General features: G+C 38.7%; 1 long non-coding RNA gene across 1 annotated transcript; it reads right to left on the reverse strand.

Moving 5' to 3' along the window:
* Positions 1-33,451: 33,451 nt before the first annotated feature.
* On the reverse strand, positions 33,452-44,844 carry LOC103350722 (uncharacterized). Its single transcript, XR_007909412.2, has 4 exons — positions 44,649-44,844; positions 43,392-44,329; positions 38,777-38,826; positions 33,452-34,839 (listed from the first exon to the last, which is right to left on the reverse strand). It is a non-coding gene; the product is annotated as an uncharacterized lncRNA (long non-coding RNA).
* Between the last annotated feature and the right edge of the window lie 27,245 nt (positions 44,845-72,089).

The following is a 72,089-nucleotide window of genomic DNA, read 5'->3' on the forward strand; positions in this document are numbered from 1 at the left end:
ACTGACATGTTAATTTCAGTACTAGTTGAAGACTAAAATTTCTTAGCCTTTCAATGTTTTCCATAACAGCTGTCTTCTTATTCGATTCTATTTTTGCCTATTATGTAATAGAAATAATAAACAGGAAATTCTGAAACAAATGGCTACTAGGCATTTTGTGCATGTTTTAAAAATACACAGCACATGGTATCTGTTGTAATCTGAAACTAATTCTAGAAAATAATGTTTACTTGATGTTAAATATAGACCCAGTTGGAAATGATAATGATGTAACTAGAGACAGGACAAACACTGAGGTGAGTATTGTGTGTTTTGGAAGCCTTTCAGGAGGTTACCAGGGCCTTATTTATTTATTTTTAGCTAAATTATGACCTTGTATCAATATTCTATTGAATTTCAATTCAGTCTGTGGAGTTGGATGTATTTTCCTTCCATAAAACTTCTATATTTACCCCATATTCTCAGCAGTTCATATTTTTTGGTATGTCTACAAAGCTTTCTGTATCTACTTTTTGAAAAATACATATGTTTTTAAAAAAGCATTTTTTTTCATTTTTATTTTATTTGAATGAAAGAGAGATATTCTGTTTGCTGGTTCACCCTTGAAATGCATGTAACAGCTGAGACTGGGCCAGGGTGAAATCAGAAACCTGGAACTCAATCAGGATCTCCCAAGTGGATGGCAGGGACTCAGGATAGCGGGTAGTTGAGCCATCCATCAACCTATGGCCTTGGATGTACATTCGCAGGAAGTTTAATCAAGAGGAAAGGAGCCTGAACTCAAATCAGGCACTCCGCATGCATCATGAACTGCAAGTTAACCCTGGCGCCAAATCCCTCCTTCCTGTTATTCCTAAATTAGCCTCAGCGTATTAAAATTTGGTACGTAAACCTCATTAAGATAATTAGGAAGTATATTTAAATCAATAACTGCCTCAAAGTTTGTTTATCTTAAAAATGCATAGCTTTTTCAGGATTATTACAAAGAATACTGATAGATTCAGACGTTTCACAGGCCATCATTTTAATGCTTTGAGATTTAAACTTTTGTATTAATACTATAGAAAACATAGAGAGGGCCCTATGTTTATGACACAACATGTTAAGCTGCCACCACAATGCTGGCATCAAATATGAGTCCTTGGCTACTCCACTTCTCATTCAACTCCCTGCTAATGCACCTGGGAAAGCAGTAGAAGATGGCTCAAGTGCTTGGACTCCTACCTCCTACATGGGAAATTCAGATAGAGTATCAACCTCCTGCTTTATCCATTGCAGCCACTTGGGGAGTGAACCAATAAATGGAAGATCTCTATGTAACTCTAACTTTCAATAAACAATTCTTAAAAAAAGAAAAAAGAACATGGAAAGTTTGCAAATCAGAGGAGGATTGTCTTGTTCATTCTTCTGAGAAAGAGTGGCAAGGTTATCTTCTGAGAATTATACCTATGAAGTACATGAAATCTATTCTCTTTCTATGAATAAAAATTAAAAATTAATAAACAATAAAATAAAAAATCCTAAAAAAGACAGTTCCCAAATTTTCACAAAAAGAGAAATTACAATAGGATTTTAGCAATTGTGATGTGTGTTAAATTAATGCATTTCATCAAGCAAATATATTTATTGTGTATTTACATACATATTTATACATATTTTGTATACTAAATTAATTGGATTTTTAGCAAATATTTATTTAATCTTTAATATATTGAAGGCACTGAGTAGGCATCAGATGTGAACAAACTCAACAATCTTGCATTCACATGAAGAAGATGGACAATAAAATGTAAATAAGTGTATATATAGTATAATTTTAGAAAATCACAAATGTTGAAAAGAATAAACAGCCTAGTAAAAGAGCAGAGAATGACTAATAATGACATGAGTCATATTAGAATTATTACTTCTTTTACTTCAAAAGTATAAAGTCAGTGTATTCCTTGAATAAAAACATATATAAATTTTAAAGACCTTGTCATGTAATTGAGATAAAATAATAATTCATGTCATTTTCCCCCTCAAATTTTATTATTTATAATCCTTACCTAAAATTTTACATTTGCAAGTTATGAACTATTTTTGTTATGCAACCATCTTGAGTAGCTTGGAAGGGAACAGCCAGATACATAGTTTCCATTTACTGTATGAGAGAACATAAGAAACATATAAATTAAGTTGAGTGTTCAGCAATTTAGCAGAGTGCAATACATAGATCTCTGAGAATTGACTTTTATATTCCACCTTTTATGTATTAATTTTCATTTAAAATACTCAAGTCCCAGCTGCATCATCTCCAAAATGAAGACCAAAGACTTTCTAAATTTGAAAATTGAGAGAAGAGTCAAATCAATGCAGGAAGCTTTCAGTCAAATAATTTTGATTCTATGAATAAAAAGATAATTCATATTCTAGATAATGTCTTAAGTATTGAGATTTTGAGTTTTTCAAATACCACTCTAGCAAATATTATCTCTACTTTAATTTTTTTACTCAAAAGATTTATTAAATTATCTAATGGAATTTCCTTTTTATTTTATTTTTTATTTTTTTGACAGGCAGAGTTAGTGAGAGAGAGAGACACAGAGAGAAAGGTCTTCTTTTTCTCTTGGTTCACCCCCCAAATGGCTGCTACTGCTGGCGCACTGACTGATCCGAAGCCAGGAGCCAGGTGCTTCCTCCTGGTCTCCCATGCGGGTGCAGGGCCCAAGCACTTGGGCCATCCTCCACTGTCTTCCTGGGCCACAGCAGAGAGCTGGACTGGAAGAGGAGCAACTGGGACAGGTGCCCCGACTGGGACTAGAACCCAGGGTGCCGGCGCTGCAGGCAGAGGATTAGCCAAATAAGCCATGGCGCCGACCTCCTTTTTATTTCTTTATGAAGCTTGTAGTGAACTCGTTAATCTTCTGTATCTAAATTGCTATCTAATCTTTTTACTTTTGCTAATTCGACACCTCTATTTTCTGGCAAAGTAGTATCGCCTCCACTTTTCTACCTTGATCAGTATTAACCCTTGTTTTTGTGAAAGAGGCTGCTTTTTCCAAGTCAATAAACTTCCGTCTAAACTGCCGTCTGACCCCACAAACAAAAGAAGTGAGAAAGAGGATGGCTTCCTCCTAGTGAACACACATCGCTGCTGGTTTCCTCCGGCTTAATCACGCTCACAAACCACCTGCGGATGGCCTGCTTCACAGACACACCCAGGATGAGTTCCAAGAACGCCAGTCTTCAATTCATGTTTTCAATTTTCTTCTGTCCTTTTTTTTTTATTGATACAAAGTATTTCTGCATGTGTTTTCTTTATCCTTAAATCTATTACAATCTTATCTGCAAGTAGTTTTAGGACCCTGTATTGTAACACTGGAATCAAGAGCCTAGAGAACAGACTAGCCTGTGTGTTCTCGTGCTCCCTGTTGGAGACTCACTGGCATTGTTGAACGCGGGAATATTTCAGAGAACAGAGTTAAATTCATCTTTCAAGTACTGGGGATTTACCAAAGGTAAATGCACTGCTGCTTTCTTAGGTTTACATGGCTTTTGTATATTAATCTAACGGACAATAGCTCCTCTACCTAGCAAGAAGGAGGGAGTGTGAGCCCAATGGTACTTTAGCCATCACCTACATAATGATTTCTGCTAAAGTCAGGTGTCATGTAACCTAAAGCCCTGGAATGTGAATAATAAGAGATAAAACTTACTGATTATACATTTATGAGTTTCATTTGCTTACCTTTAAACTAACTTTTCAGAGTTTAAATTTCTCAAATTTTCCTGTAAAGTTGCGTCAATGTTACCACACTAAAAAAATACAGGCTGAACATCCCTAATTCGAACATCTAAAATTTGAAATTCTCCAAAATCCAAGACATTTTGAGTGCTAACACAACACCACAAGCAGAAAATTCCACACTTGACCTTATGGGACAGGTCAGTGTCAAGATGCAAGTGCGGTACAGCTATTGCATAAAATTACCCTCAGGCTTTCTGTGCAAAAAGTATAGGAAACACAAATGAATTTCATGTTTAAATTTGAGTCCCTTCTTCAAGATATGTTATTATTTATATGCAAGTATTCAAAGTGTGAAAAAAAATCAAAAACCTGAAACACTTTTGGTCCCAAGAGTTTCAGATAAGGGATACTCAATCTGTAAATCAAAAATCATTAACAGAACACTTCAATAAATTATTTATGATTAAAATAAACATCAGCAAAGTAAAAGTCATCAGCTCTCATTTTACCAAAATGTATTTGTTTCAATTTTTTTCTCTAGGCAACACAGTGGCTTTCTGCAATGATTGATGTGGGTCATTAATGACAAGCCCAAGTTGATTTTAGTTCATCCATCTTCTCCTAGTCCAGGCAAAAATGCTACTACAAATAAACATTATGTCTGAGTGATTTTTGACAGAGAGAACTCCAAGGAGCCTTCTGGCTTATTATATACTTCACCCAACTGGCAGGAATGACAGAATTTCAAGTGGGGATGATGGACCCTGAATTTATAATGTCCTAAGACCCTCTCTGTGAGATAACTTATTTGGGCTGCTAACCTGACATTTGAAATTTTGGTATAGTTTTAGGGATTCCTAAGGCAATCTTGGTTATTGATAATGAATGAGACAGAACACACATCTTTGCTAAAATAGCAAGCACAGATGCTTGTGTGTGGATTTCTGAATGATGTCCCTGTATGTCAACTTGCGAAATGACAAAAATCGTAGAGACACTTAGTGCATAGTGGATAGTAGCTTTCTGATGACAGTGTTGTTTACAAGCCTTCCAATTTCAGCTCTGATTCTTGAAGAAACTTTTGACAAAAAGGTATTTTTAAAAAATTTTGGTGAATATTTCAAAGAGGTTGTGGATGTGAGTGGCAGCTGAGCTGGCATCACATTCATAGGCATATTTTTGAGTGCACATTGCTGGAATGTTCAGTGTTCCTGCTTTTTTTGAAATTTTCTATATTCTTGTTCTCAACAGAAAGGCATTCATTGCCATTCACAAGTACTTCCTAGGTTTCTGAAAGCAAAAAGAACCAAAGCAGGATTTTGAGTAATTTGAAGAACTCAAAGAATGGAAATTCACTGAACTTATTAACATGACTAAAATTCTTCAACAATTCTGTACATGTTTTTTGGGCTTTTCTCCCCAAAGAAACCTTTTATTTAAAGAATGCAAATTTCATAAGTACACTTTAGGAATATAGTGATTCTTCCCACAATACCCACCATCCCTCCCACACTTCCACTCCTCCTCCTCCCTTTCCCCTTTCCAATCCCATTCTCCATTAAGATTAATTTTCAATTAACTTTGTACACAGAAGACCAACGCTATACTAGATAAAGATTTTAATAATTTACACACACATGCATACACATACAAACTGTTTGAGAACAAATTTACAGTTAACTCTTATGATACAATTCATTGAGGACAAAGGTCCAGCATGGAAGTTAGTGCACAGTGACTCCTATTGTTAATTTAACAACTAACACTCATATGTATGACATCAGTGACCACTCAAGGCTCTTGACATGAGCTGCCTAGATTATGGAAACCTTTGAGTCCACAAACTCCATCAGTATTTAGACAAACCATAAGCAAAGTGGAAGTTCTCTCCTCTCTTTAGAGAAAAGTACATCCTTCGTTGATGGCCACTTCTTTCTGCCGGGGTCTCACTCACAGAGCTCCTTCATGTAGAACATTTTTTGCCACAGTGTCTTGGCTTTCCATGACTGAGATACTCAGTGGCTTTTCAGCAAGACCAGGATGCCTTAAGGGCCGTTTCTGAGGTCAGAGTGCTATGTAAAGTGATTATCATTCTATGAGTCTGCTGTGTGGAAGCTTCCCATGTTGGAACATTCTCTCCTTTTTAATTCTTTCTATTATTATTATTATCAGATACTTGATCCTCTTTATATGATATAACACTTAATCCTATCTATATGTTCACTTTAACACTTAATATGATCACTTTAACACTTAAGATGGCATTTTTACCACCCTGCTTAATGAAATTCAGAGTCCCATGGCAAGTTTTTAAACTGTACCCTCAGAAGTAGGACTGTAAGAACATATACAGAACTACAGTTTTATAGTTACAAATTTCTTCCCCCTCTCTAATTCCCACTCTTATTTTTTACAGAGATCTATTTTCAACTGACTTTATACACATATGATTAACTCTATATTAAGTAAAGAGTTCAACAAATAGTATGAGGGGAACAAAAACTGTTCCTGACAGACAAGACAAGGGCTGTTCAAGTCATTTCTTCTCGAAGTATCAATTTCACTTCTACAGATTTCCTTTTAGGTGCTCTATTAGTTATCACTGGTCAGGGAGAAAATATGGTATTTGTCCCTTTGGGACTGGCTTATTTCACTAAGTATGATGTTTTCTAGATTCATCCATTTTGTTGCAAATGACCAGATTTCATTTTTTTTTTACTGCTGTGTAGTATTCCATAGTGTACATATTCCATAAATTTCTTTATCCAGTGTTTTGTTGGTGGGCATTTAGGTTGATTCTATGTCTTAGCTGTTGTGAATTAAGCTACAATAAACATGGGGTAGCAGATAACTCTTTTTATTGATTGATTTCATTTCCCTTGGGTCAATTCCCAGGAGTGGGATGGCTGGGACATACAGTAGGTCTATATTCAGATTTCTGAGGTATCTCTGTACTCTCTTCTATAGTGGCTTTACGAGGTTACTTCCCCACCAACCGTGTATTAGGGTACCTTTAGCTAGTATTTGTTGTTTGTGATTTGTGTATGAAAGCCATTCTAACTGGGGTGAGGTGAAACCTCATTGTGGTTTTGATTTGCATTTCCTAACAGCTAGTGATCTGAACATTTTTTCATATGTTTGTTGGCCATTTGAATTTTTTCTTTTAAAAAATTTCTGTTTAAGTCCTTTGCCCATTTCTTAAATTGGTTTATTGTTTTGTTGTTGTGGAGTTTGTTGATCTCTTTATATATTCTGGTTATTAATCCTTTATCAGTTGCATGGTATGCAAATAATTTCTCCCATTCTGTCAGTTACCTCTTCACTTTCCTAAGTGTTTCTTTTATAGTACAGAAGCTTCTAAATTTGATGTAATCCCATTTGTTAATTTTGCCTTTGATTACCTGTGCTTCTGGGGTCTTTTCAAGAACTCTTCCTGTGCCAATGTCTTGCAGGGTTTCTCCAATGTTCTCTAATAATTTGATGGTGTCACATCATAGATTTAGATCTTTAATCCATTTTGAGTGGATTTTTTTGTGTAAGGTGTAAAGTAGGGACTTTTTGTGCTTTTATGTGGTAATTTTTTTTCTTGTACCTCTTTTTCCCTACTGTGTAAAAGGATGATTTTTTTCCCTTTTTAAATTTTTTTAAAGATTTTATTTATTTATTTGAAAGGTAGAGTTACAAACAGTGAGAGGGAGATACAGAGAGAAAGGTCTTCCTTCCATTGGTTCACACCCCAAATGGCCGCAACTGCCAGAGCTTCGCCAATCCGAAGCCAGGAGCTAGGAGCTTCTTCCTGGTCTCTCATGCGGGTGCAGGGACCCAAGGACTTGGGCCATCTTCTACTGCTTTCCCAGGCCACAGCAGAGAGCTGGATTGGAAGAGGAGCAGCCGGGAGTAGAACCGGCACCCACATGGGATGCTGGCGCCGCAGGCGGAGGATTAACCCACTGTGCCATGGTGCCAGCCCTTGATTTTTTTCCTTTCTAAACTCATTCAGTTTGGTCTTAGATAGTCATATAAAATTGTAGCCAAACTTGAAATTGTACCTAAGATGTGAGATATATTTAACTTGTGGAAAATTTGATGGTGACACCTCAAATGTCATAAAAGCACCACTAGTGATGTAACAAGTCATAAAGGAGGCACTCCCTGCCCTAGGAATTGTTCAGGGTTGTGCTACATCAATTAGGAGAAACCACACTAGGCACTGGAACAGGGAAACGTTAATATTAAGATTTATAAATGAGGGAGTTAACCTCTAAGTTGTAGAGACAAATTTAAAGAATAAAAAAAAAATAGCAGATTGGGAAGCAGTTTGTACCTCTAGGGCTGAGGCAGAGCACCCATGGCTAAGAACCAGAGATCTTTGAGGAAGATGTGCTCGTTAGAAATGGGAAGGTCTCATGAGGTACCACCAACCAGGATTGACACTTGGGAAACTGTCCATTGTGGTACTAGCAAGACTCATCCAGAAACTGTGATACAGATTGTTCCTGGACCCTCTTAGAAGCTGCTTACTGGGATGCCTGGGAGATTGAACAACCCCAAGGGTTGTACATGCTGCTTGCTGCCATCGACTGCAAGAATCACTAGGAAAATCTACCTCAGAACCAGAAAATGAACCTCCTGACTCTAATGTCAGTGTCCTTTTAATGCCTCCTACTGATAAAGCCTGATCTGGCCTTTACTCTTGGGACATAAGGAAAAGGAGAACTAGCGTTTAGCAACAACTTCAGTGTAACAAAGCAGGGAAAAAAGATAGACTTGGAACTAAGTGACAGTGCATCCATACACTGGCTCACCTGTGCTCCTGTCTTCTGAAAAATGTTTACTTATAGAAGAGAGAAAGATTTCATTCACTTTTTCACCTCTCCAATGCTCACAACAACCAGGGATGAACTAGGCCAAAATCAAGAGCTGGGAATTCAACCTGGGTCTCCCACATGAGTGGGAAGCTATCATCTTCTGCCCTTGGCAGAAAGCTGGATTGGAAGTTGAGCCAGGACTTGAGCCTCAGTGCTCTGATATGGAATGTGGGCATCCCAAGCAGTGTCTTATCAGCTGGGCCAAATGCCCATCCCTGAATTCCTTCTATCTTAAGGCTCTTCCTTCTTCCTTAAATCCTTCCACCTTCATCTAGTGTTTGGAAAAAAAGATGGAGAAGTTTCACTTTACCTAAACTTCACTGGAGACTTGTTAGTAGTCACACGATCTCACCAAAATGAAGGAAGAATGAGAAATGGTTTCTACGAGTGCACTCAAGACAAAGAGTAATCCTGATGAATAGGTGTCATCCCCACCACATACTACAATCCAAACAGTATGTTACTGGCCATAAAAAGACAACCAGATCAAGTAAATCAAAGAATAGATCATTGCACATTAAATAGATCCATTTCAAAACTGCCTTCTACTTCATTGTATATTTGGTAAATGTTAAATAACATATATCTAACTCTTTCTCATCCCACCTCCACCCTCAACGTTAAGATACTTGTATTTCAAGAAAATGTATGATGTTTATCATCATGCAGCTTTAATTAGCCCAAACAGTTGGGTACACTTGAAGACAAATGTATCTCACCTGCAAAATTAGTGACACCTGACACCAGGAAGCCATCAAATGGTCAGAGAAGAAAGGACATAATCCACTTCCTCACTTCCCCTTCATTTTTGGAAATACCCCTTGAGGGATACATTGCAGCTCTCACTAGGTCACATCTATGACAGAGATGGCCTACATGCTCATCAATCTCATTTATTTTCCTGGAGCAAATAGAGGAATATACTTACCAGCCCTTGCAGGTAGGGTGAGACCATGAGACCAATGTCTATCCAGTGAAATCTTCATGGAGAGGAACTCTATTTTCTGACTTGCTGCAAAAGGTCCTGAATGATTTTCCTCACTCACAATATTTCTGTTGTTCACATGCAGAGAAGCCTACGGATGACTCTGAGGAAATAAAAGTACATATCAGTGCAATGAGATGAAATCAACCAGTATCCTGAACAAACATGTGGATGGGTGCTAAACTAACACCTTATGTTATGTTAAACCATGAGGTTTCTGTAACTTATGCATATATATGTTATCTCATAGCAGTCCTAAAAGCATAAGGTTTTGCAGATGAAGAAACTAAAAGATTAAGTAATTGTTCAGTTTGCCAAATAAATGGTAGAACTCAAATTTAAATTTAATTTTTATTGATTCATAAATAAGTATTCATTATAATGGGTTACCTATAGCATTTCAAGTGAGAAATGACTCTTTTAAGTTTAAATTTGCTATTAGAAATATTCATTGGGAAACCTGGTTAATGCATTAGGATCAAAATTTTAAAAGTATGGTACTATCTTCCAGGTAAAAAAGGGCGCTCTTATCGCACTTCTGTAAGCTGATTAAAACTATCTTCTGGTGGTGGTACCATTTTGGTACAGTGAATTAAGCCATCACTTTGGACATGCATGTCCCTTACTGGAGTGCCTGGGATAGAATCCTGCTTCTGTTTCTGATTCAGCTTCCTGTGACTGTCCCTGGGAGGCAGCAGATGATGGCTCAAGTATTTAGGTTCTTGCCACTCATGTGGGAGACCCAGCTGGAGTTCTTGGCTCATGGCTTTGGCCTGGCATGGCTTTGGCTGTTGCAAGCATTGTGGTATGACCCAACACAGGGAAGATCTCTGTCCCTCTGCTTCTCCCTCTCCGTCACTCTGCCCTTCAAGTAAGTAAGTGAGTAGGTAATAAGTAAGTAAATCAATCAATCAATAAAAACTTTAAAAAGCTTGTGGTAGCATAACTTAGATTGTTTTAATTGATATTTCTTTTACTGTGGTAAAATACACATAATATAACATCTACCGTTATCATTATTTTTAAAAATCTGAATCACTGCCATCAGGTACATTCACATCATTCTGCAACCACATCCAGTTTCCCCCATTTTTTTTAAACATTTGTTTATTTATTTGAAGGACAGAGTTTCAGAGAGGCAGAGGCAGAGAGAGAGAGAGAGAGAGAGAGGTCTTCCATCTGCTGGTTCACCCCCCAGATGGCCACAACCCCCGGAGCTGTGCTGATCCGAAGCCAGGAGCTTCTTCTGGGTATCCCACATGGGTGCTGGGTCCCAAGGACTTGGGCCATCTTCCATTGCTTTCCCAGGCTGTAGCAGAGAGCTGGATTGGAAGCAAAGCATCAGGACTCGAACCAGTGCTCATATGGGATGCTGGCATTACAGCACCATACCTGCCCCCATTTTTTTTAATCCAAATTCCCATCCCTGTGTCTAGTAAACAGGATTCTATACTATGTTTTTTCTTTTAATTTTAGCCCCCACTTATAAGGGAGAACATAAGGTATTTGTGTTTCTGTTTCTGGCTTATTTTACTCAACATGGTGTTTTCCAGTTTCATCGACTTTGCTGCAAATTACAATTTCATTCTTCTTAATAATTGAATAGTGTTCTATTGTGTGTATATACACCACATTTTCTTTGTCCTCGCATCTGATGATGGACACGTTGATTGATTCCAATATCTTGGTTATTGGGAACAGTGCTGTTATAAACGTAGATAAGTAGATTTATTTTTGACACAGTGAGTTCTTGTCTATTGGGTATATACCTAGTAGTGGGATTGCTGCATCACACGGGGATTGCTGCCTGATATGGCAGTTCCATTTCTAGTTTGCAAAGAAATGTCCATACTGTATTTCACAGTGGCTGCACTAATTTACATTCTCACGAAGAGTGTAAGAGTTCCCCTTTTTCCACCTTCTCACCAGCATTTGTTACTCTCTATCTGATAATAGCCATTCTAGTAGGAGTGAGTTGATATTTGGTTGGCTAGTGATCTTTTTCTAAAAGTTTTATTTTATTTATTTGAAAGACAGAAAGAGAGAGGGGGGGCGGGGAAGAGAGAGATCTTCCATCTGGTGGTCTAACAGCCAATGTTGGGCAAGGAGCCTGGAACTCTTCCAGATCTCTCATGTGAGTGGCAGAGGCCCAAGCACTGGAGCCATCAATGCACATCAAGGCACATTAGTAAAGAGCTGAATCAGAAGCAGAGCAGCTGGGGCTCAAATGGATGCTCTTGTATAAGATGCTGAGTTCATAGTCCTTGGTTTAATCTGCTGAACCACAATGCTGGCTCCTTGGCTGGCAGTATTGAGCATTTTTTCACGTATGTGTTGGCCATTTGTATTTCTTCTTTTGGCAGCTGTCTGTTCAGGTCCTATGTCCATTTCTTAACTGGATTGGTTGTTTTTTTTTTTTATCATTGAGTTTTTCGAGATGTTGATATATTATAGACATATATTTTTAAAAGATTTATCTCAGGTCTCCCATGTGAATGGCAGGTGCCCAAACACTTAGGCTGTCTTCTACTGCTTTTCCCAGGCCATTAGCAGAGAGCTGGATTGAAAGAAGACCAGCTAGGACACAAATCGGCTCCCATATGGGATGCTGGCTTCGTAGGCTGTGGCTTTACCTGTTATAACACAATGCAGGCCCAATATTACTGATATTAATCCTTTGTCAAATAAGGAGCTTACAAATATTTTCTCGCATTCTGTCAGATGTCTCTTCACACAACTGATCATCTCATTCACTGTTTAGAAGCTTCTGAGTTTGTTACAATGCTATTTGTTTAGTTTTGCTTTTGTTGCTTGTGCTTTTACAGTCTTATCCAAAAAGTTATCACCTACACAATTGTCTTGAAGTGTTTTCTGTATTTTTTTTTAGCAATCTCATAATTTCAGCCCTAACAATTAGGCACTTCATTCATCTTGAGTTGATCTTTGTATATGATGAGAGGTGGGGGTCTAATTTCATTCTTCTACATATATATGTCCAGTTTTGTCAGTACCACTTATTAAAAAGACAACAGTTTCTTCAATGTATGTTCTTGACATCTTTGTCAAAAATCAATTGGCTATACACATGTGGATTAGTTTCTGGACTCTATTCTGTTCCATTTTTCGGTGGACCAATTTTTATGCCACTACAATGATGTTTTAATTACTATTACTTTTTAGTATGCTTTGAAGTCACATATTGTGATGTTTGCACCTTGCTTTTGTGTTCTGCTCAGGATTGCTTTAGCTATTTTGAGTCTTTTGGGATTCCATATGAATTTTAGGATTTTTTTCCTAATTAAATAAAAGTATTTTGATAGGGATTACATCTAATTCATAGATTGCTTTAAGTAGTATAGATATTTTAATGATATTAATTATTTTAATCTATGAATCAGGAATATCTTTTCCTTTTTGTGTCCTTGATTTATTTCATTAATGTTTTATAATTTTTGCTGTAGATATCTTTCACTTTTTTGGTTAAATTTATTCTAAATATTAGATTTTTTGGTAGTTATTATGAATAGGATTTCTTTCTTGATTTCTCTCTCAGTGAGATCATTATTGGTGTACAAAAATACTATTGTTTTTTGTTTGCTGATTTTGTATCTTGTGACTTTACTGAATTGGCTTATCAGTTTTCTGATTGGCTTAACAGCTTTTTGGTGGAGTGTTTAATTTTTTCCATGTACAACATCACGTCATCCGTAACATAGATATTTGATTTGTAAGACTGCATGACTATTGGTAGAATTCAGCTTCTTGTGGTTCTAGAATTGAGATCCATGCCATCATTCTCTTAGAAGGAAGCTGCCCTCTGCTCTTAGAAACCACCTTGGTGCCCTGCCTGGTGGATCACTTACAACAGAGCAGATTCCTCCTTCAAGGTCAAAGACAGCAGGAGAATCTGTTTATCTCCAATCTATCAAGGCAGTCTTAAACAATATAACACGCTAGGGAATAAATTATTCCATCAAAGCCAATCAAAGGAGTTATTTATTATTCCATCATATCCAAAGCTCCAGACCATACTTGAGCAGATTATAAAGGATGTGCACATGAGGAGGTGGCAATCTTGGGACCATCTTAAAATTCTTCCCATCACATTTCTTTTGAATTTAGCTTATTAAATGAAGTAATATCAGCCCACAGAGAATAAAGACCAAAAACAACAAGTAAAATAATCAGAAATCTAGTCATAGTAGAGGTTTAAAAACAGCAAATACATGTGCATTATGTAAACATAATTTTAAATTTTTATAAACGTATTTGAGTGACAGACAGAAACAGCCAGACGGATGGAGTTCCCACCTGCTGGCTCACTCCTCAAATGCCCACAATGGTCGAGGCTGGGCCAGGCTGAAAAGGGGAGCTGAAAACTCAATCTATGTCTGTCACATAGGTGGCAAGAACCAATCTACTTTGAATCATCACCTGCTGCCTGTAAGAGTCTGTATCAGAGTTAGGATCTGGAGCTGGGATTCAAACCCAGAAACTCTAAAGTAGGACATGGTCATCTTAATCATCGGGCTAGATGCCCACTTCTTAAATGGTTTTAAATTCTAATATTTTGTGGCTGGTAAGGAAGAAGCAAGAACTAATATTTCTTTTTAGTACATGCCACATTCTAGACTGATGTCTACTCTCTCATAGATTCCTTGTAAATGGACATGTAAGTGACCAAGGTGGAATTGGAACTCAGATCTAACTTCAATTTTGTTTTTCTCATTGTAGCATGGAAACAATATTTCAATGTAAATGCATTTGTAGAAAACATGTTATTACATTTATTTTAAATATAAAGTGTTTGTCTAAAATACAATTAATACACTTTGGAATTTGGCGATGTCTGTCTTTTTTTTTTCCTAAACGGCTTCACTATTTGAAATGCAGAGTCTTACTCCACATATGCTTGTCTCAGATTACTTTGTGACCCTCTGTTTCAATACATCATTGATAATGACTCTGAATGGGAAGTAATGGGAGAAAAGGAAGCTGAGACTATTGTGTCCCAAGTTAAAGGTGGGTAAGTACAGGGTGTTCACTTGAGGTAGTTGATGGGCCTTCAGAAGGTCCGTCTTCAACTCGGACTGCCCAGCAACCCTCTCTCGCTGCATCGCTCAGCTTATCTCCATCTCTGCAGGCACCATGCGGCACTCACAGGCAAGCCCAAACAAAATGAGTGTCTTTGATTTTCCAAGAATGGATCTATTTGGAAGATTCTTTGAAATGCATTCTTATCAGTTTCAATTGATAAAGTTTTTTGAAAAGAAAAGCAATGTAAGTAAAGGTTTTGGTATCAGACTTTTCCTGGGCATAGCACTTAAGTCAATCTAAAGGAAAGAAATCGTCGGCAAGCTTGTCTTAAAAGGCAAGATAGGAACCCCGTGCCTTGTGGTGCTAGGCCCCGGTGACAGATTTACTGCCTGCTTGGGGTTGAGGCCACAAGTGATGGAAGCAGCAGGTGAGAGCTGTAGTCAGGAGAATTCCCATGCTCCACGCACGTGCGTCACTGGCAGTGTCCGGGGTCACAGCGGGGCAGGCTGTGTTTACAGTCAGGGTCTGGAGGGGGAAAGCTAGTTTTCTCTTCTTCCTCATAGAAGCCTTCTCCTGGCTTGTTTAAGGATGCTCCAAATGAGCACACCAAAACCAAGCACTGGTGCTTTAGAAATGTAGCATGATTATACCCCAAATAAGAGTCCTGGAGCGTGAAGGAAAAAAATCACAAGTGACCAATGGGAAAGAGATAAACTCATCTCTTTGCGGCTGGATGCAAATAAATGACAGAGCATGGACATGATGAGAATTCTTGAGCCTTTTTGTCTCCTTTCTGCAAATAGCATTGACAATAAAATAAAATGTACAGAATTTTAAACTTAGAATGTTTGTGAAGAATTGAGCTTGAATTTTAAAACTGTGTTGGGTTAATTGAGATTATTGCTGAAATACAACTCTGCCCACAGATAGGTGGTTGTGTTTGTGGTGGGGGCAGTTTGACATCATCTAATAGTGAAATTGAATTATTGCCAGGGATGGGAGTTTGCAGATTGCCTGAGTTAAAGCACCAAGCCACTTTTACGTGTTAGCGTTGGAGTGGGTAGTTGCCAAGGTGGATGTGGATGGTATCACAAGTGAGCTATGAGAAAACTTTTTTAAAAATTTTTTTAAAGATTTATTTTTATTTATTTGAAAGACAGAGTTACAGAGAAAGGTAGAGACAGAGAGAGATCTTCCATCCGCTGGTTCACTCCCCAGTTGGCCAAAACGGCTGGAGCTGCGCCAATGAAAGCCAGGAGCCAGGAGCCAGGAGCCAGGGGCCAGGAGCTTCCTCCAGGGGTTCCAAGACCTGGGCCATCTTCCACAGCTTTCCCAGGCCACAGCAGAGAGCTGGATTGGAAGAGGAGCAGCTGGGACTAGAACCGGTGCCGATATGGGATGCAGGCGTTTCAGGCCAGGGCTTTAACCTGCCGCACCACAGCGCCGGTCCCTATGAGAAAACTTTTGATGTGGAGCTTTTATGGAAGTTCAACTGGTATGCCTGCTTTGTGTTCGTAGTAAAATGCAAAAACTCCAGCACTTTTCACATTGCATTGTAATTATCTGTTTATAATTCTGTCTCTTTAAAAACAGTTTATTGTATTTATTTGAAAGGTAGAATTATAGGGGTGGGAGTTAGAGGAAAAGATAGAGAGGCAGAAAGAGTTTCTCCAACCACTGGTTTATTCCTCAAAAGGCGACAACAATGAGTGCAAGGCCAGGATGAAGCAAGGAGCCAGGGGTTTCATCTGGGTCTTCCACATGGGTAGTAAGCATCCAAGTACTTGGACAATCTTCTGTTGGTTTCCAAGACACCTTAGCAGGGTGTTGGATTGGAAGTGTAGCAGCTGGAACTCCAACTGGCATTCATAATGGTTGCTGGTGTCGAAGACAGTGTTTTTACCTGCTGTGCCACAACTCAGGCCCCGATTCTCTCTTAGTGTGTGAGATTCATAAAGTTAGGTGACGTGTCTAATATCTTGACCCAGTGTTTAGTGCCTGACGCTTACTAGATCTTCAATGATTATTTGTTAAATTGATGAAACAATTGAGTGCAAACAAAGCCGTCTTATACTGTGTACTGGAAAATCATTTATATAAACGCACACATACATATATGCACATATATGCAGCTTAGTTGCATATAATTTTATGTACTTACAAATTTTATAAACATATGGGGTTCTTTTTTATTGACTTCGGTGCATAGAATAATGTTAGTGTAAAAAAGCATTTGAATGACTAAATGAAGATAAATTCGAGATTAACTAAGAGCTTTCAGAACTTGTGAAGCTGATCAAGAGTAATGTGACATGAAGGTTTGGATCCCACTTATTGTAGTGGTTTTTGGATTGCTGTGGCCTATATTTGCACATATACTTTGAAGAAATCATGGGGAAAGTTTCAAACATTACTCATCGAGAATAACTTTATTGTTCACAAAGTGATAATGGGACTTAAAGTTGTTTATATGCCTTCATATAAGAGGAAGGCTTGCACTGCTCACAATGTATTCATCCTGGAAGCTAATGGTGTGGCATCCCTGTGATGGGCACTTCTCCCCTACCACAGACCCTGGCTCTCCAGGCCCCACGCACACATGTGCAAAATTAGCTTAAAATGTAGGGCACACCAGGAGAATGTGAAGGTTCTCACTAGGATACGTCTACTGCTTAACATCTGCTTGTTAACATCTAGAGAGTTAGGCTTGTTCAAGCACATTTGTTTCAGAACCTCGGGAGACGTGGTGGAAGGATTGAGAGATTGTGTGTTTGCCACTCACCGTGGACTGAGAGAACACAGAGCCCATTATTCTGCATTGCACTAAGTCCACGACTCAACGGCCTTGACACCTTATCTCTCCTCGCTGAGCAAACTTGTTGTAAAACACCTAAGTTGTATTATTCTTATCACTTCATATTAGGTCACTTTGCATTATCAAATAGTTTGAGATTTCATTGAAATTACAAGGTGCTTATTTTATCTGTGTTAGAGATAGACTGAATGAATGTTCCTAATATGTATACTTAGTATCACAACCTATACTTACATACTTGCAATAAAATATAAACATTTTGTAAAAACATGGATGAACATTGTTTTGAAATTTAATATGGTTATTGCCAGTAATTTAAAATCTTAGCTGTTATTAAGTACTACATGCTGTCTAAACTTTAATCACATTGCATAAATGGGGATATTCTGAGGATTTTGGAAGGGACATTTCAATCCTTTGTAGGTTGTAGCTTTTCATAGCTCTCCTAGTCCCTTACCACTGGAATTTCTTAACTCCATTTATTGTCCTTAATCACGTCAATAGTCAATGTCAATTTTGCAGTAAGACATCACATAAAAGTTAATAAGGACTCTTCTGTACATCTGTTTATTAAAAAGCTTTTGGGAGATCCACAAAGGGCTTATTGTAAAAAGGCTTAACAAATTTAAGACATTTTTATTTTAGGAAGCTAAAATGTACCCATTTTGTCAAGACAAAACTTATGAGGATACATCAAAATGTTCATGGAGAATTGAATTAAAGGATTTTTTTGGTTCAAAAAAATTTTGAAATCTATGCATAATTTTTGAATAATACACATTTTGCCATTAATTTTTTGAAGAACCCTAATAGAGTATCACTTTCATTTTCAGTCACACTAGCTGGTAATGTTAGAAAGATGGCTATTCAGTCTTCAGTACTATTTGGTCTATCTTTACCATGTAAGAATACTCCATAGCAATTTTCTGATAGTCAGATGATTAATAATTTAGGAGATAACATTAAGTTTCAGACTGAGCATAGCCTAACTGCTTGGTTTTGACAAGTGGATCTGCAGTAGGAGCATACTGGTTCAGCTCTGAGTCTTTAGGGAGAAAGGATGAAAGAAACTTTGGTCTAATAACAATATGCCTTATGATTTTCATGTTGCAGGATAATAATTTGTGGCAAAATAGAGTAAAGTAGAGCAATTCATGAAGACAGACCTGAACCTCAAGACTGTTTTAAAGAGACAAAGTAGGGGCTAATGCTATGGTGTAGCAGATAAAGTCACCACCTGCAGTGCCAGTTTCCCAAATGGACATTGGTTCGAGTTCCAGCTGCTCCATTTCCGATCCAGCTCTCTGCTATGGCCAGGGAAAGCAATGGAAGATCGTTCAAGTCCCTGGGCCCCTGCACCCACATGGGAGACCTGGAAGAAGCTCCTGTCTTCAGATCGGCGCAGCTCTGGCCATGGCGGCCATCTGGGGAGTGAAGCAGCGGCTGGAAGAACTCTCTGTCTCTCTGCCTCTGTCTCTTTGTAACTCTGCCTTTGAAATAAATAACTAAATCTTTCTAAAAAAAGAGAAAGGGAGACAAAATAATCACTAGTACATTACTGTATCAGCTATTTTTCTTCCAGGATCCATTTGGGAAGGCAAATCTGTTATTTTGCACATGAAGAAAAGCGTAATTTTAATGCTTCCTGAGAAGGTACATGTGCCTATGTGTATAGTATGTGTATGTTTGTATGTGGAGTTATAAATTACCTGTACACTTATGTATGTATGTTTATGTTGACTCATATGTAAGGCTCCTTGTGTGTGTGCTATAGATAATTAGTTTCTTAAAACACTATATTTGAAAATAGATTTCCTTCACACAGAAATATATTTCCACAAAGTTCTTAAAAGTTTCAAATTTTTAAATTTTGTCCAAAGAGCAGCCTCACTATAATTTTGTCTTTTTATACTTGCTAATGGTAAACTACAAAAGTGGAAGTGACATCACAATTCATCATTTCCAAAGCTCTATTTCCCTCAGTTTGTTTTGTGTGAGGTGATACTGCTATATAGCGAATATTCCTATTGGACATTGAGCCCAAATTAACTTTGGTCAAAGTTTTATTTTAAAAAATGCATTGATTATAGGATTTTAAAATCAAAAACAGGGCATGGGCATTTAGGCTAGTGGTGAAAGTGCTAGTTAGGATGCCCACATCCCACGTTGGAGTACTTGGGTTTGAGATCGTCTCTGGTTCTTGGCTCGGGCTTCCTATTAATGCATATCCTAGGAGAAAGCAGTACTGGAGCAAACAATTTAGTTCCTGCCACCCATGAAAATGATCTGTATTGAATTCCTGACTCCAAGCTTCAGCCTGGTCCAGCCTCAGCCGTTGCAGGCACTTGTGGATGGGAGTTCTGCTCGTCTCACTCTCACTTTCTCAAACAAATAAATTTTTAAAATTGAATATCTGAGGTATTTCCCCCCTTTTCAATTTGTTGAGCACAGATAGCAGTTGTCTGGTTGAAAAAAAAATGTCACAACATGTTACATGCCTTATATACCATAATCCCTGTGATGGTTTGAGATGTTTCTGCTTACTGGGGTGGCTGCTGTGTGCAGCTTGCCACAGCCTTCTGTAACGGGATGGCTGTACAGATTTTATTTCAGAAGACTTGTTTCTTCATGGAACTAGTTGACAGCTACGCTGACACCCAGTTTTCTAGTAAAGCTGTTCACTTGCATTCCTTTTCTCATAAAGCTGCTTGCCTTTATTCCTTTTGTAGTTTAGAGCGGTCATTCTCAAGCGTGCCTCTCTTCCAGCAGCATCAGTATCACCCGGGAACTTGTTATAAAAGCAAATGGCTAGTTCCCATCCAGGGTACTGAATCAGAAACTCTAAGGGCCGGGTCAAGATAGCTATGTTTTGACAAACTCCCCAAGTGATTCTGAGGTACGTTAGAGTTAGACATCCACAATTTAGAGTTTCCGGAGTGCTTCATTTTGATATTCGATAGTAGGATACTGAGTGTTTTTCCGAGGAAATCAATGCTTGGGAAAGTCCACTGATATGCTCAAGGTCAATCAAGTCTTAGTGACATGATTTGGACTTGAACCTTATTCTTTTTGCCGCAGTTCTTGTCACCCTTTCCATCCCATGTTGTCACTGTAGTTTGTCAAAGTAACTCAAACTGTGTGCCACATTTTCTTTATTCATTCCTATGCAGATGGATACATAAGTTGACTCCATATCTTGGATTTTGTGCTTAATGCAGCAATGAACTTGGGAATGCAGATATATTTTTGGGATAATGATTTCATTTTCATTGCTTATATACTCCATAGTGGAATGGCTGGCTGATGTGATAGTTTTAATTTTTGAAGACTCTCTATACTGCTTTCCCTAATTGTTACACTAACTTACATTCTTGTCCATATTGTATAAGGGTCCTCTTTTCTCCACATCCACACCAATGCTGTTTATATTTTATCTTTTTGATAATAGCCATTCTAATGCATGTGTTTTTGATAAAACCATTCTAACAGGTGCAAGGTGACATCTTAATGTGGTTTTAAATTGCATTTCCCTGATGGTTAGTACGTTGAGCATTTTTTCATTTACCTATTGGTCATTTGTATGTCTCCTTTTCTTATTTTTGCTTTTGTTGCCTGTGCATTGGATATCATATAAAAATTATTCTCCAAGCCATTCTCAAGAATCATTTCCCTGTATTCTTTTCCAGTTGTTTCAAGCATTACATTTTGGCACTTATGTTGAAGTCTTTAATCCACTTTGATTTAATTTTTGTATATTGTATAAGATAAGATCCAATTCATTATTCTGCATTTGAATATTTGGTTTTTCCAACATCATTTATCGAAGAGATTAATGTGTTCTTGGAAACTTTGTAGAAGGTCAATGACTGCAAATGTGAGGATATACGTCTGGGCTCTCTGTTCTGTTCCATTTGCCTATGTCTGTTCTATGTCATTATTATACTGTTTTGATGAATGTACAATAAGAAAAAAGACTCTGTTGCACATATACAAAATATTTCTAAACTAAGCCTCATGAATGTGTTAAATTTAATAAAAGGCAATATAAGGAAGCCTCTGAACATCATTTTTTGCTCTACACAATGCCAAATATCATGTGAACAATCCACTTCCTCCACGTCTCAAAGCCCTAGTTCTTTGGGGACCTTCTAGATTGTTTTATAAGCCCTTATTTGTAGCCAGGCTTAGAAATGGTGTTCCCGAGAAGATGACTGATCCCATAATGCTCTTTCTAGATGATCAGCACTAAATTCCTAAATGTAGATGTGAACCAAAATTGGCTGAGAAGACAACCTTACTGAAGCAAAGTGGTGTTTTAGATGCCAGTGAATTATTTAAATCAATCAACTAAGCAGTTCAGTTGATTAGAAGCTTTGTTTTCCTTCGTAACTTAAGAAGTTTATCAGTGAGTGAACATCAGTCACAACAGGGCTAATATGATTATGAGGATTCAGAGTTAATTTATTTAAAGTACTCAGAATAGCCCCTGGCACAGAGTAAATACCATTTGTGTATGTGTATATACAATGATGACTATGAGTATAACTGTCAAATCCATTCAGCTGCTTGGAGTATGACAATGTAAAATATTATTTAAATATTGAAGTAGTGCTCAGTTGTGATTACTATTATGGATCAGGAGAGAATTAAAAAACAAAATAGTGCATCTAGGAAATTAGAAAATTGCTTTTAAAATAAGTGAAAAGTAATCTAGAGAGATGGGATTTCTAAAATTGTGAGGACCTGGTATTTTGTTGCCTGTGGACCCACTGCTCAAAGTGGTTGGTAATTGTGGAAGTACCAAGCAGATTTTGTAGTCTAAGGCGACATATACAGGGACCTTTTGATTTGAGGCAAGTTGGAGGCTCATTTAATTCCTATATGGTAGTGGCTTGAGAATCAGGTAAGTTCTGTGCAAAGTTTGAGAATGGTCCGTAACAATGGTCTCTCTTCAGACACGAACTGAAGAATTCAGGGGTTTGCAAGACTGCTTCAGGCTTGATAGGTCATTAAAAGGACTCAAAGCTAACTGAAAACTATTGTCTTTATATTTACAGTTTATTAGAGGCGAAGAACACAGATTAAAAAACCAGCCATTTCTCTCTGTCTCTCTCACTGTGTATAACTCTACCTGTCAAATAAATAAATAAAAAATCAGCCAAGGGAAGAGCAAAATGGGGCAGAATCCAGGACCTTTTATAAAGATTTATTTATTTTATTTGAAAGTTAGAGTTAGGAAAAGGCAGAGGTAGATGCAGAGGCAGAGAGAGAGAGAGTGAGAGAGGGAGAGATATCTTTTATCCACTGGTCACTCCTCAAATGGCCACAATAGCCAGGGCTGGGACAGGTCGAGGCCAGGAACCAGGAGCTTCATCCGGGTCTCCCACATGGGTACAGGGGTCCAAACACTTGGGCCATTGTCGGGGAATAGTCTGCGGCAGTATCGCTAGGCGGAGGGATCGAGGTCGCGGTAAACAACAAGATGGCGGCAGGACCCCCGCAGTGAGTCCGCCTGCCTGCCTGTTGTGTGACACCTCACCTGATTGGCCGAATGACGCGTGCCTTTCACATGAACAGAGACCGGACTGGTGTGCCCGATGCGTGGACTCTAGCTTGCTCCTGATTGGTTGCATTTTGTATATAAGCTGCGGGTGTAAGGAGGAAGCTCTCTTTCTCTCCTCTCCTTTCCTCCTCCCTCTGTCACGTTTATTTTCTCTAATAAAAAGTCTACTGAAGACGGATAAACGTTGTTCGTTCTTTCCTCGCCTGAGAAACCGTCGTCGCGGGCCCTGGGTTGAGTCTGCTGGCCAGACTCCCCGAGACGCTTGCGGCAGGCCATCTGCTGCTGCTTTCCCAGGTGCATTAGCAGCGAGCTGGATTGGAAGTAGAGCAGCTGGGACTCAAACTGACATTCATATGGGATGCTGGCACTGCAGGCTGCAGCTTTACCCACTACGCCACAATGCTGGAACCAGAATCCAAGAAATTTCCACACAAGGAGCCCCCAGTTATCCAGTCCTCATGAAATCACGAACAGCACTGCTTTTTATTTCTGGCAATAAATGAGAATTCACACTCAATAGAGCCTGCCTGAGAAGGTCACTTGTGTCTTTGTCCATTCTTTAGGTTGAGGCCCAGTCATGTATTTGTCTGAATGTTCGAGCTTTAGTCTCCAACTCCTCCTGAGGTTAAGCTGATACCTCTAGTCTCCAAGACTTCTGAAGACAGTGGATTTCACATGGTTCAGAGCCCTACCATATCTCACATTGTGTCCGGGGGATACAAAGACACTCTTTCTGGAAATCACCTGTTGGGAGACAAAGTCAAGGCCAGGGCTCCTTAATTCTTCTTTACATATTCTGAACTGTAGCCAGCTCAAGTAATATCCATCCCTTTCTTTCCTTCATCCTCTAATAAGGAAGAGAGTTGGTCCTGATCACCTAGTGAGTGTCACAAAATGTGTGCTTATTGTGCTTATTGTCATGTTCTGATGATAATGTCCAATGTTCTATCAGTAGGGGCTGTGGTGGAAGTGTATGGCAGGTTGGGTCTAGTTTTAAGCATATATTCGAAAGTAAGTGTTCTAGCTCTTATGCAAAAATCCATGTCCCAACACAGTCATTGAACCTTAGAGCGCCTCTTTTTCTTCTATACATTACACTAGCTTGGCCTTTATGCATTGGTAACACCTTTTCTCTTTCCCAGCCCTTTTCTCTTTTCCAGATCCATCGTCTTTGCTGCTCTCCCCATTATTGGTTTAGAGAGTACACAAGTTGACTAGAAAATAATACGTTGAAAAAATTTTTTTTCCTAAAATGATGTTGGTATGCAACTTGACTCGCAATTATTAACACTGACTTAATGAATGGGAAATGTTTGCTTTCTCCTTATCCCATTCACTTATTTATTCAGCTTATTCATCTCTTGTGATGTACCAGGCACTGATATACACATCAATATTCATGCTGTATATCTTTTCCTCACAGTGGAGAACTTTGTAAAAATACACATGACCTCTCTTCTTTATAGTCTGGCCTCCACCTTCCTGTGTTCTGTTAGTCCTTTGGATGGAATCAGGACTGAGAAAGTGATTGTATATATACAAAGAAGTTTCTAAGTGATCTGCTCACCTCCTCTCCAACTACTATTAAGAAAGGGCTGTTCTAAGTTTACAATGAGAGGAGGCAGAGATGAATAATTACAGCCCTCCAGGTGAGAAACTAAGAGAGAGATGTTGAAAATGTTACTTAATATTTTAAAGTGCTTGGCTCCATTGTTGGAATGGATAAGAAAGGTAGGGGGAAAGGACTCCCCATTGGATGTTCCAGCTGATTTTTGAGAAGGGTGTTTAAAAGGGAGTTGACAAGAGAAAAAGATGCATTTAATTACATTAAAAGCTTACTCAATTTTTTTTGTGTGTGTGTGCTCTAAGTTAATACTTGTCAGTGATATGGCCTGGGTCATTCATGACTAAATTGAATGGCGAGTTATGGATAGGGAGGGACAAGAATACAGTTGTTGATTGTATGACACCACACCTACATATTTTACCCTAAGAAAAATAAGCCTTTTCTTTTCCATTAAAAAGAAATCTATATAGATGTAGCCTGCAGAGGATGAAAGTGTCGGTTTTTACATTTAAGGATTTGTGCTTTATGGGCCTTGATATGTTAATGCTTCCTCTGGGGCTCCTGTGGATGAGCACATGGCACAGGTGGCCCCACTGAATTTATAGACACAATAACCGCCCGGGAGAAAGACGAGGTCAGAGCATTTGTGGCACCTGCGATGCAGCTGGCTTGGCCACTTAACGGCCGACATAAGTTTTCTGTGACAGAGCCGCTTACTGAAATGCAGGAAGATGCTCTGTGGGACCCTGAACTGTTGCTTTTCCCCATATTCCCTTCCCCCGCACAGACCAGGGCAGGCTCTGAGAGCTGCTTTGTCAAACTCTGAAATGAGCGAATTAATTTATCATAATTTATAAGGGTCTGTAGCTCCTTGAAATGAGCATCTGTTCCATGCAACCACACTTTATAACACTCTAAAGCTGGAGGAAGCTGAACAGTTAAAAGGCTTAGAAACTTGACAAAATTAAAATGTCTATGTGTGAAGAAAGTTTGGAAAAGCAAGAGAACCAGCTTTTGCAAATCAGTTCCTTTATTACCTAAATGATAAACACTTATATGTGGAGTCTTCAAAGATTCAAGGAAAATGAGTATTACGAAAAAAACTGTATGTGGACTTCAAAGTGCTTTTGTGACAAAAAGAACTTATCTTTTAATTCCATTTTCCCATGAACTTTTTCAAGATCATTTTTAAACTTTTGTGGGAGTGGGAAAGGAGGGATTTTGATTAGAATTTCCTATCATTGCGATATCTATTGCCAATTATTGCTGTGAATAAAAAGAAAATGAATTTTCTCTCCCTCTCTCCCTCCCGCCTTCCCACCTTAAAACTTAAAATATACAGTTAGTTATTGGCAAATACATGCGAAGACTCAAGGCATTCTCTTACCAGTTTAATTTGAACTAATATTTTGTTGTACTCAAAATAGAAGGTTTTTGCAATACCACTATTTCAAGAAAGGATTATATGTCCTGGTGTGATAGGAGAAGTGAAAACGTAAGAGAAATGGAAAATGTTATAGAGAGAGGGTGAGATATGAAGTGAGTGTAATTGAAAATTAGGGAATAGTAAAAAATGAGAGAAACTTGTTTCTTTCAAATATTATTTGTGGCAAGATAATTAATTAAAAATTTTATTATATTTTATACTTTCTGTTATTTTCCCACAGGTTCAAACTTGTATCTCCCAGGGGAAATTTGTTTAGAGGACAAAAAGTCCTCTAGCAAAAAGTTATTTGCAAGCAATCTGTGTTTGGGGATTTTATTTTCAAGAAGCTTGAGCTCTTTGAGAAGTATAGGCGGGAGCGAGGATGCTCCTTGAGGCTGGGGTAGTCTTGGAAGACATGGACTCCCTTGCTGGGAGAGGACAGGTCTTCAGAGGGGGAAGACCTGAAAAGTGAGCACTGGAGCCTGGCCCTAGTTCTGGTTCCCGATCTCAGCTGAGACTCCTTTGTGTGATCTGCAGTACAGGAGCAGAAGGTTGCCAGAGCTCATGGTATCAGCTTATTCAGAGAGAAGTTTGGAGGAGCCTTCCTAATGTACTGGCATTACAAGGAGCTTCTAGACCTTTGTAATGCCTTCAGGGATTAAAGGGAAACTCCTATAATAAGTTAGTTAAAATTCCCTGCCTTCCGTCAGTGTGCGGACTTGTAGTTTCCTACTTCCCATTGCTACGTACATATACTTTGTGGGATTAGAGTTTCCTTTCTCAGTAACTTCCAAGTCCACCTTACCCATTTCTGTTTTCTCATTTCTAAAAAGGAAAATACTTACAGACTATTTTTTGTGTACATGTATACATTTGGAAATTTTAATCCTGCCTTCTCCCAAAAAGAATTTTAGACCAGGTAGGCAATTTGAAACATGAACAATTCCTTAATCATATCCCTGGGGCAGGCATTTGTGGTAGAGGTTAAGATGCCGTTTTTGACACCTGCCTCCCATACCCGAGTGCCGGGTTCCAGTCCCCGTTCCAGTTCTGACCAGCTTCCTGCTAATGTGCATCCTGGGAGGCAGCAGATGATGACTCAAAACCCAGATGAGGCCGGCGCCGCGGCTCACTAGGCTAATCCTCCGCCTTGCGGCTCCGGCACACCGGGTTCTAGTCCCGGTCGGGGTGCCAGATTCTGTCCCGGTTGCCCCTCTTCCAGGCCAGCTCTCTGCTGTGGCCAGGGAGTGCAGTGGAGGATGGCCCAAGTACTTGGGCCCTGCACCCCATGGAAGACCAGGAGAAGTACCTGGCTCCTGCCATCGGATCAGTGCGGTGCGCGGCCGCAGTGCGCCGGCCACAGCGGCCATTGGAGGGTGAACCAACGGCAAAGGAAAGCCTTTCTCTCTGTCTCTCTCTCTCACTGTCCACTCTGCCTGTCAAAAAACAAACAAACAAACAAACAAAAAAACCAGATGAAATTCCTGCCCCTGGCTTTGGCATGGCTCAGATCTGGCTATTGCAGGCACTTGGGGAGTTACCAAGGGAGTGAAAGATCTCTCCCTGTTTTTCTATAATCTATGAACTATAAAAATATGAACTATAAAACATTTTTAAAATATAGATCAACTGATTTGGGACAAGAACAAAATTTAAATTTATTTATTGTTTAGCAATTAAAGATATACAAAATCCAATGGGTTGTAGGTTTGATAGTTTCATGAGCCAAAATCATGTAGCTGTTAATGAACTTGGACTCCGAGGTCAGATGTACCCAAGATTCAATCCAGCTTTTCTTAATGTGAACTGTACAATATTGGGCACGCCACTTTATTTCTTCAGCTGTTGTACAAGGATGCTGTATCGTTTGAAGATAATTGTGGGTAAAATACTTCAGCTGTTTTTGTAACAGACTTGATGTTTAATGTTTAGTAAAATTAGTAAGTTTGCTTGCTGTTATAGGGTCATGCTTTCAAATATTTAGGATACACATGTATGAGATAAACAACTGCTATGCTCATGACAAGTCATGATTCTTGGGTTATTTAAGGTTAGATCCCTACCAGAATAATTTTTAATTGTTACTGTGTACCCTGAGAAATGCAACCATACTTCTTTGGGATGTTTTATAATTCAAACTATTAACTACTTCAGATTAATATGTCTGTAACCTATAATAAAAAAGATTTTTACACAAGAAAAACACATTGGTATGGCATGACTTGGCTTGTTTTGTTCAAACATAGTAATACATTGCACTAAATTGTTAACATAGTTTTTATGTATTTTTGTTTATATGTTTGACGCAGTGTTGTGCACGTAAACTCACATTCAGACATCTAAAGTAACCTGAAGTTATTTAACCTCCGTAGTTTAATTGATGTTGGTATTATCACATTGATCTTAAAAGTACTAAAGTACTTGGATTTGATTCCCACTTCTGCTCCTGATTCCAGTCTCCTGCTAATGCAGACCCTGAGAGGCCGCGGTCATCACTCAAATGATTGGGCTCCTGTCACCCATGAGGGAGACCTGAATTGTGCCTCCAGCTCCTACCTCAGTCCGAGCCCAGTCCTGGCTATTGTGGGAATTTGGTAAGTGAACCAGCAGATGGGAGAACTTTCTCTGCCTGCCTTTCTGTGTACCTCTTATATAAATAAACAACAAAAAAGGATTAACCAATTCAGACTAAAGGAATAAAATGACAGAAATAAAGCATTTTCAGTGTGTGATATGTAACACATGACAAGTATTGGTAGAATTCATTTTTCTTAAAGCATATTCTATAAGGGTGGTCTTACTTGTTCTGCAGGTTTTTTTTTGTTTAAATAACTGTCTTGATTTACATAATAATACAACTGCTTATTTCAGGTATTTATTAGAAAGAGATTATTTTACTTAGAAGTTTATTGTAGCTCATAAAATGGATTAACTAAAAATAATTGAACTGTACAATGAAGGGAGCAACATACATTGTTAATTAACAGTTAATTTAATATGACCACATAGTCCACAAAATATGCATAACCAAGAGGGTGGTTAAGAGATCCTTTTTCACTAGCAAATGTAAAATTTTTGAGCAGATGTGTCTTGGCAATATTGTCTCTTTATCGACAGGGCTGCATTAAAATACTTGCTTTTATTTATTTATTTATTTTTGACAGGCAGAGTGGACAATGAGAGAGAGAAAGAGAGAAAGGTCTTCCTTTGCCGTTGGTTCACCCTCCAATGGCCGCCACGGCCAGCGCGCTGCGGCCGCGCACTGCGCTGATCCGATGGCAGGAGCCAGGTACTTCTCCTGGTCTCCCATGAGGTGCAGGGCCCAAGTACTTGGGCCACCCTCCACTGCACTCCCTGGCCACAGCAGAGAGCTGGCCTGGAAGAGGGGCAACCGGGACAGAATCTGGCACCCCGACCAGGACTAGAACCCGGTGTACTGGCGCCGCAAGGCGGAGGATTAGCCTAGTGAGCCGCGGCGCCGGCCACTTGCTTGCTTTTTTATCGAGTTTTACTAACCTAGGTAATAAATTATTCTGTTACTGGAAACATGTGATTGCAAAGAATAATTCATTATTAGAAAAAAGAGGTTAGTGAGCTAATAGATTTTTTCTGGCTTCTAAGAATCCACCCCAACACAATGAAAAATATATGAGCAGGGGCAGGGATATGACCCACGGTTAAGACGACAGTTAGGATGCCCAAGTCCTGGACTGAAGTGCCTGAGCTTGATACTGCCTCTGTCTTCTGACTCCATCTTCTTGCTATTATAGGACCTGGAAGGCAGAGGTGATGGACCAAGTGGGAGACCTAGATTGAGCTACTTCACTGCTGCCATTTGGGGAAAGAACCAGTGGATAAATTCTCTCCTTTCTCTCTCTCTCTCTCTCTCTCACATAAACTTTTTTTTTCTTTTTTCTTTTTTAAACTATCTGGACAGGTGTAACTGGATGAGAACCCATCTCACTGTTGTGTATATTAATGGTAGGTAATTAGAAAAAAGTTGATACCCATTAATTCAAGGTTGTCTAAATAAATTATTGCAACAAGCATAATGGACCACCATGAAGTAATCTCAACTGATACACATTATTGATATAAAGATGTTTGTGATGTAGTTTTAATTGAAAATTATTATAGAATAGTAGGACAATGCAATTTCTATATTGAATTTTTAATACAACTTCTTAATTTGTAATGATTATAAGTAATTTTAAATTTATTCCATTTATATTCTTTATTTTATAATTATTTACCATGAATATGTATTACTTTTGATATATAAAATGTTATGTACTTCTTTGAATTTTATCAATTAAATATTTCCATTAATAGAAAGTTACAAGATGTTACATATTGATTCATTTTCTTCTTCACGTAACTATACATTATGTACAATTTTCTGTATTAATACATATTTATTAACCTCATTCTTTAAAAGTTATATTGTTTTATTGTTTAAATGCACAATAGCTTAACCAATCTTGTATTATAGGTAATATGGTTGTTTTAATGCTACGATAAAACCTTTGTATACTTGTAGAAATATTCTATAAGAAACATTCCTTGTAATGGAATTGATGAGTAAAATATAAATATAGTAATAGTAAAAATTGTTAGAGCTTTCTCGGGCAAATATCCCTTTAAAATCTATCAGTCAGTTTGGGACCAGTGCTGTGGCATAGTGGAAAGCCGTTGCTTGTAGCACCAGCATCCCATATGAGCACCTGTTCAAGTCCTGGCTGCTCCAGCTCCCCACTAATGCACCTGGAAAGTCAGCAGAAGATGACCCAAATGCTTGGGGCCTTGCATCCAGGTGGGAGACCTGGAAGAAGCTCCTGGCTCCTGACTTAAAATCTATCAATTAATAGTCACATCACTAAGGTAAGATTGTTGCTATTTCCCTAGACCCTCAAAAACACCAATTATTATCCATAGCTGTGCTATTCACAAAGAAGACACTGCCAATATGTTTAAAATTAATAAAATATTTGTATTTCCCAAGAATTGGGCACATTACAGAGAGCTGGATGGGAAGTGGAGCAGCTGACCACCACTGGCATCCATATGGGATGCCGGCATCACAGGTGGCAGCTTTATACTCTATGCCACAATGCCAGCTCCATGTTATATTTTACAAGCTGATAGAAAGTGGCTTACAAGATTGTTAATCATTTTTCAAAATGTCAATTATTAACTATTTATCCACTCAGAAAATATGTAACTGTTTGCCAGATCCCATCATCTCCTCCATAAATATTTTTAAATTGCATTTGATTTTCAAATAAATGTAGAATAGAGTCATAATTTTGAGGTATTTCATCAAAATATTGAATTATTTTTTAACTTTCAAGAAATGTGTTATACCTGGTGATGTTCAGTTTCATATTTGTTATTTATGCTTGTTTTTATGCCTATCAAGATAATTTTTAAACCCGTTTTAGCTACCCAGTTTATGACCTAATCTGCTTCATTTTAAATCATTCAATGAGAATTCTTTTACATATTCAGCAAAATAATTGTTTAAAGTGATAGCAGCACAGACGGCCATACAGTGTATTAAATTTAATGGCATAGATTTGTGATAAATTTAAGAGATTCAAGTAATTTCTAATTGTTTAACTTAAAAACTGTATTTTCAATACAGAATTTAATTCTAGAAGTCTTTAAAATCTTCAGAAAGCCTTTGAAGATCCTTATTTTCTCTATACCATTATTTTATATTCTAATGATTACATGTTTCATACATGAAATTATAGAGTATTGAAGTTGATGATTGGTAGAATGCCCGTTAACCAGAGTGTACATCATAAATACAGAATGATATATGATACCTCCCTCCAACAAAATTCTCTACTGTTTTCAAAATCTCATCCTCACTCCAAGGCTCAAATGAAATCTGTTCTGTGTCCACTCTCACTTTCTCTGTCCAATATTTTATAAACAGTTGCTGAGACAATGCAAGTCAGCTCTGGCTGCCTATCAGGGACCTTGAAGGGACAAGAAACACACGGCAGCCCTCAACTTTGAATGGAGTATTTAATGCACCACCAGCTTTCTTTTTCCTTAGCCATCTACGCAGGGTCCCACGATTACTAGTTTGCAGTACATTTACTGTACAAAACAAAATCTTGCCAGGAAGAGAAGATTCATTTGGGCCCTACCCTCACTGTCTTGTCAACTGCATGAGGTTATATTCTATATTCAAACCCCAGCCACTCTAGCTGGGTGTTGCCTCATTCTATATGCTACTGCTGCTCTAAGTCCAAGATACTACTTGCCTAAGGACATGAATTACCACTTTACAGACTCACATCACTATGACCCCACTTCTCAGAATTCACATCATTATGGCCTCACCTTACACAGTGTGATACAGAGGCTCCTAGCTTTAGTTAGACCCTGGTTCCCAATCTTCGCTTCAGCAATGTACTTTGGATTTCTGGTAATTCTACTTGGGTTCAACTCAAAAGCCATTTCACTTTTCACAGTCATGATTATCCCTGATCCAAATACCATTTTTTCGTGCCAGCTGACTCTTCTGGTGGCTTCAGACATTTCATTTAAGACTACAAAGAATAGGAAATCAATACATCTTTTTTGACAAGTCTAGCTTAATTACTGGAATTTTTAAAAGCAGCCTGTAATTCATTACAAACTGCAAAATGGCTAGGAGGATGCATTAGTATACCCCTTATTGTTGTAATAAATTATATTTTCTAGTAAAATCCAGATATGTGATTTGATAAGTTCTAGTACACGGTCAGAGCATGGGTTGTTTGAAATAGAAACTGACATCGCTTTCTGACTACTGTGGTTGATGGATCTGCAACACAGTTTCTTGGCAGCAGTATTCAAAAATTGTTTCTTGGCTAATACGTGAATGTATGAATGGTGTGTGAAATGCCTTAGTTGAAGAAGCATTTTCCTAATCATTTCACATTTATTATTAATCGCTCTGTTGAAACGTTTTTCTGGAAATTCTTAGCATTTATTTATTGTATCAGACTGTTTCCACTGGGTGTGTACAGCAGTCTTTTCTATACAGCACCTGAAGGGGTCACTCACACACAGGACAAGTAACAGTGTCTCAGTGGCATGTATTCTCAACTATAGAAGCAAAGTGTCTTTGAATGGTGATAGAAACGCATTGTGTTACTTCTGAGGGACTGAGCAGTTGAATTTCGTCCTGAAACAAAGGTTTTTTTTTTTTTTTTTCCTATGGTGTCTGTTCAGACTTGGGAATCTAAGGTCTATTCTTTTCATCTTTTCTGAAAAGTTTTTATTTTCCTAACATTTTCCTAGAAGCTTGTTTTGAGGATAAGGATGAAACCTGAAGCACATACACATTTGAGATATTAGACTTCCAAAGGCTTCAAAAGAAATGAAGGCAAGATTTTTTTTCTTATTTTTTCAGAAAGAAATGATTTTAAAAAAAAGATTTATTTATTTGAAATACAGAGTTAGACACACATACACACACACATAGGGGGAGAGAGAGAGAGAGGTGAGATGGAGAGAAAGAGGTCTTCCATCAGCTAGTTCAACCCATAAATGGATATACCTGCTGGGGCTAGGCCCAGGAACATTAGCAGGAAACTGGATTGGAAATGAAGGACGGGCCAGCACTCTGTGCTAGTGGGTAAAGCTACCACCTGTGGTTCCGGCATCTCATATTGGAGTTGGTTCGAATCTCAGGTGCTCCATTTCCAATCTGATTCAGCTCTCTGCTATGGCCTGGGAAAGCAATAAAAGATGGCCATGGTTCTTGGGGCCCTGAACCCATAGGTGCTCCAGGCTCTAGGCTTTGGGACGTTCCAGCTCCCGCTGTTACAGTCATTTGGGGAGTGAACTGGTTGATTGAACACCTTTCTCTCTCTGTCACTCTCTCTCTCTCTCCCCCATATCCCTCTCTCTCTCTCTCTCTGAATATGCCTCTGATTCTCTATAACTCTGCCTTTGAAATAAATAAATCTTAAAAAAAAAGAAAGAAATGGAAGAGCTAGAACTTGAGCCAAGGCACAAAATTTTTGCTTTTATGACAGGTGGCAGTTTAACCAACTCCGTCACAGCACTGGTCCAAGAGAAAGGATTTTTTTTTTTTTTTTAGAAGTAGGGATTTCCCACTCTCCTACCCAAACATAAATTCACCTGTATTTTTCTAATCTGAAATACAATTCAAGAAAGTACATTCTTGTTTCATGGTTTATTATTGATTTCACTCTAGACAAGAGCTTATGAACATAAGCAGCTCATAACAAATATTGTATGAGAAAATATTTTCATAATTATCATTTTGGGAATTCTGATGCTTGTATGATTTTTATACATTTAATTTATTTTGTTTTTTCAATTGTGTGCTGAAATATCTTAATGCATTACATGACAAAATTTTTTATTGCTTTGGAAATGCTTTAAGTCTACCTTGGTAGCAAAACAGGTAGAAAGTCCAATTTTCTATGCCTTCTCTGGTTGGGCTTCTTTATTTCTAAAATTAGGTTAGAATGACATTTTAAAGTAGTTTTATAGGAAAAAATATGGTCACATTTCTAGGTTCCTTACATTTGACACTTAAATTTGTTTCTTTCTTTCCTTTTTTTTTTAAGCAAGCAATACTCATTGATTACATAGAACATTTCTTTATGCTTTGTTAATTTGATAGACCAGGCAATTTATTAGGTGTTTCCTGTTTCTAACTGCAGTCTGATTCCGAAGGAAATGAGCAGTGTCTGTGGTACAGCAGATGAGACTGTGTCTGATGAGAGCCATGTGGGCCAAGCTCTCATTTTTCATAAGTGCTGTCATTTTACAGATGTATGACCTTTTTCTTCTCTCTTCAGAGCAGGAGGGGCTGGGGGAAGAAGATAATGCACAGGGTTCATTTGAGAAACTCTTGTAGGCAGATACACAAATCATGTCATGTAAACCAGAACAGGCGAAGGAAACCTCACATCTCTTTTTCCGAAGACAATAACAGATAGGACAGAGAAAGATGGAGTCAAAGATGATTAGGAAAACAGCAATGGTTAATGGATAACAGCAATGTGGCGCCAAGCTGTTCATTCCATGTCATAAAGATATGAAGCCACACAAACAGAGGCCAGGTAAAAGGTCTCTGGATGGATATCCAATCAATGCAGATGTGAATTTGTGCTTTGCGACTACTTGATGGAGAACCATATGAGGCATGTAGAAGTTGGCATGTAGCAGATTAAGCTGTCCCTTACTTACGAGTTGTAGCACACCCAGGCTGGCTTCACAGGTGTGTGGTGTGACCAGTGCAATCACAGAGCCTCACACCAGTGCAGAGATAGAGGGCGTAGCACTTGTTTTAGGTGTTCCATTGTGGCCCTGAAATTTCCATTTGCCCTAGCTCCCCACAAAAGATCTAGATAGTCTGCCCTGGGCATACTGAATCAAATGTGGAGCTGTATTTCTTGTACTTCTGGTACAATGTGATTTTGCTCCTGATTGCCGAGACAAAATGGTCCTTAAAAGAAACAGTGTTCAAATGATCATCATGGTCATCAAGGAGAACTCTCTTAGGCTCTGGTCATACCCATCATCTGAGCCCCTTTAATTGCCCTGGGTCCAGGGAATTTATTTTAGCAATGCCATATTTGATGAAAAATTGAGATCAGTTTCACATCATGACTCATGTTTCAGATCGCATGAAGAAAACATTTACTCTTAGATTGTTTCCCTATGTAGAACCAAATATTATGACCCATAGCCTCGTTCAATGAATATGCACACACGTACCTATATATCTAGAGATACTTTAGTGATCAAAATTACATTTTAAACACACAATTTTAAAATACAATTTTATACTGTCATAGGAAAGCACACAAAATCAAGTATAAAATTTTCATATGTAAGAAGAGAGATAACTTCATAGCACTGCCTTGTGAAAATAAATCTCCACCATATCAAATCTTCATGTGTAACATTCTGCAATATTGTCATACCATTAAAAAGGATTCATGAAGAACATTATTGTTTTTTACTTCAGCCTTACTAAATTATTTTCTAACGTTGAGCTGGTTTCCAGCTTGTAAACATTTAAACCAATTCTGGGAGTGCTACATGATCAAGTAAGTTCCTAATTGTATTCTGGAGAACATTGTTGTTGGAATCATCTCCTTTACTTCATCCTATAATAGAATCTCATGAAATGTGAGTGTAACTGCTGAATGCCCAGTGAATTATCTCATATTTGACTTCATTTGTAAAGGGTGTTTTCTAATCTGAGTTCCCCAGTATCGGTCCCCTCCTCAGGTACACTACCAGCTGTGCAGCGTGCTTTCCCTCATCCTAGTGTCTCAGATGCCAGAGTTAATGTTTATTTAGGAGGCACCTACACAAACGAGAATCTCTTTCACTTCAATTGATCTTTCAAAATGAAGATAATGTGTGATCCAGCTATACAGATCATATCTAGTGATAAATGCTAGCCATGATTCTGATACCAATTAAGTCAACCTCATGTATTCATCTTAAAGTTAGCATTCAATCAATCTAAATGCTTTCTGGCATCGTCCAAGTGGGTTATTAAATGACAGTTGCCAAGTGATTTCTATTTTACAAATCAATCCCATGCTTAAATTGAAATATATGTTGAAAACTTCTGATCAATTACACAGATTTTTTTTTTTCCAAGAAAAGACCCTACCCCCAATTCAACTGTTAATTATTGCACAGTCAAGCCTGCAATTAAAGGCTAGGGTAGATTTGTCTAGTGAGATAACAGAGGAAAACAAGGGACGCAATCTCTCTGTGGGGCAGTTACAACACACGCGACAGCTCTCCCATGGATGTTGTCCTGTTTGTTCCTTAGCAGAATGTTCTAGTCAATAGATACATAAAAATAAAGAGCAACTGAGATGTGCATCTGCCTGCCTACTGAGAAGCACACAGCTCTGTTTGAAAGGCCTGGAAGGCTCTATCCGAAGGCCTCATGCCCATGGCCGCCTTTGGTTAATTTTTCAGGAAAATGTCATGGGCGGCAATGTAACTATCCAATCATTTATTTACTCAGAGATAAGGAACTGAAGGTAAATTCACTTAAGACACAGCAATTCTTTTAAGAAACAAGTAGGATTTCTTCATACGACTTAATCTGTCTAACAGAAAAGAGCTAAAACTATAGAAAGATATTTCAGAACAAAGAGAAATATCTTATACAATAATCCTTTTATTTCCGTAACAAAACTTGTAGGCTATCAACTTGTAGCTTCCTCTAAAATCACACTGATTTGTTTTAAGCATTCTTTTGAAATCTCCATTACTTGTAAGACTCATTCCTTCAATTTTCATTTTCTCTGGTTCAGTTTATAAAATCATGTATGTCTAAAAGTAAACACTTTCCTCTCTTCATTTTTAAAAATTTTTTATTTAATTCATTTATTTTTAGTGATTGTCAACTGATTGTTATGATCTTGGGGTTAAGGCATTTGAAACTGGCTAAATCCTCTAAATCCTTACTTTGCTTTTGAATTGTCCCTCATCTACTTAATCCCTGTAAAGTCTCCAATCATATAGTTAGATTAGGGACACTGAGCTGTGCAGCTTTCAGGGGTACTCTCTCCATCTTGATACAAGGTGGACTGATTAAAATCTAGCTACTAATTAAATTATTTCTCATTTTAATAGAATTACTATATTATAGTTTCTATTCACGATTGAAGTAAGATAATTTACTTTCATTTATTCACTGAAATTTCTGTAAATATTTAAAGGAATGTAATGATAGCTAAAACAATGATGATGTTTTGAATTGAGTCCAAGTTAAGTCAAAAAGATGTTTAACAGATTTTTGGGGGTACATGCCAGTATCATGACCATATGCTTCTATAGTCTTCCAACTTGAAGGAAACATTTTTCTTTGCCACAATGATTGAAGGAGATCTAAGCAAAGTATGACATTGCCACAAAATAAAGGGCTGAGGGAGTAGGGGTTGGGAGAGGTTGGCGCTCATACTTAACTCTCTGTATTTAATGTTTTACTGTGTTGTTTCTGCAAAATGTTTTCCCTTTTATTAGTTTACAAGAAATACAAATAATTTTCAAAATCAGCCATAGAATTGAATGAGGGGGTTTTATGTGACTCCAAAAGCCCTAGCTGTGAGCTTTACAGCCGAGGTGATTCTTCCTAAGATTTGAACCTTTTCAATTAGCTCTGATGTACATGTGAACTGATTTACAAAACCTGCGAACGCTGGGCTCTCTTTCTACTCTGGAATCTTTGCAAGAGATCTTCATTTGACCCACTTAATCTTTCATTTATATCATCTCTTCAGAAAGGCCTGCAGGTCTTAATTTAAGGCTTACATTGCTACCCACACAGATTCTGAGTATTAGAAGCTCAGCATTTTCACTATGACAGAGCAAATTCCAGCTCTTCCTTCCTAACAAGTGTAATGACATAATCTAATAGGATGCTGTTGAGAGTTCACCCTACTTTTGTGTAATATCTATTAGGCAGTAATTCTGCATTGAAACAATATAGCACACTTCCTGCTTTCAGAAGCAATATTTATAAATCATAGTTTTTAGGATCTTTGCACAAGTAATAGAAAAAAATATGAAATAGTATGTCTGTTTAACTTAACTGTCGGGTTGAAAAATTAACATGTAAGTACATGCAAATCAGAGAATAACATCCTAGTAATTAATCAATCAAAAAAATGCTATGATTAAACAATTTGTTTGGTAATTATTCCAAGGAAACTCCCCCTCCTCCTCCCAGTTCTTTCCCTTTTCTGCATAATTGTTTTCCTTCTTACCTCCTTAGGCCTGAGGCATCTCGTTTGCATTTGATTTGCATTTTTCCATTCTTGGGCAGAAAAAAAGAGAAAGCAAAGAGATAAGAGAAAGAAGGAAAAAACAATTCCAGATACTTAGCTGTAACCAGTTCCTTGGTGTTAGCCTGTGCTTTTGAATATTTTATAATTTATAAACTGAAAACACATTATGCTCTGCTTTCCAAACAGGCTCTGTCACATGCCTTTCCTAAACCTGGGATAAAAAAAAAAATGCATTCTTTGTTTCTACATATCTCTTGCGGTGCCACAGTGGGAATGGAAGAATAGAGGTGGTTCTTGGGAGGGGGTCTGAAGTGCCTGCTAGTTATTTACATAGGCAAAACTGATTTTGAACTTCACTTTTACTGGAAAAAAAATATATGTTACTACTTAAAATATCAAGAGGGTACATGCTGGTTAAATAATTCCTTCTTTCTTAACCATCATCTGGACACAATATTTTGAGAGATGCTACTGAGAGATTTGTCGAGCCTCATTGAATTAGGATCAACTCATCAATTCTTAACAGGGGTATAAGCTGAAACTGATATTTAATAGCTTCTGGAATGTAAAAGAAATGCTGACCTTTAGTCTAGAAGTCAATGGAAGCACAGTCAAGAGCCAGAGAGTTTAGGTAAGAAATTTATACATAGGCGCCTGCAGGTAAGGCCACTGCCTGAAGTGCTGCTATCCCATATGGCTGCTCCACTTCCTATCCAGCTCTCTGCTGTGGCCTGGGAAAGCAGTAGAAGATGGCCCAAGTCCTTGGGCCCCTGCACTTGCATGGGAGACCCAGAAGAAACTCCTGGCTCCTGGCTTTGGATCAGCGCGGCTCTGGCCATTGCAGCCAATTGGGGATTGAACCAGCAGATAGAAGACCTCTTTCTCTCTCTCTTCTGTGTGTGTGTGTGTGTGTGTGTGTGTGTACCTCTAACTTTCAAATAAATAAATAAATCTTTTAAAAAATTATACATAGCTGATAAAAGAGGTGGAAAATGTCTCTTCATTTCATGTTCTAAAATCCAGAGCTGGTGCTTCTAGCTTAGCTCTTGGATGATCAGAACCAAGTCTTTTAACTACTCTGTCTTTAATATTTTTTGCATGAATGAGAATTTATGTTTGTAATTTGCTTTTTTTGCAAAAGAAAATGAAAATGAAATTAATACAGCATATTAACCAGTGGTTGCATCTATCATATACGTAATTTGAATTTTTTAACAGAAAAACCCAGTTAGCTGAAGATCACATCTGGAGACAGATGGAACATGGAAGAGAATGGTGGAGCTTGGCTATTTATACTTTAAGAAGAGGGGCAGTGTGCCCCGGCCTGCAGAGAGCCAGGCAGTGCAGGGGTGCTGTACAACTTCAGCCCTTGAGTTCTGTAGTGATAAGGGAGGCTGTCTGGATTAACAACCCTGTCAAGGGTAACCCTGTGAAGTGCTTATTTGTTTAGAAAAAGAACCTCATTCATCATCAGGGAGTGACAGAAATGGGGGCTCTCTGACACTATATCTGAAGGTACCTGGATGCAAGGGCTCTCTGGGCACCTCTCATGAGAAGGAAGAAGAGACACTATTGCTATTCAGTTTCAGTGCGGAATTGAAAAAGGAATGTATTATTCTGTTCAAAAATACCATTTTTTATGATGTCAATTTCATCTCTTTTCATTATAAACCTCTTGGAGAAGAACATCTTAAGTAAAAATGATATGGAAAAAAAGTTATGTTGTTCACTAAAGTAAAGATGTCCAAAAAGAAAAACAAAGTAAAATTTGAAATTATAATCACAATCTGGCCTTTAATTACTTTATTATTAGATCCTTTGAAATCTATTCTCTCCATTGATTCCTCTAGCCAAGAATGTGGATTTGGTATTCATTTGTTATAATAAATTGATTATAAGCCTATTTTTTTTCAAAAGTCTCTGAAATGGTGATTTAAAAAAGCTTGGTTTTTTTTTTTCAGTAGACTAGAATTTATAATGTTATTAAAATGGAAAAGTTAAAGAACAAATTTCTAAGGAAATGAATGACAATGATTGATGTTAAAATTGAAAGCCATGTGTAAGAATAGGATTCTTACATAATTATAGGTAATTTTACCTATAGGTAATTTTTTACATAGGTAAAATTTTAGGTACAATAATTATTCAATTATGGTGGACAGATAGAACTGAATACTGTGTTGGGTGAATGCATAATAATTAAGATTTTAGATCTCTTTATAATAGAAATGACAAATATTTCAATGACTGATTTGTATTTATACAGTATATAAACCACTACCATATATGGGTTCATGTACCATGAACAACAGTTCCTATATAACCTATAGGCTATAAATATAACCTATAAAATTCAAAGCATATCTGAATTTTTACTATAGGCATAACTTATTGAGAATTAGTATTTGCTAGTAATTATCTTTCTTAAAGCCTCCCTGCAATTAGGGATTGTATTCTTAGCTTATACAGAAGGAGAGTGTCTTTGGGGTAGTTATTTATTTACTTTTATATATTTATTTTTATTTATTTGAAAAAGAGAGTTACAGAAAGCGATAGAGACAGAGAGAGAGAGAGGATCTTCCGCTCACTGGTTTACTCCCCAGATGGCCGCTATGGCTGAAGCTGAGCCCATCTGAAGTTAGGAGCCAGGAGCTTCTTCTGGGTCTTCCACGAGGGTGCACGGGCCCAAGAACTTGGGCCATCCATCTTCTACTGCTTTCCCAGGCTACAGCAGAGAGCTGGATGGGAAGAGGAACATCCAGGACTCGAACCAGTGCCCATATGGGATGCCAGCACTTCAGGCCAGGGCTTTAACCCACTGTACCAGAGCACGGGCCCCTGAGATAGTTATTTAATAGGTGGAAGGCCACACAGATGGCATCTGGTAGAAGAAGGATTTGAAGGCAAATTCAACTAGGACCAAACTCCTTATGCTTTACTCATAGCCACATTGCCTCCTGTATTATATCTATACTTCTCGATCTACAGATGTCACTCCTTTTTCTAATAAAGCTGTGTCCACTGCTTTTCTCAAAGGATCTATCCAATACCTTAGTGACTACTAAAAATAAAACAAAAGAAATACAGTGTGCGATACTTGTTACCATGTAGAATCAAATCCAACATAAATGATTATATGTTGGAAAAGAGCAGGCTGACAACAGAGGAAAGAAGCTTGCATTATAGCCTGTTTGTTTCTGACATCATATCACTACTCTGTCTTTCTACTTCCTCCCAATGTTCCTTGCTCATTTATACTCACATGCTACCTTGCTCACAACTGACTTCCCAGGAACTTTCTTAATTTTTTCTGATCTTCTCAAAATCTGGAGGTCTCCCTGGTAGCTATGAGAAACATAGATGACTCCAGAGATCCTACTAATGTTGTGCTAAGCTCACTTGAACCTATTCAGAGAAACATAGTAATAGTAAGAACAAATAACAGTGAAAGTGGTTTCATGCTGAGGACTGAAACTCCCTACCTCTTCCCCTAAATTTGCTGTCTCCATCACAAGGATTATTAATTCATGAGACTCTTTCCAGGCAAATGACTTGGTTGTTCATTACAGAAACATCTCTAAAGACTTGTCAAATCTTTGAGCAAAAGCATCAAAAGACAGAGCTAGACAACTATATCCCAATCTTTACCCAGCTCTCTTCCAGCTCCCTAACTGAAAGACCCACCATAAACTAAACTTTCAATTTTCTTCAAGACATTGTCAGAGCTCTGTGGAGGTTGTGTTCTCTCTCATTCTGTAAGTAAGACATCAGAGCTCTCTTTCCAACACGTTGCATTAGTCAGACTTGGAGAACTGACATTTGATAATAATTATGACTAGTACTTACATAGCACAGCAAGTAAATGTGCCAGGCCCTATACCTGCAAATGTGCAACACACAGTCACCCCCGTATGTCACTGAATCCTCATGACAATCTTATAAAGTAGACATTAATATTATCCCTGTAATACTTACAACAAAATTTGATAGGTGGATTGTTCTGATGATCTAGCTTCCTAAGGGGCCATCTAAACTGCCTGTTATAGATACCTTCAGGACATATCTCCAGGAACAACTGCTACAAGGAGGTGTATAGAGCTCTAAAAGCAGACTTAGAGATGGTTGTTACTGGATATGGACTTTCAGTTAGACTAGCCAGTATCATTGTCCACAGAGGCTACCAGCCTCTGTCATGAGTCAGGCAGGTTGAAGGAATAAAGATGGCAGATTGGCTGAAACAGGAAAACTGTTATGCTCAGTGTCTGAATGAGGTATGATTAGCACAGTAGTGGTCTTCAACCCCATTCACAATTACACACCCAACATGTATTCATTCATCAGGCAACCCTGAACACTGCTGTACTCACCACACACTGAATCCCAACTATGAGGGACAAAGGCATAGAGGAAAAGAAGTTACAGATAAGACATTTAGCATGCTCTTGAGTTTATGGTGCATATACATTGCTGTAACAATAAGTCATCACTTTAATTCATTGACAAATTCTTGTCTTGGTAGGATGTCAACTCTCCACCAGTGAACTTCCGGGTAAATGGGGCTGATTACATGCCCCAGCCACGGCCTCTCACTTACCCAGTGTTCTTTGGCAGTGCAAACATCCCCTGTTAACAAAGTTGTCACGTTCCTGCATGCGGAAGAGCAGAATTTAAGGCATGGGTGTTTCCCCAACCTCCTTTGCTGTCAGTCTCTGTGTGCCTGTGTGCTGAAAGCTCTTCCATCCTTCCATCTTGCTTCATACTTCTCATGGTGCTATCCCAATTCTGTGCAAGGTTCCGTCAGGTGGTGACTGGGTTGACTTGTGTTTCGTGACCTCATCATCGGAGAGTGAGTCTCTGCTGAACTTGCCATTTGATAAAATGTTGGCTGAGAATTACTCTCCGGGAACATTTAGCTCCCTGGAAAGTGGGAGCAGGGGCCCTGATATTCTGTGGGAATTAGTATAAAAGAAAACACAGGATAAAGTATGACACATTTAAATACTTCTTAAATCCTTTATCCCATACGGCTGTCAAGTGAGCTTCTCAGAAGGATTCTAATTGTTTTTAATGGTTTATATACACATTATGTTTTTGTTTTTATAGTCATATATACACACGTGTGTTCACAGATCTGAATTTTATTATGCAATATCATGACTTTTTCTAATTTCTGCTTGCACTCTTCCTTGATCTTCCTGCTTCTAGAAAATAGGATCCAAAATGTCTTCCGGAGCGCAGGGTCCTTTGCCTGCTCACTTTCCTACAGCGTCTCACACTTGAGTGTGCACGGGAAGCACTCGTGGACCCAGTCACAAGGCAGATGGGGACCCTGCAGGTCTACGACAAGGCCCATCTCACAAGCTCCCAGGACTGATCCTTGAGCCATCCTGGACGACTGGAAGCCTGGCTTCCCGAGCCTTCCTCCTGTAGCAAACAGCCACTTGTCCTACTCATGACCACGTTTCAGACTTCTTTTTGCCTTTCCCGGCCACTGATTTCCGCAGGTTGTTTCACATCTGCCTCTCTTCTGATCTGACAGAAAAGCAAATGAAGGGGATAGCATGTCCCAAGCACAGCTCACCTCTAGGCAAGTTCCCCTAGAAAGCGCTAATTAATACTCAGAGCAGTCTCGGCCAGTATTTACGTTGCGGGGCAGTGCGGGTTCCATGCAGTGTGGGCTGCTGCGCAGGGTTGCTGCAGCCTCAGCGGATCCACCCGCTCCGTTGGGAATCCGCCGCTCTCTGGACTCATGCAGGGACCACCAGCCCAGCCCCAGCCCACCCCGACCCAGGCCCTGACTTCCTGCAGGGCTGCGGCTTGCTTTCCGGATCAGAGTGCAATCTCTGCTCACCTGGTTAAATTTGGCTAATCCTAAACCGGCTTTCAGTTGTCACTTAACAACTCCGACGTCTTCCAGCAGGATCCTGTACAAGTCCCGAGATAAATGAGGCCCAGGTAGAGTGAAAAGGACCCCACAGAAAGATTTAAAAGTGAACAGCGCATGCTTTTCTTGTATTTGTCTGAGAAGCATGATCCGATGCCATCCTCAGCTGATTGTGACCTGCACATTGACATCATGCCGAATGCTAGCTACGTAATTCCACTTTAAAATTAGGAGAACAAAAGCTACATTTTCTAGGAAATTTCTTTTTTCCTTTATTTTAAAAACTTTTACTGATAGTTTATTATAGAGTTCTTAAACATTTAACATCTGCTGGAGGCTGGGTGTTCTTGTTCAATTCGTTCATCCACTTGCAGAATACTCGTCTTGTTATGGAAAGTACCACATGCTTTTAAAAGCGTTTTTTCTCACTTTTATAATGTCGTAAAAGTAATATTAGTGCTCCGTAAGAAGGTCTAATATTGAAAAGGCAGCTAGCTCCCTTACATATGCCATCCATGTCCTAGAAAGAAGCCAGGAAAGTCCATTTTCATCAAGAACTTCAACTGATTTAGATGCACATTTCCACGCTGTTTCCCGAGGATGGCTACATTTTCTATTTATGAGTTTCTTAACCCAAAATAAGAAGGAGGAAGGGACAAACAAATAAGGCCCTGTGTTTGGCAGGGGCTTGCAGCGAGGCCTCTGCTGTGAGAGGTGTCACCAAGATGCCTTTGAAGGAACCAGCCCCAGTGGGCCCCAGAGAGCTGGGCCTGGCAGAGCACATGGAAGCAGAAAGCTTCAAGGGAAAAGCACACTTGGGAGCCCTGGTGAGTGATTTTGGAAGGGAGGAAGGATTTGAGCAGAGGCCACATGGTTTAACTTACAGTGAACCTGCAGGTTTCAGAAACTGCGTGCTGGATTTCCTCATAAACATACATCAATCTCAGAGAACAGGAGGCTCTGCTCTTTGGTATGCAATCTTTGGGGAGTTTTTTCTCATTCAGTACAAAAGCATAGAAAATATACAGTAGAGTTGAGAATTTACAAATGCAGACAAATGGAAAAAAACTTTCAATAATTTAGGAGAGAGCATATGGACAAATGTGAACTCTGGTCTTTTTTATCTAAATTATAAAACCTTTGAATTTTCTTGTAAGAGGATAAACACAGTGGTCTTTGGCATTTTCTCTTTCTCTTTCAATCTTTCAAAAAACATGCGTGCCATTTGAGAACGAAGTAGTGGCAATTACTGTCAGGGACCCGAGTGAGCAGCAGCACTTAATAAGAAGAATGACACGCAATACAGAGGGAAGCTGGGATGTCACTTGCCACCATTCTTGAGCACATGTCTTTCCCAATACACAGTTATGAGGGGGGGAAAGAAAGGTGAATATGTAGAGCTATAGAAGTATTATTTTACCTGTTTTTTTTTTTTTTGGAATTAATAGAATACATAAAATCTCTGGTTTGTGTTGTAGGAAGTTTAGCAACTTTTTAGGATTAAATGGCTTTCCTCTCTGTGAAGGCTGTGATGTAAGCCCTTGTACCAAGGCTTAAAGTCTTAGGGCTGTTGGAAGTTTCCATCAGTCAGTCTGTATGTCAGTGGATAAAGTCACTTGCTGATCTAACCTACTCCTTGCTCTCTGGAAAAAATGCATTAAACTACAAAAGCATTTTTTAATGATAAGGCTGGGAAAATGAAGGCCCATCTGATGATAAAATGCATTTTCTGATTTGTAACTGTTTGGAGCAATATATCACCACAATGCTTTTCTAAGTGATTTTAAGTAGAGTATTTGGTGAGGTGGTGAATTAGAGAGAGGGGTTGTCTTTGGGAATCTCCTGTAGTCACTTCTGTGAACTTGAAAGTGTCTCTCACTTACATGGTTAGAAAAGTTTGTGTTCCAGTTTATTTTTTCACATTTGGTACCAGACAAATTCAATGAGAGGAAATATAATTTGTTTTACTTTCTTCCCTTGCTCTCCTTTTATTTTAATTTGATGTACATTTTTAATTCTTGAAATACCTGCACTTCATGATAACCTCTATTATGGATGAAGGAAAGCATATAGCCTTTTAGTCAACAATTATTTGATACTGCATGCTTACCTGTGTGCTCTACTTAGGGCAATGATAGTTAGCAAGAGGCCAGAGAGAGAGTACACCCCAGATAAAATAGCACATCTGGTCTCAGCTTTGGCCTTGAGAGGTTTGTGTAGCATGCAGTGTTTGAAAACATACAATGGTAGATCTTAATAAGCTCGAGTTGAAGGCATACAAGTATACATATGCTTCTCATGACAAGGAATTCTTAACAAGCTTCCCTTATAGTTTGTGTCACGAAGTTCACCAAAGGAATTTGCTAATGATTTAACAATCCTGTTGACATTACTGTGCTACTTTTTATTCTAGTTAGACTGGCAAACTTTCTATGAAACGTTTGAAAACAATATCAGCATTTTCTGTCCAATGATGGGGTAAAAGACTAGGCAGCTTCTCTCGTGTTACCCTGATTTTGTGAGTTCTTTAAAACCTATGGTCCAGCTACCAGATATTCTAAAAAGCCAGTTTTGACTATAGAGGATACATAGATTGGTTAAGAGGTATCTAAGATGAATTTTGACATTTTTTTCCTTTAGTTTGAATGATTCTGTCTCCAAATTGATTTAGCCTGGGTAGGCATGGCCAATCATTCACCTTATTCTTGTTTCCAGCTAATACAGCTAAGTTTGTGAATGAAGAACTTGTGGAAATAAAGTTATGTCTTCTTGTGGGCTATAAAATAAACAAATTTTTATAGAGGAGCAAAAGGTCAAATTAGAAAAATGACAAAACTTGACATTTCAAGTAGAGCTTATTGATTGGAAAGAAGATCTATCACTTTCAACAAATACAAAAGAAAACATGGTGGTTCTTTGACAGGGTAACATTTTCTCAAGCCAAATCCTGTGAAGAACTCAGCTGCGAGAGTTCTAGACTGGAACTTTAGGAAGGGGGAAGCTTGGGTTCATGAAAGTGACCAGGACTTCCTAGGAGAGAGGATCCATCAGATGTAGCATCGGGCTCAACATTTGCTCTGTTAAATTAGCATTTTTCTCTTTTTACCTCCTGGTATTTATTTCTTGTAGGTACTTTCCTTCTCAGTTTAGATGACTTTTGGAGTTGAGATGTTATTTGTGATTTTTTTCTTTCCCTCCTTACAAACCTCAAACCCAGATGTCTTAAAAAAAAAGTTTTATTTGAATATAGAATAACTCATTTACTTTTGTTTAAAAGGAGCTTTGGTAAAAATGAAACGTTTAGGGAGAATAAAATAGATAGTCCTATTCAAACTTATCAAAAAGTTTCTAATTTTAAATCATTACAAAATTACTTTAACTAAACTTTTAAAACAAATTAAACACGGAATGTTATCCGGGATTCTAATCAAGTGAGATAACCCACTATCCTATTATAGTAGTCAGGAGCTATTTCTTCATTTGGGTTTTAAACAATGCCTTGGCAACCAGCCTTTCCTTGGATTCTAATCACTGCAGTCATATGACATGAGGTGACGGCCCCAGGGGGTCAGGGGTGCACCTCATCTCATCATGTTTGTTGTCCAAGAAAACAAGCCAATAAAAGTTAGCTTGGTTAATTTTTTGTAACTGATACTATTACCAGAATACAGAGTTTATCATTTGGGAGGAGGACAAAATCATGATAGACAGAAAACAAACATTAAACTGTCACAGCACAGAAACAGACAAAACAAAACACTGGTCAGTCACACGTGAAAATAATGTCTTGAAACAGCCTTCAGTACATATCCACTTGCTTTGCTTTGTTAAACAGTGAGCCATCCAGTTTATGGTAGTATACCCTTGTTAACTTTCTTTAAACTTTCACCCTAGAACTCCCCCCAGTGTTTTTCATTTTAATCAGTGGTATTTAAGTGAGTCATTTTTGGATAGGTCACTACTGAAGTTTTAAAATATTCCTGACTTATGTTAAACTGCATGAAATATATGTAAGGTATCAGATCTTTACTAACTTTAAAACCTGGACGTCTTAAGGGATTGTTTCTAAGCTTTCATTTTCATAGCAACCAACACATATTTTTCAGAGACAACCACAGCTTGATCTATTTATTGATATTTACCATGAAATTGGCTTTTGGTTAAAGCCCCTGAATATTATGAAAGGGACCTGTGTTGTGGCAGAGCAAGTTAAGCTATCACCTGCGATGCTGGCATCACATATTAGCATCGGTTCAAGTCCTGGCTGCTCCATTTCCAGTCCAATTCCCGCTAATGCACCTCGGAGGGCAACAGAGGGTAATCCATGTGCTTAGGCCCTTGCACGTACATGGGAGTCCAGGATGACACTCCTAGCTCCTGGCTCCTGCCTGGCTCAGCCCTGGCTGTTGTCATTTGGGAAATGAACCAGACAATGGAAGATCTCCCTTTATCTGTCTCTCCCTCTCTCTCTGTAACTCTGCCTTTCAAATAAATAAATAAAGCAAAAGCAGTTATGAAACAAAATAAATGAAGTTAACAAAAATGTACTTTTTGTGCTATCTGCATGACGAAGTGGTATTGATTTTGAAATTTCGTCTTTTTTCCTAATACAAATTTATCATAATGATAAGCAGAAATGGTGTTAACATTTTAAGTTTGTACCTAACTGCCGTTTATATATTGTAATAATCATAACTTCTAATGATGGAACATTTTTTTCTCCAAAATATCATGATTGAGAAGATGACCTCACAAGATGACTTTTTTAGCCTGATTGGTATGACTCGAAGTATTTATTGACTAATTATTCCGTGCTGAGCACGGTGATAAATCCTGCATTCGTTCTTCACAATACTATGATGTCAGTATGATATTCTTTCCATTTGATGGATGAGTCAAACGGTGTAAAAAAAGCAAGGCAACTTGTCCAAGACCACACAGTAAATGGCAAAGCTAGTACCTGGTCTCAGGAAATATTATTTCATTGCATTTGTTCATCTTAATCATTTTCTCACTCTGTGTTAAGCATTGTTTAAAGCATGAATTAAGGATTAAGATAAATATTCTAAATAGTAGATATTTCATATTTCTATACAAGTTCAGAAAAATCTATCACCTTCCATAATTCTCTTTAGCCATTAAGATGTTTATTAAAATAATTACACTTTATATTAATACTAATCTTGGCAAATTTTAAAGATGTGTGTGCACAATTGAGTCCTTTCCAATTGAACTGAAATTCAAGTTTATTTTCATCACACATGATTTATTTTAGGCTTTCAGAGTCTTGATTTGGTACTCATTAAACAAAGTTGTTCCCCCACCAACCCCTAGTAACTTCTATTCTACTTTCTGTCTATGTGAATTTGACTATTCAGGGTACCTCACGTAAGTGGAATAATATAATATTTGTTCTTTTGTGTCAAGCTTGTTGCCCTTAGCATAATGTTTTCAAGGTTCATCTGTATTGTACCATGTGTCAAAATTTCATCCTTTTAAGGCTGTAGAATATTCCATTATATGTATACACCGTATCTTGTTTATTCATTTATGTGTTGATTAGCATTTGCATTTTTTCCCATATCAGGCTGTTATAAATAATGCTACAATGAGCATTGGTATACAAGTTTTGGTCCAAGTTCCTGCTTTCATGTTCCTTGGGTACATATCTAGGAGTGGAATTGCTGGATCATGTGGTCAGTCTATACTGTACTGGAAGTTTTGAGGAACTGCCGAACTGTTTTCCTTAGCAACTTTACCACTTTACTTTTCCATCAGCAGTGTACAAGGATTCCAATTTTGATGGATCCTCATAAATACTCATAAATACTCATTTTCTAATTTTTTATAATAATGGGTATGAAATGGTGTCACATGAGGGTTTTGATTTGCAGTCCTTTATGACTGATAATATTGCCTGTGAAGGACTTAGGTGCTTTCCGAGAAGTATAGTACACTTTCCAAGAGCCATGCTGATGTTCACCTCCAATAGCTTCACAAAACATTGAAGATCAAAACTTATTTCTTAAAATTCCCATCAGAGCAGGCAGAGGCAACTACCTGGGAGGCAACACAGTGTGATTTAGAAAATATGATTTGAAAACAAGCAGAGGCAATTCAAAATCCACTCCTTCACTTGTAAGCTGCAGGGTCTTAGGCAGTCTCCCTACATGGGGAAACATGGGATACTTACACTAAGCTGTGCGCCTGTATTTGTTCACTGCTGTATCCCCAGCACTTACGACAGTGCCTGGGGTACAGTAAATGCTTAAGTATATCTGCTAAATGAATGAATAATAGCTATAATGGTATTCAAATAATCATAGCTATTCTTGTTTCTAGATAAGCAGAAGTATCAGCCCTTCTATTTTGACAAATTTAAATGGCAAACCTCAAGCTATGTTACATTTATAATTTTTAAAATATTGTGAACATTAGTATAACATACTTCCATGTGTATACATAAATCTATTATTAAAATATATCTCATTTAAATATATTGCTCAGAAAAATTGGAAGTGTATAACATAATATTGTATTTCAGAACCTCCATAGAGACAAATTCTGAGTAGCTGAAGAAGAGAACAGTATGTCCTACTTGAGTTCATAGTGCTCTGTTTATAGAATGGTTTAAGCTATTTCTTAAGTAAGAATTTAATGGTTTTCCAGTAATCTAGGCAATGTACACAAAAACATGAGTTACTGGAAATGTTTTGGGGCATATCTTACTGAATAGACTTGACATGCTATCCAAATATGCAGTATTCATTTTTTAAAGATGTGTTGTCTCAGTGTCTGTGCATGTAATACATGGACATAAGCCAGACCCCTGTCTTTACCTGGCCCCCCCTTTTTGGCAGTATTTTGAGCAATTCTTTTATGTTTGCCTTTTTGTTTGAATTTTGGACTTCATACTAACAATAGACTGAACAGAATGTTTTGTGCCATAGTATGAAAATAAACCAACCAATATATAACATATAATTCATCCTCCTTGTGATTTTTAAAAATTTGTTTAAACAAGTAAATTAGAGAAAAAAGTATATATATGTATATATATACATTTAAATTTTTGACAGGTACGATGAACTTGCATGCAGTTATTTTATAGAGCTCTCGGAAAATTGTATTTAAAAATTATCTTTAATTATTTTAAAAATTATCTTTAAATTATCTTCTTAAATATAAAAAAATCTCTTGAGAGGTTTGCTGCTATATTAACACAATAACCTTTCATCTCAAATTAAGTGAATTCCTGACAGCATCTTTTTATGAAATGTGGATTTCTTCCAAGGGATGATGTCTTTATAGAAAATGTTCACCCTTACTGTCAAAGTTTTTATTTTTGTCCAAATTTCATTTGGAAAATTATCACTTATAACATGTTCTCCTCTCTGCAGCTCTAGGTGGCAGCATTTGCCTTATGAAATATTATTTCAATTCTTGTTTTGTTTGGATCATCTCTTTTTTTAAATTTTTTTTAGACCAACAGACACATGAAAAAATACTTAGGATCATGAGCCATCAGGGAAATACAAATCAAAACCACAATGAGGTTTCACCTCACCCCAGTTAGAATGGCTCACATACAGAAATTAATAACAATAAATGCTGGTGAGGATGTGGGGAAAAGGTACCCTGATCCACTGTGGGTGGGAATGTAAACTGGTGTAGCCATTGTGGAAGACAGTATGGAGATATCTCAGAAAGTTGATAAATGATCTATCATATGACCCAGCAGTCCCACTCCTGGGGATTTACCTAAGGGAAACGAAATCAACATATCAATTGTCTGTACCCCCATGCTCATTGCAGCTCAATTCACAATAGCTAAGATATGGAATCAGCTCAAATGTCTATCAACCAACGACTGGCTAAAGAAATTATGGTATATATATATATATATATCTTTATGTAGATATATGGAATATGTATGTATGTAGTATGGAATACTACACAGCTGTGAAAAAGAATGAAATCCTGTCTTTTGTGATAAAAATGGATGCAACTTGTAGCCATTATACTTAGTGAGATAAGCCAGTCCCCAAAAGACAAATACTGTATGGTTCCCCTCAACTGTGATAACTAACAGATTACCAAAAATGTAATGTACAAGAGTGAAATTCACATTTTGAGATTCACTCATTGTTTACAACCCTTGTCTCTACTGTTGAGGAGCAGTGTTCTTTGCTTCATACTATCTGTTGAACTCTTTATTTAGTGTAGCGTTAATTTTATGAGTATAAAGTTAACTGAAAGCGGGTCATTGTAAAAATTAAGAGGAGGAATAAGAGGAAGGAAAAAAGGTGGGAGCGTGGGTGGGAGGGGTAGGGTGGGAAGTATCACTATTCTTACACCTGTATATATGAATTACCCTAATATTTGTTTACCTTAAATAAAAAATTAAAGAGAAATTATTTGTTTATCTGAAAGGCAGAGCTACAGAGAGAAGGAGAAGCAGAGGCAGAGAGAGAGAGAGAGAGAGAGAGAGAGAGAGAGGAACTTCCCTGCACTGGTTACTCCTCAAATGGCTTTAGCAGCCAGGTCAAGGGACCAGGAGAAGCCAGGAGCGATGAGCTTCATCTGCATCTCCCATGTGGGTGCAGAGGACCAAGCACTTGGACCATCTTTGGCTGCTTTCTCAGGCTCATTAGTAGGGAGCTGGATCAAAAGTGGAGCAGCTGGGGCTCAAACCAGGTATATTACACCTCAATGTCAACCCTTTTTCTAAGTTTCTTGAATATTTAAAATCACAATTTTTGGGGGCTGGTGCTGTGGCACAGCGGGTTAAAGCCCTGGCCTGAAGCACTGGCATCCCATATGGGATGGCTGTTCCTCTTCTGATCCAGCTCTCTGCTATGGCCTGGGATAGCAGTAGAGGATGGACCAAGTGCATGGGCCCCTGCACCTGCTTGGGAGACCTGGAAGAATCTCCTGGCGCCTGGTTTCAGATGGGTGGAGCTCTAGCCATTGTGGCCATCTGAGGAGTGAACCAGCGGATGGAAGACTTCTCTCTCTCTCTGTCTCTACTTCTCTCTGTAACTCTGTCTTTCAAAATAAATAAAATAAATCTTTAAAAAATAAAATCACAATTTTTCAAAATTAGTATCAAGATTTTTAAAATTCATATCAGTTGAGAAATAAATGATGGAATGAAAACAATGTTCCATTTACAACTGATAAAGAAAGAAAGTGTATTTCAATGCATTGGTTCCTTTGGTTCCCACTAGAATCCAAAAATCTATTAGTGCCCATAATAGAAGGAAACATCTCACAAATGGATAGAATGGCTGGAGAAATGCAGGGAGAATGTGATGCTACTGTACAAAGACAATAAGCGATCAGATTTTATCCAGGAGAGAGAGTGACAATCAGCGATTAGATTTTATCCAGGAGCGAGAGTGACAAGAAGAGAAATTAAGCTATTGAGACTGCTTTTTCATCAGCTTTTGAGGAAATAAAAGCACACATTTATGACTGCTCTGGAAAAAATGTCATACTCTTGCTCATCTTGAAGTGGATGTGGAGGACAGAACAGGCATTATCATATTATTGTATAAACAAGGTAGATGTCCTAACCATTAAAGAAATCTAAGGCTAGAGTTGCCAGTTCAGATTAATTGATGCATGAAATCAGCTTACTTCATTGACTTCAAATTAAGCATGTATTTTAATAATGGTTGACCTTTTGGATGTGGAATAAGTAAAGAACATATAAGCAATACAGAAAGTCCTGTCAATCGAGGGAGAAAGCAATTCTCTCTTTTATCTGATCAGTCCCATTCTAGATGCAGGGTCTCAGTCAGAGTGTCCCAGGGAGTCATGAGGTTTCAAGGGAAGCCCTCTGCTCAGGAACTTTTAGTGACAATTACAAGGTAAGAAGGAAGGGAGGGAGGGAGGGAGAGAAGGAGGAGGCAGAAAAAAGAAAGAGGAAAGGAAGAGGAAGGATGAAGGAAAGGTAAATTTTTTTCTATGTATACATAGGGTATGTGATTAGTAGGAATAAGAGAATTAGAGTATCATAAAAAGGAATTTTAAAAGTTTACTCTTAATTTCCAGAGCTGTATATGGTTTCCAAATTGAAGATCTGTAATCAAAAATAAATATAGAGGGGTGGGCATTGGGCACAGTGGTTAACCTACTGCTTGGGACACCCACTTTACGTATCAGAGTGACTGCTTTTGAGTCCCAGCACTGTTTTCCTGTATAACCTGGAATACAGCAGATTATGGATCAAATACTTGGGTCTCTGCCACCCACATGGGAAATTCAGATTGAGGTCTGGACTCCTGGGTTCGTTCTGACACAGTCCTGACTATTGTGGGTATTTCAGAATCAACCAGTGGATAAAAAAATCTATCATTTCTCTCTCTCTCTCTCTCTCTCTATATATATATATATATACACACACACACACACATATATATGTATATATACATATATATATAAATGCAAAAGTGAATATGTAGGAAATTTTCACACAAATGAAGATAACTAAGTAGTGAAACAAGATTGTCACAATCCTCCTCTATTTTCTTTATTTCCTTTTATAAGAGTCTGTTTATTTCTTGAAGAGGTAGGGTTACAGAGTAAGGCACAGAGAGAAAAGTCTTCCATTTGCTAGTTCACTCTCCAAATGGCCCCAAGTCCAGAGCTGAGCCAGCCCAAAGCCAGAAGCCAGGAGCCTCTTTGGGTCTCCCCCATGGGTGCAGGGGCCCAAAACACCATCTTCCACTGCTTTCCCAGGCCATAAGCAGAGAGCTGGATCAGAAGAGGAGCAGGCGGGACAGGAACCGCTATCCATATAGGATTCTGGCACTGTAGGCAGAGGCTTAGCCTACCATGACACAGCACAGTCTCCCCCTGCCGCCACCCCCCCCCCCCCCCTTTAAGATTTTGTTTATTTCTTTGAGAGGGAGAGGCAGAGAGAAAGGCTCTTCCAATTTTAAACCTAATGACAACTGCAATTCTCTGGATCTGTGACAAGGGTACAGTTTTCTCATTTTATATTATTGTATGTCTTTGGCTCTTTCTTTCCCCATGTATTTGAAAGTCAGAGCAAGGGAGGAGGGAGAGAGAGAGAGAGAGAGAGAAAGAAAGAGAATCTTCCATCTTCTGATTTGCTACCCAAACGCTTGCAACAGCTCTGCCTAACCCAGGCCAAAGCCAGGAATCTGTTCCAGGTCTCCCAGCAGAGTGTTAGGAACTCAGGTATTTGAGCCATCATCTGTTGGCTCCCAGTGTGCACATTAGCAGGAGGAGGCTGGAACTGAAGTATAGTAGCTGAGACTCAAACCCAGGTCCTGTGATAGGGGGTGAGGGTGTCTGAAGGGATGGCTTAACCCACTGAGCCCCCATGCCTGATTCTGGCTTAGTTTTTAATTGTACAAATTTTCATTCAGCAAGTTAGTGGTAAATTCTGCTTTCTCAGATAAGGTTAAGGTCATGTATGACTTATTTAGTTGAAAAATGCTAGTCCCATTCAAGGCTTTTGAATGCTCTCAAAACCTGAGGCGATTATAAAATTAGAAGGTCATAAAGAAAATTCCAAAGGAAGAAAATAGTATTTTGTGTTAAGTAAACAAGAAAAAGATAGTTTCCAAAGAGTCTTTCCTGACTACGTGGTTTGCCTAGAGGTAAACGAATGGTATGAGTCACTATCAGTATCAGAATAACACAAGGAGATAAACAAAAGTTATCTAAACAAACAAGTTATAATTCTATTTCAAGATGACATTTATAGGAACGGTCATTTCTCCCCTAAGCTGATAGAGTAGCAGGCATTACATAAACATTGAAACACACCACATATTCTAGATACATGTGAAAAGGAAAGCTATGGTAGCATAATCAGGCACATATGCATCACACATAGTTTCCTTCTGAGCTATAACCCTGTCTTTGTTTTTCCCAGCTGGGAAGATACATCTGTTTCTTCTCCCTCAATTGATATGATCCAGTAAAATCCAAGCGTTGGAGACACTTGCTTGGAACATCAATGATTACTTGATTTCTCAGCACATAAATCTCATTCCAATCCTTCTGGGCAGATATCAGCTATGAGGAAACAGCCTATGGCGTCATCTGCTCTTTGCTTCTTGCTACCCAGGAGACTTTTCGTAACTTGCCACTCCAGTACTTCAAGACTGATGTCAAGTGCCTTCCCGGCTCTGCTTTCTTTCTGCTCAAAGAAAACCAGAAATTTGCCTGTGGAGGTTTGCAGTATTTATGCATATTAGCTTTGTGAAAACTTAATTCCAAACTCCAAGTTTAACTGAAAAGCATGACGCCACGAAAGATTCCACTGAAACCAGGAGACTAATTCTCTGCCCATCTTCCTTTGTAATATGAAAAACAAAACAAAAACCTATTCATGGACTTCAATTTTTTTGCAACAAAATAAATGCCTTAAATTCCATTTTCTGTGAATTTTATAAAGTGATTGCCCACTTACATGGGCTCCTGCCATGTTTTCTTCTTTACTTGCCTCTATCTTTCTTTCATTTTTTTTTAGAAATGTACATATGCATTTATTTAGGACACAGAAACACTGCTCCACAGTGGCAGGGGCTGGGCCAGGACGAAGCTGGGAGCTGGGAGCTGGGATCTCAATCCAGGTCTCTCACATGGGTGATACAGACCTAAACTACTGGAGCCATCACTGCTGCCTCCCAGCACCTGCATTAGTGGGAAGCTGGAATCAGGAACTGGAGTGGGGAGTCAGTCTCAGGTGCTCTGATGTGTGGTGCAGGCTTCCTAACTGGCATCTTAACTGCTAGGTCAAATGCCCACTCTCACCTTTCATTTTTAAGATGTTTTAACATACATGGCACTTTCTCTTTAACAGAATATAACATACTCATAGCTATCTCTTAAAAATCCTTATTAATTTTGAAATTTCACTGGTTTTACCAATAGTAGGTGAGTACACCATCTGAGAATGGGCGCTGTTGTAAGTCTTGGGTTTTTTGATTGGTGCAGTGGAGGTGAAGATATTAGTGTTTATTTTGCTTATTTGACTGGGAAGGACTGATTTCATAGATCACCTTGATACTTGATAAACTTTGTATGTGTCAGTGCTGTTGAGCATACACAATTGCATTTTATGTACCACGTGGTAGACTTCTGTGGGACCAACAGCCTGGATGAAACACACATGTGATTCCATTGGATACTCAGTGGGACTTTTTGTTTGCTTTCTGCCCTATTGCTGTCTTGAAATTCTTGACAATTATTCATAACTTAGGGAGGAGGAGCCCTGGATTTTAATGTTACCCTTGGTCCCATCTATTATGTAGCTGGTCTTGACTCCCTGTAGTAATTTCTTGCAGATTCTAGGCCTCCTCGGTTCATTATTACTGATAGAGGGGGCTGGTTGTTGCCTGTGATAACCTACTGGGTATTCAGTAAATTGTTAGTTTGCACCAAGATAGGATTTTTGAAAGAACACAGATATCACATGACTGAAAGAAGGACCAAATCCATTTTTCCATCGTCATCCACTGTAAAAGCCTAGGTTTGTTCTCAGGGAACTTTCTGGGGGACAGAGCTGATAGTTGGTGATCAGAGTTTGAGTTAAGGAGCTTGCCTCATTCTTCCCAGATGTTCTAGACAGGACAAAGGATCTGGGTAGCAGGGGACTGGGACACTTACAGGAAGTGGCTCTGGGAGAGACTGTGAAAAAGTTAAAACTTGCTGTGTGCTGCAAAATATTTCTGGTGCCCCCAAAGCTTCCCTGGAAGCCCCTGGAGTGATGTGGAAGCATCTGTTGGGGCCATAGAATGTTATTACGCCATTGGTGTGGAATAGCCATTTGCTTCTGATGAAATGTTGTACATTCAGATGCTACATGAGGATGGTTCAGTCAATCAGGTACCGTGCATACCACAATGTTCCCATAAAATTATAAGGGAGCTGAAAACTGTCTAACACCTAGTGATGTCATAACCATCATACCATCACAGTGCAATGCCTTACCCCACTGTGTGTGGTGATTCTGGTGTAAACAAACTTATTGTGCAATCAGCTGTATGAAAACAAATCACAGACAGTTATGTACAGTGCCCCCTGCTTGGTAATGATACTGATTTATGTATTTATGTCACTTTTTCTTTTTTTTTAGATATTTAAAATTTTATTTTTTTTTTAGATTTTTTTAAACTTTTATTTAATGAATATAAATTTCCAAAGTACGATTTATGGATTACAATGGCTTCCCCCCCATACCGTCCCTCCCACCCACTACCCTCCCCTTTCCCACTCCCTCTCCCCTTCCATTCACATCAAGATTCATTTTCGATTATCTTAATATACAGAAGATCAGCTTAGTATACATTAAGTAAGGATTTCAACAGTTTGCTCCCACACAGAAACATAAAGTGAAAAATAATAGATGATTTTTTTAAATGATGATGAAATCAGATCAGATCTATTGTCATGTTTAATCCCAGTGAGAGTCAAGTTGGGAGTTGATAATTTCTTTTTTTTTTTTTTTTTTTTTTTTACAGAGGATCAGTTTAGTATACATTAAGTAAAGATTTCAACAGTTTGCATCCCCATAGAAACACAAAGTGAAATATATTGTTTGAGTACTCGTTATAGCATTAAATCTCAATGCACAGCACATTAAGGACAGAGATCCTACATGAGGAGTAAGTGCACAGTGACTCCTGTTGTTGACTTTACCAATTGACACTCCTGTCTATGGCATCAGTAGTCTCCCTATGCTCCAGTCATGAGTTTCCAAGGCTATGGAAGCCCTCTGAGTTCTCCGATTCTTATCTTGTTTAGACAAGGTCATAGTCAAAGTGGAGGTTCTCTCCTCCCTTCAGAGAAAGGTACCTCCTTCTTTGAAGACCTGTTCTTTCCACTGGGATCTCACTCACAGAGATCTTTTGCCAGAGTGTCTTGGCTTTCCATGCCTGAAATACTCTCATGGGCTTTTCAGCCAGATCCGAATGCCTTTAGGGCTGATTCTGAGGCCAGAGTGCTATTTAGGACATCTGCCATTTTATGAGTCTGCTGAGTATCTCACTTCCCATGTTGGATCACTCTCCCCTTTATTTATTCCATTGGTTAGTGTTAGCAGGTACTAGACTTGTTTATGTGCTCCCTTTGACTCTTAGTCCTATCGTTATGATCAATTGTGAACTGAAATTGATCACTTGGAATAGTGAGATGGCATTGGTACATGCCACCTTGATGGGATTGAATTGGAATCCCCTGGTATGTTTTTAACTCTACCATTTGGGGCAAGTCAGCTTGAGCATGTCCCAAATTATACATCTCTTCCCTCTCTTATTCCCACTCTTATGTTTAACAGGGATCACATTTCAGTTAATTTTTAACACTTAATAACTGTGTATTAATTACAGAATTAAACCAGTCATATTAAGTAGAACAGTATGTCACTTTTTCTGTCTTTCAATTTGGAGTGTCATTTTTCTACTTATAAAAAAGAAAGTTTGGGGCCTGTGCTGTGGCTCACTTGGTTAATCCACTGCCTGTGGCGCCAGCATCCCATGTGGGTGCCAGGTTCTAGTCCTGGTTGCTCCTCTTCCAGTCCAGCTCTCTGCTGTGGCCCGGGAGTGTAGTGGAGGATGGCCCAGGTGCTTGGGCCCCTGCACCCGCATGGGAGACCTGGGGGGAGGCACCTGGCTCCTGGCTTCATATCGGCATGGTGCCGGCTATAGTGGCCATTTGGGGAGTGAACCAACAGAGGACCTTTCTCTTTGTCTCTCTCACTGTCTGTAACTCTACCTGTCAAATAAAAGAAAAAAAAAGTTTTCTGTGAATCTGTGCCACTTGTTGTACTGGAAGCCACCTCATTGTTTTTACCTCTTGTCTGCAATGAGAGTCCACACTGAGAGACTGACATCTACCATCTAGGTTTATGTGTTACACTACAAAGTTCACACAATGATGGAAGCAGCGAATGACGCATTTCTCAAAATGCATCTCCACTGGTAAGTAGGGCATCTGTATTATTATTTCTTAAAACTATGATCACTGTTTAAGGAAGTAAGAGAATGTGTTCACAAACTTATAGTTCCTCCTTCTTGTCAACAAATACTTTTTGGGAAAGCTATGTTAATTGATGTAATAATTGCATAGTCTGCAATCTTGATTAAAAAGTTCTTCACCAACAGTTTACAGACTTCTACAATTAACTTTTTGCGGTATCTCCTAAATTACTGGGTCTTTTTAGGACCTGTAGTCCTGGGAGTGAGGATTATAAGGTCTTTTAGAACAACAGAGATCATGTTTAAACCCTGGTCATGGGCACAGAGATGGATTTCATCTCTGGCTACAATAAACTAGGCGTTTTGACATTTCGTGGTGGCAGCAGGAGTGTTTGGCTTTGTCTTCTGCAGGCTGGCACCGTGCCATTACTTCATATCCCTTGAAATAGCACTTCTTCTATCCGTGCCTCCTTGCAGGGCTCTTGCCCTGGTTCAAGGCTGAGAAGAAGTGGCCCAGTGCCAGCTCTAATTAAGCAATAAGGCACTCCAGGCGGTACATTTCTGGGGATTACTGCATGCCTGCCTGAAGTGCGTCACTACTCAAGAAGGGCAATCATCCTTTCGAAAATGCATTCTCTGAAGTGACTTATTGCCATTTGGAAGCAGAACTTTTATAAACTAGAGAGAAGAAAGAGAGGAGGAGAGCTATTTCCCATGCACCAGATGGCCTTCTCTGTGTGGCCCTCTTATTCCTTTAGAGGATGGGAGCAGTGTTCACCTAAGAACACTGGAGTCAGCATTTACACATTGTGTGTAGACCAGATCTGCCCACAGAGAAATGCTTGTCCTATTGTGTTCTCCCTGCTGGTGGGTGTATCCTCACTGGATATCATTTTTAATCTCAGATATGTTGTTGCCTGTTGTATGAGTTTCCTCCCCAGACAAGCTTTAAAACAACATTGAACTCTCTTGTTGTTTTAAGTTTTAAAAAAAAAAGAGTAACAAAATGAATCTGGAGGAATTTAAGACAGTCATTTGACTTTAGTTTTTTTTTTTTAAGAGTATTTATTTGAAAAACAGAGTGACAGAAACACACACACACACACACAGAAACACATCACAGAGAAAGAGGGGTGAGGGAGAGACAGCCATCTTCCATTCACTGGTGTATTCAGGTCTGGGCCAGGCCTGCTTCTGGTTCTTTCATGTGGATAGCAGGGGCTCAAGCACTTACACCATCATCCACTGCCTTCCCAGGTGTCCTAGCAGGGATTGGCAGGAGAGCAACCAGGCCTCGAACCAGCACTCTAATATGGAGTGCTGGAGACACACCTTAACCCTCTGCACTGCAATACCAGCCCCCGGACTTTAGTTTTTATATATGAGGCATGCAATAGAATGTATTTGCTAGGAAACCACCCACTCAAGCCAGATTGCTGGGCAGCCCCGATACCTTGTAGCTATGTGACCTTAAGAAAGTTGTTTTAATTCTCTAGAACTCATTTTTCTTATCTGTAAAATGTATACCATAATCATGTCTACCTTACAGGATTGTTTTATGGGATAATCATGATGACATATGTGAAGTACTTGGTAGTGTCTGTTTCATAACAAAGCAGAAATGCACATCTTGGCTTAAAAAATAAGCGGTTACATTATATTTATCAATAATCCTGAAAAGATACTGAGCAGGGAATGAGAATTACCCTATTTTACTTTTAACTGTGTATCCTGGGCAAAATGGACATCTCTGGGTTTCAACTTGTAGAGCCATAAAGTGTTCAGTGCTTTAGGCCACCTCTGATGGCCCTGCTGATTCTCACCTCTGTGTTCAGTGTAGTTCCTTCCCCTCGGACCTGTGCTAGAGTGAGATGTTACTTGTAAGGCTGTGTTATGAGAGAGTGTGGCTTCTATCTTGGAAGCCCTCTCCAGTTCCCTTTCTCCTTCAGGTCACTGGCTGGCATGCGAGAAGGATGCCTAGGCAGCTTATAGAGACACCACGTGGTGAAGAGCGCAGACGAAGCATAAACTACACGCATGAACCTGAAAGTATTGGCCCTAATCCCTGAAAAGCCTTCAGATGACTGTAAACCTCTCCAACAACTGGACTGCAACCCCAGGAGGGCAGTGATGTGAGATGTGGACCAAGGAGTACCTGTGAAGCTGCAGTCAGACTGAGATAATAAACAGTTGTGTTCAGTCACTAAGTTTTGGAGTGCTTTGTTATGCAGTAATAGGTAACTAGTACAGTCAATAAGGTTACATATGTGGAACATGCCAGAAAAACACCGATTTCTTATAAAATGGAGACATTACTGTTGCTAGTAGCTTTCTGAAAGAATCTAAGCTGTGATCAAGCAGTTGGGTTCCTACAACCCATGTGGAGGACCTGGATAGATTTCCTGGCTCCTGGCCTTTACCTGGTCCAGTCCTGCCTGTTGTAGGCTTTTGGGGAGTGAAATGGTAGATGCATGCTCTCTCTGTATCCCTCTCCATCCCTCAAACAAACAATAAATCTAGAGTACACATGTAGCCTAGGAGTTAAGATGTCCGTGTCCATATCAGAATACCTGGATGTACTACCTCCCTCCAGTTTCCAACCAGTGTCCTATTAGTGCAGACACTAGGAGGTGCAGGTGATGGCTCAAGTAATTGGGTTCTTGGCACATATGTGGAAATCCCGGGTTGAATTCTAGGCTTCTCGCTTTGGCTGCCTGCTGACATTTGTAGGCATTTGGGAAAGTGAACCACTGGATGGGTGCTCTCTGTCTCTCTGTGTTTCTCTCTTAAATAAATAGATTTAAAAAGGAAAGGGTAAAAAAATGAATGTAGAGAGCACTTCCTATGTGCCAGGCACCATTAGAGGACTGGGAATTTAGGAGAAAACAAAACTGACAAACATTGACCTTCTGAAACTTGCATGTGGTCAAATAAACAAAATAAAATAAATAAAATTACATATTACATATTGATAGGATATCAACAGGATAAAAACTAAACAAGAAAGGGAATAGAAGAGCTTGCTTTTTTTTTAAGAAAATAATTTCAAAAGGATTGGCTAAAAAAAGAATCCATGAGAAGATAATGTTTAGGTCAAGATCTCTAAGGGCAAAGGTAATAGGTCATGAGAATATTGGCAGAATGCTCAAAGTACAGGCAATAGAAGGAGCCAAGGACTTAAAGGCTGACGCTTTCTTGGTCCTCTATGGAACAATAGGAGATGATGTTCATGGGTGCAGAGGCGAGTGCAGTTTCGAGTGCGCCACTTAAGAACGAAGGCTGTAGAACTTGGACTAGATGGGAAATCATAGAGTACCCCCAGTAGACAGTGGCATGATCTGGCTTCAGTTTTACAAGGTCTTTGCCTGTGAGTGGAGAAGTAGGGGATGGTGTTGGGGACAGGATGGGTAGTGAAGAGGCAAGTTAATGACATTAGCTTAAGTAAAACAATCAAATGCGATATAACTTTGTGGTAATTGGAAAAAGATGATAACATTTTATTTCACTTATAAACATTATATTGTTTTAAGCTTGTTGAAATTTCATGAGAAAGGCAGTATGTTTAACTGTTAAAATAGAACTTAAAAAATCTATTTTGCTCATCGAACTTTATAAGACCTAGTCTTAGGAATATGAACTTGAAGGTGCATCTAAGTAGTTCCTTAATGACTCAGTTACATATATGTATGTGTTTTATAAATACAAATACAAATGCATACACATACATACACACCAGATACATACACACATGTATACAGATAGCATATGTGTGTATGCATATGTGAATATGTGTGTACACACACACACATGCACAAACACACAATACACACACCATGAGAAACAGCAAGAATGCAAATGGGATAAAACATTACCAACCAGTAAATCCAGGTAAGAATCTTGTATTGGTGCTTATTTATTACTCTTGTAAATTTTATGTAGGTTTGAAATTAAAAAAAATAAAATGTTAGAAGCAAAATGCATCAGAATTTTATAGTCATTCAAAATTTAATTATCACTAAATACATAAATATACCATGATCAAATAAAAAAGAAAAGGGATTATGAGCATGAGTGCTTCACTGACATGTTCCTATACTAATTAGGACTAATCTAAACAATACAAAAGTAATCAAATAACTGATGCTTGAAGCTTTGGCCATTTTCTAGATGACTATCTTGTGAATTAACATTCATAAACACTTGAAACCTCATTTGCTTGCTAAGATAATTTAAGACCTTGGCTAAGGGGAAGTGGCTAGACTTAAATAAATGGTGTGGCAGGTGCCAAGGAGTTAACTCGATTGTCTTCCATGTGCTTTGCTTAGAAAAGTTATTGTGTACATGCAACTTAGACAAGAAACATCGGTTGTGTTAGGAATGCATAAACAACTAAACAATTGCTGTGGACAATTATGCTTTAGAAGTTTGGTGCATGGATATTGCCAGTGGTCTGCTATCACCAGTTTTGTCACAATTTAATTTGACACTGATTTATACAGTAGCAAGGTCCTTGGACACAAGAAGTATCTCTTGTTAATTCTTGTTAAAGAATGTGGACCTGTTAACTTTTCTAGGCTATGAAGTACACTTTTATTAGTTACTGTTTACGAATGTGGTTGCCAATGATGAGTACTTTGCTTCCGAAGAATGTGGGTGAGCAGCATGATTATTGGTGGTGATAAATTTTCCCTATCAGAAACAAATGCAAGCAAATTGACTATGTGGTTGGGTCCAGCCCTACCTCAGTGTCAGGCTTTCTTCCTGACAGAAGCCTTCTAATGAAAGTGGTGGGGCCAATTTCTTGGCTTTCTTTTCCTAGGTCACAGCATTACTATACAACCTTCAGAGCATATGAGAGTGGTAGGAGAGGTGAATGTGGATGGAGAGTCAGTTGATATCCCTTGAGATGCTTAGATGGGCAGCTACTTAAAAATACCTAATAGTTTAAATGTTCTAATGTATACATATAAAGCAAATGATTGTTACCATCTTTTAAATAGAACAATATATAGAGACTTTAGAGGCCATTTTTATTATTCATTTATTAACATTATAACTGCAACATTTTAACTTAAATGTACCATGCCCTTTTAATTTGAGATTTCTTAAATCTTTTATTTAATAGACATGATATTATGATAAGTTTAATATCTAGAATACCTGTTAAAATTTTGAATTAGCTTATCTTTATTGAAGACGAAACACTTTTTTTTTTTTTTAATTTTTTTAAGGTCTTCCTTCCTTTGGTTCACCCCCAAATGGCCGCTACGGCCGGAGCCACGACGTTCTGGAGCTGGGAACCAGGTGCTTCTTCCTGGTCTCCCACGTAGGTGCAGGTGCCCAAGCACTTGGGCCATCTTCCACTGCCTTCCTGGGCCACAGCAGAAAGCTGGACTGGAAGAAGAGCAACCGGGACTAGAACCTGGCGCCTATATGGGATTCCGGCACCACAGGTGGAGGATTAGCCAAGTGAGCCACGGTGCTGGCCCGACAAAACACTTTAATTAAAAAAAATATATAAAAGGAAGTTCTTTCGGAATTTCATTTATACAGTTTTAAAAGCATGATGATACTTCCCACCCTACCCTCCCTTCTTCCCTCATTCCTATCCTTCCTTCCTCTTCCTTTCTTCTATTTCTTTTAATTTTTATAATGACATATTTTGAGTTTACTTTATGATCCCAGATGACTTGAGGGAGACTTCTTATTTTACAGCTGGAAGTTTTGTGATCGTTTAGCATTGTATTTGGCCCCTGGAATACTCAGGTGCTTCCCACCCCATTTGTCAGCCTATGGAACCTTCAGTAGTAGCAAATGGGGATACTGGTGGGGAATATTTTAGGAGCAAATCATTGGCTCATGTTTTTGTGAAAGTAGCTGATATCTTTGGGTGTCAAGTAAAGTATCTTTTTTTTTTTTATCACCAGAGTAGCCATTTCTTGGGTTCTCTTTAAGCTCAGTTAGGCCAAATAGCTGAGACACATACCTATAAATATAAATTCTTTATGCACAAGAACTATAGGTGTACCTCAGTACTTAAAAAACTTCTCATTTATTTGGAAGGCAGAGTTACAGAAAGAGAGAGAGAGAGAAGGAGAGACAAAAAGAGAGAGATTTGCCATCCACTGGTTCACTCTCTAAATGGACACAATGGTCAGCTTTGGGCCAGGCTGAAGCCAGGAGCCCAGAACTTCATCCAGGTTTCTCACGTGGGTGGCAGGGGCCCAGGCACTAGACCCATCTTCTGCTGTTTTCCCAGGCATTTTAGCAGGAAGCCAGATCCGAAGTGGAGCAGCTAAGACTGGAACCGCCGCTCATATGGGATGCCAGCATCACAGACAGTAGCGTAATCCACTGTCCACAACACTGGCCTCTATCTCAGTATATTCTTAATTTATTGCTTTTCTGTTTTATGCCCAATAGCCTTTTTAACAGTAGATTCTCTTTAACAAAGATATTTACTTATAGTTGGAATTCTGAAAGTTAAATCTGCTGATTTTTCTTAGTATCTTGCTGAATCTTTATTTCTGCAAAGAATTGAATTTCTATTTAAGGATAGTCATATATGCTTCTGAATACATTTATGAAGAGAGGTCTTTCAACTTTCAAAATAGGAATATTCTTGAGCTTGATAATTGGTTTAATTGATTCCAGGGTCTTGGAAAACCTTAGAAGTAAATGATTGGATCCGTATTAGCATTCAGTCAGTGGGTGATACATTACCAATAACTTAGCAACTTAGCACCCATTTATTAGCCCACAGCTCTGCAGGTTTTGGGCGATGCAGTCACTGGGTTTTTGCTCAGTGAGACTACCAGCAGTCTGAAATCACTATTGCCCTGGGCCAGCAGTACTCTGGGTCTCAGGGTCATCTTTCCTTCCTGGCCATTAGCCGGGGTCTGCTCTTGTCTCCAAAAGGCAGTTCTCCTTCCTTACCAGGTTGTCCCTTCATCTTCAGGTCAGCTTGGGGCGTCTTATGCTTTGAATTGCACTTTCTCATCTGCAAGCAGCTGAAGAAAACGTTCTACTTTTAAAGGGCTTGTGTGATTAGGATAGACCCATCTGGATTATCTCTTTGTTTTAAGGTCAATTGATTTGGGACCTTAATTACATCTGCAAAATCCCTTTCCAGCACTGTCTAGATTAGTGTTTGATTGAATAATTGGGAAGAGATGTATGTATACAAGGGGTCAGGATCTTGGGGAGGGTTTTTTTTTTTCTTAAAAATTTTGCCTACCACAGAGCTTGATTCTTAAAACCGTCTTGCATATGAGCCATATTAACTTCCTATAAATTGTCTTTTAATATATTTATTAATTTTGATCAATAGTTCTTTTTAGATCTTATTTCATGATTTTGAGTCAGCTGCTAAGGTGTCACTTTTCTTTCAGGGAGAAAAATAATTTGCTTTAAGACATCATCCTGTTTGCACATAGAACTGATAGGCCCATTCTGATGAGGAAAATAGAAATTAAATTCTGTAGAAACTCGGGTTCTCCAAAGATCACATATGTTTCAGTGCCACGTTCATTAAATTCTGGGTCAAGATGGAGGTGTTGAATGGAGCAGCAGTGAGGCAGCCGCCATCTCTGATGTGAAGGGTGGTGGTGGTGTGTGTAGGGGGAGATAAGCATAAGGTATGGATACGCAGTAGTGTCATCAAACACTTCACTCAGTTTTTTGGTGCTGTTTACTGTGTGCCAAGATGAAAATTTTTGAATGATAATGCTTAATTGCCCAAGGTTGAATCACACAGAAGAGTGGCTCAGTTTTCCATCTCATAAGTTAGCGTCGTTTTTGACATGTTCCTTCTCATTCCGTGCTAGTCCTGTGGCCCTCCTTGAGGCCGCTGCTTTCATAATGGGATTACTACTGTAGCCTCCCTTCTCAGCCACCTCTCCCAGGCTTTCCCCCTTTAGTTCAGCCTCCACGCAGCTGCGCAATCAATCTTCCTGAAATGTTGCTGTCATCACATTAGTCGCTTGATATGGCAGGTAGAATGGAACAGCAGGAGATATTCTGGGAGCCAGGGGGTCTGGACGAGGGTCCTGGCTGAGCTGCTCCCAGCAGTGGGACTTTGGATCTGCCTTCGCTACATCTTCATTCCCTCCAGGCAAGATGAATGTGATGGAATCCTAAGATCCCTTCCAACTCTAAAACCCCATACAAGGATCAGAAAGCTACAGTCTCACAGATGAGTTCTTCTCAAATGTGATTTGTACGTCTCCCTGCCTTCCCCTGCATCACCTCCACTGCTGACTCATGCCCATTTCCCTGTCCTCCTTCGTGAAAGTGACCATAAAACTTCGAATGGGGAGTGACTCCTTCTGTGAAACATTACCAACGTCCTCGCAAATGGGTCCAGTGCAAAATCCTGAAAGAATATTCAAGGGTCTAAATAATGCAATCTCATTTGGATACAAATTTTTGGATATAATTCAGTTTCCCACAGTTTGGCATCATCAGATACTCTAGGCTTCCAGATTTTTCTATCTTGCCAGTGCTTCCCCAAAGCCTCACACCAGGCCCATATCTGCCTCTCTCAGTAGCTTCATGCTTTCCCATGCCTTCTGCTCTACCTTGAAAACCACTCTTTCCTGGCCGGCGCCGTGGCTCACTTGGTTAATCTTCCACCTGTGGCACTGGCATCCCATATGGGAACTGGTTCTAGTCCTGGTTGCTCCTCTTCCAGTCCAGCTCTCTGCTGTGGCCCTGGAGAGCAGTAGAGGATGGTCCAAGTGCCTGGGCCCCTGCAACTTCATGGGAGACCAGGAAGAAGCACCTGGCTCCTGGCTTCAGGTCGGTGTAGCTCCGGCCATTGCGGCCACTTGGGGAGTGAACCAATGGAAGGAGGACCTTTCTCTTCGTTTTTCTCTCTCACTGTCCATAACTCTACCTGTCAAATAAAAAAAAATTCTTTCCTTACCCTCTACTCCTTGAACCCAGCCTTCAAATCCCACCCTGTGGTTCATCTTTATTAAGTTTTGTAAAGTTTTGCTTGATATCTTTAGTTTGTATTCCCGTTGGATATATTGGGAACTCTTGCCTTACAATTTAGCTCTGTCTTATGGATTATCAGTAAAATAATGAAAATAATATTTGCTAAAATTATTAAAGCAGTCTTCAGTTACTTCATTAAATGCTTCATTTTCCTCACTTTATTTAGTCTTACAATAAAGTACTTTTACAAAAAAAGGAAATTAAAAGAAACCAAAGAATAGAATGGATAAGCAGTTTTCAAAGGTTGCCTGGCAGGTAGATAGTGTTTGGTTTAGCCAGGCCTGCCCAACCCCTGGATTCAGGCTCTCAACTGTGAATGGTGCCATTGCTATCTCTGTTTTTGCCTCACTTTTGCCTATTGACAATTAAAGTATATAATAAGAACTGTGTCATACTTCCTGCTGAATACCAGGTAAACCTGGGGACTTGACAGTTACACATAAGTTCTCAAAAAAACATTATTGATTAATTTAGTGGACGCGAAGCAGCATTGCTCATGAGGGTTGGTTTCTAATTGGATTGTTAAAAATAACGAGCTACATCTGTATGTCTTAATGAAAAAGTTTATAAGATTTTTATTAATTTTAAAATTAATGTAGCATGCTGTGATAAAGTACTGTGTGTATTTAAACATTTGTAAAAATTGAAGATAATCTATTTTATATTCATACAATTTTAATTTATAAATTAAAAGAAGTAGTGGATATTTGGCTTAGCAGTTAAGATACTGGTTAAGACATCAGAGTACCTAGGTTGGATTCCTGGCATTGGCTGCTGATCCCAACTTCCCATGAAGATAGACTCTGGGAGGCAGTGGTGATAACTGAACTACTTTGGTTTCTGCCATGTATGTGGAAGACCTGGGTAGAGTTCTTGAATCCCAGCTTTGTTCTGGCCCAATTCTGGCCATTGTGGGCTTATGAGGAGTGAATAAGTGGATGGGAGATCCATCTATTTCTGTTTGTTTCCTTATGCATCTGTTTGCTTTTCAAGTAAATAAATAAAAAACTTTGAAAAGAAAGTAAAAGAAGCCTATCAATGCATATTTATACACTTGTAATAATTATATTTAAATTATCATGGAGGGAAATGAGGCTATATGTCAAAATTTTAATATTTTTAATAATGTTTCTGATGGGTAGGATTGAAGGTAAAGAACAGGCTTAACTTTTCTTTATACCTCTATTATTTGAATTGGCAGAAGGGAAATGTATGATTTCTAGAATTTCAGAAGTAAGTGAAAAAAATAAAAATGGAAATTTGGATCTTAACTTCTCCTTTAAATTTCTCTCTTTTTTATTTTTTATTTTTTTGACAGGCAGAGTGGACAGTGAGAGAGAGAGACAGAGAGAAAGGTCTTCCTTTTGCCGTTGGTTCACCCTCCAATGGCCACTGCGGCCGGCGCACCGCACTGATCCGATGGCAGGAGTCAGGTACTTCTCCTGGTCTCCCATGGGGTGCAGGGCCCAAGCACTTGGCCCATCCTCCACTGTACTCCCGGGGCCACAGCAGAGAGCTGGCCTGGAAGAGGGGCAACCGGGACAGAATCCGGCGCCCCGACCGGGACTAGAATCCGGTGTGCCGGCGCCGCAAGGCGGAGGATTAGCCTAGTGAGCCACGGCGCCAGCAAGTTTCTCTCTTTTTAAAAATGAATTTTATTGTGTATTTTGTATTTAATGTATATAGAACCTATATGGGTACCCAAAAGGTTACTACAGTTTAGAAAATTAATATCCATAATCTCACCTAGCTATCATTTTTTTTTTTTTTTTTTGTGGTAGAGCAGTTAAAATCCACTTATTTAGCATGGATCCTACATCCAGTATAATTATTTTTGTGTCATTTGAAATATTCTTATGATATCATTTCATGCAAATATTTTTCATTTTATAGTTATAAAGGACTTAACTAATTTTTGACAAACTGAGGTGAGTTATTTTTAATATTCATGGTGAAAAGAATATGCTATAGTAAGTGGAAAAATAAAGACTTCTTTGGCATGTGCATTCTGCATACCTTGTTCCAGTTTCACAATTACTGTTGACATTCAGGATCATGAATTTATCTCCAAATTCAGTCAACCATTTTCTTCTCAGAGGTGTCTGATACCGAGATTTCTGTTGATTTATTCTTCATATGAAAGGGTTGATTTTAATGTTAGTTAATTCAAAAGCCTAGTCACATGAAAATATTCCTGAATCCTTTTACCTATCACTTTTCGCTAGCACTTCACAAAAAATTTTCAGAAAACCAATATTTGAAGAGCAGAACAAAAATTTGGGTATGTGATATTCTGCAACATTGTCTATGAAGTCCATGTTAGCAGTTCCCTAAGAGAATACTACTGGGCATTCAATGAAACATGGCATGTCTGGCCATCCTGGAAGGCGGAAGGGGATATCAAACTTCCCAGAATGATACCTGGGAATTTAACTACCAAATAGTT

The sequence above is a fragment of the Oryctolagus cuniculus genome, chromosome 8 (genome assembly GCF_964237555.1).
Source record: "Oryctolagus cuniculus chromosome 8, mOryCun1.1, whole genome shotgun sequence".
Lineage (NCBI taxonomy): Eukaryota > Metazoa > Chordata > Mammalia > Lagomorpha > Leporidae > Oryctolagus > Oryctolagus cuniculus.